The sequence below is a fragment of the Salvia miltiorrhiza genome, chromosome 2, assembly GCF_028751815.1.
Source record: "Salvia miltiorrhiza cultivar Shanhuang (shh) chromosome 2, IMPLAD_Smil_shh, whole genome shotgun sequence".
Lineage (NCBI taxonomy): Eukaryota > Viridiplantae > Streptophyta > Magnoliopsida > Lamiales > Lamiaceae > Salvia > Salvia miltiorrhiza.
In genome coordinates, this window is record NC_080388.1 from 49,928,036 (window position 1) to 50,000,124 (window position 72,089).

Below are 72,089 nucleotides of genomic sequence, written 5' to 3' on the forward strand. Positions count from 1 at the left end.
AAATATACTATGTCCCTTTCGAAGACTATGAGTACCAAATAATTAATCATCCAGACTTAAAAATAATATATATAAACGGAAAACCTACAACTAACAATAATGAAATTATATACGATCCACTTTCAATATGCATAAGATAAATTCCATTTATTTAACCTAGCTAGTTGCCGGCCCTTCCTTCTTTTCAACTCATTTATTCATAAGAAAACCCACCTTAATTTTCCAAAGCACAACCTATCGAGCATTTTGAAATTAATTAATTAACCTCAGTGACTACGGTAAGCAGGGGAAGCGTAAATGTAATTTTCATAAACGTAAAAAGCAAATACAAGAAATTAAATTAAAATAAATCAACCATTTCAAATACAGATAATCTCAAGAGAAATAACTCAAATTTCACAACACTAGTTATATATATTGATAATTACGTCTAAATATACAAACTTTTTCCAAATCCTAATTTCGCACATTAACTAAAAGTTTTGCATCTAAATACACAAACTTCAAATGTTCAGTTTTTTGACATAGTTGTCAAATGAGGTGGATGCCTGAAATGTCTATATGGCCTAAATGACTGATATGCTAAACGACATAATGTCACTTCAACTAGTTACGATAACATAAATTTACCACTTAAACTAGCCAGTAAACACTTCAAAATAATTGAAAGTTCGTGTATTTAAAGACAGAATTTTTAATTCATATACAAAAATAAAAATTTAATAAAAATATATTCGTGTATTCACACACAATTACCCCTTAATTTTGACTAAACCACAAAAGTAACAATAGCAATGAATTGATGCACACATATATACCATGATACAACACAACCACCGAAAAAACAAAAGTAAAAAAAATAAAAAAGAGAATAATACTAGTAATAATAATAAAAAAAATCAACACTGCGACCAGCCTGCAACTCTCTCAGCTAAGAGCATCTTATCAATGGTGACTTTCTCCCCAAACCTGTAAGAAAACCTGACCGCCCCCTGAGAACTAATGCTGCCTATCTGCACCGGAAAGGTGAGGATGGCGCTGCCGCCGTTGGGCGCGGCGATGTCGAAGAGCTCCTTGAGGGAGGTGTGGACTTCGCCGACGTAGCGGTCGCAGGCGAGGCGCCTCCGGCTGAAGAGCTTGACGACCAGCATGTTGGCGTAGTGTTGTACCATGGGCTCGTTCAAGGTGTACTTCACCGTGAAGTTCCACGCCGGGTTGGAGCCGCCGTGCCGGTCCGTCGGGGTCCGCTTGTGGATCTCCGTCGTGCCGCCGATCGACACCTTGGCGTAGACCTTCATCCGCAGCAGCCGCGTCAGCTTCTCCAGGTTGTTGGCTGAGATTAGGGTTATCTCAAATGTTCTGCACTCCATTTTTTATTCAATTAGTTTTGGGATGGATGATCTAGAAAAATATAATTAGACGGTAGAAGATTAGTGTGAGTAGCTAAGCTAAAGTGGATAGTTGTATATGAATATATGATGATCAAGAAGGAGCACGCGAGGAGAGTAGTGTATTTTTTGTGTTTATATATGAAGAAGAGAAACTTCGCTAGCCTATACATGTCTTTCGTTACCAATTAATTAAAAATATGTTTTGATGATGACGTGGGCATGCGTGACGTATGCAACTACGAAGTTCATTCGCAATTTCGTTCTGTATTACTATGAGATATACAATTTTTTTTGGGGGGGCGGAGGTTTCTTGTTTGACATGTTATGAATTAAATTAATATTCCAGTTCCCAAACTGATTTTGACTATCAAATGAGGCAAAAATGCATTATTAGTTGAGTTGTAATTGGTCAATAGTTAGTGGTAACCACAAATTTCGATTTAGGGATGCAATATGGACTGGAAAGGCGCCGATAAAATTGGAGTATGCAAAGTAGAAGATGTCTGCATGTCTAAACAAGTTTATTTGTGTTTTTTTTTAGCTCTGTCTCTAACCTCTGCTGTATGTAATGAAAAGGAAAAGAAGAAAAGGGGTAAAATAATAATAAATTTCAAGGCTAATTGCGTTAGACTTTGAGAAATTGTTAGAGTAGTTTCATGATGGATGATGATCTATTGAGAAGTTTGCTATTAAGTGGTGGGGCAAAGCCGAGTTTTTACCGTTGAAAATAAATTATTATTTAAACAATAAAAAATTCGATTGTTTTAAAAGAAATTGGTCGTTAAAAATTGAAAACAGTGAAAATTTAAGAACAAAATCGGTAATTATAACGATCGAAATTCGGTCTTTAATTTTCAGTAACGATCAAATCAACCGTTATTGAAGCTGTGTCCCACATTGGATTGGAGATAGTGGCATGAGCCACTTTATATGGTGAGGCAATCCTCTCCCTTATAAGGCCTTTTAAAGGAGGAATGAGCCCAATATCCATTTCTAACAACAGTTAATGATTTTAATGATCAAATTTTATTTTTAAAATTTAGCAGGGAATGTATAATACTAATATTAATAATAATAAAATACTGGGGGTACAACTGTATCTGTATGATTTGTCTATTGATCGGTTTGATTTTTTGGACTTTTTGCTCACTCTTTGCCTGAAGCATAAGAGCATCCACAATGGTGGGTGCGATGGCCGGATCGAACCCGGCCTATCGCACCCACCAGCAATGCCGCACCCGGGTGTGATGGGAGGGAGGCGTGCGTTCGCACTCGTGAATAGTGGGTGCGATGGAGGGGGCGTGTAAAACACGCGCCCCTTTTCGGCCGAAAAAAAAATAAAAAAAATTTAAAAAAGTAGCCGTTTTCGACCGTTTTTTCTTTTCCGTTGATGATTTTTTTTTTTTTTTTTGTAATTTCTATACTCCCTCTATATATACATATACAACCTCATTCTCTTCTTCATCATCTATCATTCATCCATTCTCCTCATTCATCCATTCCCCTCATCTTCTAAATTATTTCAACAAATAGCAATGGAAGGCGATTGGAGCAACTATTGGCGTGAACATCCTCAAAATCCATCCTCAAGAAAAAGGCCGAAGAGACGTCGGAGGATAACCAAAAAGCTCTCGGGTACATGGCGAATATGGTGAATGCAATGGAAACATTCTCCCAAGTTCAACGTGACCTCGCCGATAGCATGTTGATGAGCCGGGACACCTCTCAAATGAATCCCGACGAATTGGCGTTTCACATGTGCAAGGTGGCGGAGATAAAAAAACGACACAACATCCCGTAGATTTTTAGGATTTTTTATTTTATGTTTGTTTTAATTTAAGTAATTTAGGATTTTAATTTCTTGTATTTCTTTTATTTCTAACAATGTAGGATTTGAATTTTAATTCAATGAAATTTTAATTTCTTAATTATTGTAAAATGGAAACTAGAATAAAACAAATTCAAAAATAAAATAAAATCTATTGTACCCATAGTGAGTGCAATACCATTGTGGGAGTGGGTGCAATAGAAGTGGGACCCATGGTATTGCACCCACTATGGGTGCAAGCATTGTGGATGCTCTAATACTGGAAGTGGTGGACTCAATTTACTGCGACTTACTTTTAACAGAAAAATAAATAGAAATGAAAGACCATTGAAAATAAAGTATTTGGATCGCTCACTTGTCAAAGAAATTAAAGTGACGAGTAATTTGTGGTGGAGAAAAGAGTAAGGGGTGTTAGGTCTGTTCTGTACATTAAATATTTCTGTTTCTTGTATCCAATACATATATACACGTACGCATGCATGTAAATTTATTTATTTATATCAGTTAATATATTTTCAGGTCAAACTGGAAAGCGTGTCTCGATCGTTTCTGAGCGTGGGATAATTTCAGTTCATAATACGTATACTATAATTTTGTTTTAACTCAAATTTTGAGGACTTAAATTCGATAATTTATTGTCATATTTCTTAATATTTTAAAATTGTAGTTAACGAAGAGTGTCAATCGTGGGCGAGAGATGGAACTGATATTTTAATTTCCTTTTTCCATGTGAGGAATTGTAAAATTTGTGAAGGTCTTAGTATTTATTTTTAATTTTTTTAATTGGAAATTGAATCTTGATATATAGGTGAGGACTAAGTCCGCTCTTCAACGCAGTTTTATGAGGTCGTCTTAATTGGAGTATTTATTTCGTGAATAGTAATTAACAATATGGTGCAGTTGTTCCTGCCATCTAAAGAGAACCTGCTTTCCAGAGGTGTTACGGTTGGAGGCGAGTGTGGTGTGTGTAAAGAAGGGTACGAAAATATGTGGCATACCTTCGTTACGTGCCCTTTTACTGAGGAGTGTTGGAGAGTGGGGGGTTTCTCTAATCTTGTGGATCACTTTCTGAATAATTGTGAGTCCTTCAAAGAGGCCATCTCGTTTGTTCTTGTGCGTCAAGATGGGGTGTTGGCAGCGAAAGCTAGCATGATTTTATGACATATCTGGAAAGACAGGAACAAGGCTTTATGGGAAGGGGTGCTGCCTAATCCGGTGCGCACTGTTGCACTGGCTGGAAGTTGCAGGGAAGAGTGGCTGAATGCTCACTCAACTGTCGGCCATGCTACAACAACTGGAGCTGCTGCCGCGGTCCCGCGTGGTTGCTCGGGCTGGCATAATATACCAGAGGGCTCTATCCGGTGTGGGGTGGATGCTGCGTTTTTCACCAGCATGAATGCCATGGGTATTGGCATTGTTATACGTGATCATGAGGGCAATTTCTTGGCTGGAAAATCTGTGAAAATTCGTGGTTTGCAGGCTGTAGATGAAGGAGAACTCATGGGTATAAAGGAAGCTCTCTCTTGGTTGAAGGAACTTGGCCTCATGCATGGTTCGATTGAGTCAGATAGCAAATTGGCTTGTGATGCTATAAACAAGAATGAGAGGAGTATCAACGAAAAAGGCATTATTGTGGCTTGCTGTCGACGGGATCTTGTGCTCTTGCCGGATATTAGAGTTATGCATATTCGGAGAAATCAAAATGCGATAGCTCATTGCTTCGCTAAAGCTGCGAGAGATGTTGCTAAACTTCATGTTTGGAATGAACCCCCGTCCTTTGTGGAGGGTCATCTCGATCCATGCTCCATGCTCGTGTAATTAATAAAATCTCTCATTTTTCTCAAAAAAAAATATGGTGCAGTTGTTTAAACTATACCGTACCAGACTACCAGCGAATACTTACAAGTTTATTTGGTTTAATTTTCACTAATCTTCTTTATAATAAGAAAATGAGTTTAACCTATGTGGCATATCTAGAATCTCATTCTTTTAAATCTTTTTTATCATAAAAAATGGGTTTAATCTATATGGCATATCTAGAATCTCACCATTTTGAAAATTCTCTATTCCCCTTCATTTCCATTTTCTTCACAAATCACATCTCTTATCCCACATTGATTTTAAATCAAACTTTGTGTAGTATTTCATCCTTTATATAGTTGCACCATCAATTTAATTTGGTCAATTAACTTTTAGTTGGTCAAATAAATAGTTAAATTTTTATTAAAAATTAGGGTTAATTGCATCAAAATACCTGACATTTTTCCCAAAATTTGGTTTTTTGACAAACTTTTTAATTGTAGCAAAAATTGTAGCTACGTTTCAATTTATTGCAATGTCCGCCCCGCGTATATTTTCGGCCAAATCCATGCTGAGGTGGACCTCCGTAAAGCTTAGGTGGCATGTCGTGCCGGGTAATGAAACATTGTCATCTCAAATCCATTGCAATAAATTGAAACGTAGCTAAAATAAATTGGCCGAAAATGAATGGATTTGGCCGGAAATATACGCGGGATGGACATTGCAATAAATTGAAACGTAGAATAAATTGAAACGTAGCTAAAATTTTTGCTACAATTAAAAAGTTTGTCAAAAAATCAAATTTTGGAAAAAGGTCAAGTATTTTGATGCAATTAACCCTAAAAATTAATGTAATTTATCTAATACATTACTTTTTTTGCCAATAATTAAATTTATTAATAATGTGAGTTCATATATTAAAATAATGAATTAATGAATTTTTTTTATTTATATTTTATTAATTATATAATTCAGCATTTAGTTTTAAGATATTTATTTATTAATTTATCGAATTTCGACAGGTTACACACTAGTAGTACTTTAAGCACATGTTATTTATGCAAATCCGAACTTAAAAGGAAACTCCAAACATAAAGTATCTAAGATGAGTTCCTCTCTTGAATCCTGACCAACAAACCACCCTTCATTTTAGCTGTGAGGTCTATTATGTAGACCGGGTCGGCCTCTAGCTGCAGCACCACCCTGAAGTGCTGCAACACACCGCTAACCACTCTATTCATTTGCAAGAATGTCATCTCCTTCCCCAGGCAAATCCTCGACCCGCCTGAAAAACTACCCTCCAACCACTGCGCGAGGCGAAACTCCGCCCAGTCTTTACCCCACACTTTTTGAACTCTCCCCATCACGTACGCGGCATGTCCCATCGAACGAAACATCATCAACCAGAGCTTCTTTGCTATCCGTAGGAATTGGAGGATAAAGCCTTATGTTCTCACCATTTCCTTCACCTCATCATAAGTTGATGCTGCAGCTTCCAATGTCTCACTCATCTCTCTTAGAATCTTGTTCTCCATCTCCGCGTGATCCGAAAGCAGCCAGAACAACCATGTCAGTGCTGCTGAGGTAGAATGAAGTCTTCATCCGAGTGTCCCGAGCTCAGGAATCTTGAGAGGAGATCAACTGATTCCAGCGCCGATTTTTGCTCCAGTTCTTGTTTCTTCTCCTAGATTATATCTTTAGCGAATTGAAATCGTGCACCTCATTCACCGCAATCTTGAGTTGCTTCTCAGATCCGACGTTGATGTTTTTCTTCATCTTCCAGATCAAAGGGAATGTGAGGTTAGTTATTGACAATACATTATATAAATCAAATACATTCTTTAATATCATTTGATTATCTTTACCCCATTTATTTATTTTTTAAAGATATTCTTGAAAGTTATAATTATTTAATATCATTGTAAATTGTTATATAAATTAGTTGCAACTTATTTTATAATTACAATCATAATTATAATTATATACTAATTAACACTTTAAAATTATTTTCATACCTTGTTCCGGTATTTACCGGTATACCGATGATGCGATATCAAACCTTATTTTAATATATACCTTTAATACAATATTTATTGATTTTTACGGTATATACCGCGGTATCGGTATATATCGGTAAACTCCGGTATTTGGAAAACCTATACCTTTACCTTATCGAAAATCTTCGATATGGTATCATACCTTACCGAAAAATTCGATATACCTTAAATTCGGTATTTTACGGTATTTTTTGGTACGATATGATTGGTATACCGAGTTTTCGATATATTTTTCCAGCCCTAAATGACGGTAGTACTATACCAAATATTGTACATAAGAAAATATTCGTAAATATACTAATACTTGCATATCTTAAATTAATTTAGCATATATATTGACTTTATTTCGATCTTGTGAATTGTTAGGCGCTTGACATTTCATGATAAAGTCGTTCCTCAAACAGAAATTTACAGGAACAATACTCTCTATCTCAAGCACATGATTTACCTGATGTATAAGCTGTGAAGTTATCCTGCTTATTTGAAGATAACATCGATTTGTTTGAATTCTGTCTCCTCCTTTACATCAATACAGATCCTCTATTACCTTCTAGTGTAGTGTGATATTTTCGATTGCATTCGTAGATGATTGACATTTGACAACACTAAGGTTTAGGATTTAAGGTTTGTATAAGAAAAATATACTCCCTAACATTTGGCAATCTTAAACGGTTAGGATTCCCACATGTTGTTATCTATATATGTATGAAATAGATAATGTCACATAAATTTCCAATATATCTTAAATGCCTTTTCATGACATTGCTTCTAAATTGTGTGTTTTTGATAGCTGAAAAAACGTTGAATGTTCTTAACTTCACTCGTCTCAACGGCAAATGCATTCGGATTGCATACTCAAACAAAGAGGGAAGTAATCGTAAAAGTGGTCAGGGCAACTTATTTGTTAAGGTATTTGCTCAATTTGCAACAATATTTGTCGTGATTAATTTGAGTTAGGCTTATAATCCTAACTAAATTAGTCATCTCATGCAGAATTTGGATAAACCAATCAACCACAAAGGTCTACACGACATTTTTAGCCCATTTGGGAAGATCTTGTCGTGCAAAGTTGAGACAGATTTGTGTATTCAATCAAAGGGGTACGGTTTTGTGTAGTACAAAAAAGAGGAATATGCTGGCAGAGCTATCCAACATCTGCATGGTGTGCCCTTGCACGGGAAATAGCTACATGTAGTGCCTTATGTCAGCAAGCAGAAGAGGGTGACAAAATTCACCAACGTATTTGTGACGAATATTTCAGCATCCACAACTGAGGGAGATTTGAAGTCGGTATTTAATTTGGAGAGTTTGGATCAATAACTAGTGTGCAGTGATGCGCGACGAAGCAGGAAACTCAAAATGCTTTGGATTTGTCAACTTCTACAATGCAGAAGATGCAGTCAGGTCTGTTGAAGCGCTTAATGGCCGGGAATTTAGTGGGAAGGAATGATATGTTGGTAGAGCTCAGAAGAAAGCTGAGAGGGAGCTACAAATGAAGCTCAAGCGTGAGAGGACTGCAAAAGAGATTCTTGAAAGGTCGTTGGGGATGAACAATGTCTACATCAAGAACATAGATGATATGTTGACAATGACAAGTTCAAGGAAATGTTTTCTCCATTTGGCACCATAACGTCGTGCAAGGTTAATTGGAAGCTTCTTATGCATTCAATACTTTTTTGTTGTGTTTATAGCTCATTGTTGAATTTGTATCCTCAAGGTTATGACTGATCTGAGAGGGATAAGCAGAGGGTATGGCTTTGTCGCATTCTCTACAGGCTAAATTAAATTTCCAATACATCTGTAGGAAGTGCAAGAACATGGCGAATGTGATCCAACGACCGGTGTTTGGTGGTCGGAAGATCCGTGGCCCATACTGTCGATTCTGCGAGTCCGTGGAAGATGTGGTGAGGGTGAATGTGCCTTATGGGGCTAAGTTGCTTTGCCAGGAACTCTTCAGCATGGGGATTTCACTTAAGTTTGAGACTGAATTGTGCTGATTTTTCTATTTTAATTGTGATGATGAATTCCTCTCTTCAGACAACTATGCTTTTAGATGTATATAAACATTTCTAACTTAATTGCAACTGCTAATTAATGTCTTCTGATTGCTCATCTGTCTATTTTAGTTTAGGTGTGTATTTCTTCTTCCCAAATATATTATAATAATGATTTTGAAGTCAGTTGTAGTCTATTTATAGCTTCAAAAATTGATGGTACGTTGAGGGCAATGTCGACGATGACACTAAGAGCACCCACATCTAGGGCTGGGAATTTCGGGATCGGGGGTACCCGATACCCGACCCGAAAAAATCGGGTATCGGGTACCCTATACCCGAAAAATTAGGGGTCGGGTTCGGGATCGGGTATTTAGGGTCTAAAAAAATCGGATATCGGGTATACCCGAAATACCCGAATATTTAATTAAGTGTATTTTAAATTCGCCCAAATTCCCAGAATCCCAAATTCGAATATAGTCCCTAATTCCCAATTTCCCAGAATCCCAAATTCGCCCAAATTCGCTGGTTTGAAATTCCCATTTTCCCTTCCTTTCCCTAATTCCCTTCGTCTTCGTGATTCGTTAGTCTCAGAGTCTCCGCCTCCCGCCCTGCTGTTCCAGGATTTCCAGCCTCCCACCCAGCGCCCCTCGCCCGCCCACCCGTCGTTGCCGTTTCCGCCGCCGCCTAGGACTTGCCCCGCAGCAGCCCAGATTCGAGACGGCGAGACTTCGCGAGTCATTCCCTTCGTTCCGCCGCCGCCTAGGACTTCGCCCCGCAGCAGCCGCACCGCCTCCGAGCTCCAACAACCGCTGCTTCTTCTTCTTCTTCTTCTTCCTTTTTTTTTTTTTAAATAAACAGATATGCTTTTTTTTGTATTGGTTTGAGAATTGAGCAAAACAAATGAAATTCTGTACAGATTTGAAAGTTGCTACAAATCGACGGTGGGGGTTGAATTTTGGTGGAATTTCGTTGTGAGTTTTGATTTCTTCGATGGAAACTGGAAACGGGAAACTGAGTCGACTCGGGTAATTTAGGGTACCCGAATACCCGACTCACGTACCCGAGTCGGGTATTAGGGTACCCGAATTCAAATTCGGGGTCGGGTTCGGGTAGTGGATTTAGGGTATTTTCGGGTTCGGGTACCCAATTTTTTCGGGTAGGGTACCCGAACCCGACCCGATTCCCAGCCCTACCCACATCTGTCGACTCATTCGGAGGACTCGTATCGATTTGAGGATGAGTCAACCGATATATGCCATCGTCGAGTCGAGTCTAGCGCATCTCGATGAGCTCGACTCATCCGTCGAAATGAAGGGCATGTGCAACACGCGCCGAAAATTGAAAAAAGAAAGAAGAAAAATTTGAATTATTTGAAAAGCAAAGGCTATGTGCCTTTTATTCTATTTTTTTTTCCTTTTCTATTTCTAACGGCTATATGCCTTCAAATATTTTTTTTTTCAATTTTATTTATAAATACTCATTCACTTCCCACTCCAACATAATGTAATTTTAATTTTTAGGATTTTAAATTAATGAGCTTCTAATTTTATTAATTGTATTGTGTAAATTTGTGATTTAAATTAGTGTAATTGAAATTAAATAAAAAAGGCAAAAATCAAAACTAATGGATATGAGTCAGTTGAATGAGCCTTCCAGTACAGGGTATTGACTCATAAATGGTCTCCTTCATGGATGAGTCATTAAGTGACTCAACCAATGTGGATGCTCTAATAACATCAGATGAAATTATGAAATGTCAAAGTAGGTCAAGATTTCAAACCTATTATTAGGAATTAAATGTATCGAGAATTGTCACAGCGTAAGTATATACGATCCTATGAGTAATATATTTTGGAAATACAAGACTTATTGGATTTGGATCTTGTGATTTTATGGAACACAGATTATACATATATAAGCAGATAATGATAGGACATGCAAACCGGAAATTGATTATTTAAATTAGTTTGCGCCTCCCCTTTTCCCATTTCAGTCCAACAATAATGGCATTTCATTTGTAAGAAAGAAATAAGGAATGATTGGGGAATTCTTCAACTCCAAAAACAAAGAGAAAAAAGTCTTCAAAGAGAAAAAAGAGCAGCTCCCCTCTTGAAAATGATGAAACCGATTCACATCTCTCACCACGATCTCCCTCTCCTACACCTTGGTATCAGGCACATACCCGACCTCCTTCATCCTCTCTGAGACCTCCCTCAAAAGCAAGTGGATTTCCTCTGCTTGAGGATATGATGCAGCAACAGCAACTTCACTAAGAAACATGTAGGCTTTCCCATCAATCTCAATCCAACTGCATCCCGGGTTCTTCCTCACATTCTGCGATTTCTGCAGGGCTCTCGCCTCGTCCCACATTGAAGCCTCTGAGTACCTATTCGCGAGTATCACATAGTTCCCACTATTCTCCGGCTCCAACACGAAGAGCTTCTTCGCTGCTAGCTCGGATATCTCAAGATTGCGGTGGCACCTCCCTGCAGCCAGCAACGCCCCCCACACGCTTGCCCCGGCTGGCATTGGCATTCGGGAGATGAACACATAGGCCTCGACTAATCTCCCAGCGCATCCCAAGAGGTCCACTACGAAGGCATAGTGCTCGTGCCTCCTCTCAACTGCGTAGTCCGAACTCATGGAGTCAAAGTATCTCAACCCTAATTCCACTAGGCCGGAGTGGCTGCAACCCGATAGCAGCACCATGAACGTGATGCTATCCGGGCGAACCCCTGCTTGAATCATGAGCTCAAATGTCTGGATTGCGTCTGTGCCTCGCCCGTGAGAAGCATAAGCACTGATCATTGAGTTCCAAGCAACCAAATTACTCGAGCTTGGTTTGATTCTATCAAAGCAAAGCTTGGCATCGGGTAAGCTGCCACATTTGGCGTACATTCCCACCAGCGCCGTCTGCACTGATGGATGAGAGCCCAAGCTCTCCTCTTGAGCAAGACGGTGAATCCTCCTCCCTTGCTCTAACACAGAGAAATGCATGCAGGCGGGCAGAATACTCATGATCGTCACCTAGTTCGGCTTCAACTCCGACCCTCTCCTCGATATTTTATCAAACAGTTGGAGAGCGTTAGCTGCAAGGCCATTCTGGGTGTAACCCGAGATCATACTAGTGGTCCACGACCAATGTTCTTTGTTGGCATTTCGTCGAACAACTCTCGTGCTAAACCAACTGAGCCTTCTTTCATATAACCAGAGATCAACGCGTTCCAAGACGAGACGTCCCTCACAGGCATTTCGTCGAACAGCTTGCGCGCGCCACATTTCACATACATATCAATCAATGATGTCGCAACGTACAGATCGAATCTCAATCCATCTTTCATGGCCAACAAATGTGTGCATTTTCTGATGCAAAGAAGCTCCTGATCCGCAATTGATTTCAAAACGAACGGGTAGGTGAAATAATCCCCACGAAAATCCAAGGAATGCATTCTAATAAAAATGTGCAGAGTCTCTTGGGAATATTTATAGAGACTGTAAGCGCGAACGATGGAGTTGAAGAAAAGGAGAGATGGGTTTGGGAAGGAGTGGAAGATCCTGGCGGCGTGTGGAGAGTTGGCCCAATTATCATTAACTCCTCTAGCCCAATACTCTTCCCTAGCCCAAATTTGCTACCCGGCCCATTCCCAAACCCTAAGCCCACTGCCCTTCAGGTTTACTCCCCTCATCCTCACTTACCTGCGCCGCTTCATCTTTCTCCGCCGCCCGTCTCCTCGATCCCCACCTCCGACTTCAATGCTCCTCCCTACTTCCCAATGACCTCCACTCATTTTTATCCCTGCTGCAAGTCTTTCAATTGTAAGGAAGTTTTCACACACTGTTTGACTCAGAAGGCTCTGCTATTCCTTCTTGAAGTGTCGCCGGATTCCTGTTCGTGGATTCCTGTTTGGTGACTGTGGGTGTGAACTTCGCTTCGATTAAGTGCTTGTATCATCGGATTCCTGTCCATCGGTTTCCTGGTTTGGTGATACTTTGTGGGTGTGCAAGCCATCAGAATCCTGTCAATCGGATTCCTGCTGCTGGTGGCTGTGCAATCGGGATTGGGGTGTTGATCTGTTTCTTCTGTTCCCTTTTGAACCGTGATCATTGAGCTGCTGGAAGAGCCGAGCCTACTGTGGGAAAATCTGAGCCAAAGTGTCCCGATGACACATTTTCCCACTGCGAATCTACTCTGAACTTTCCTGCTTTCATTCTTTTCTTCATTTTGTATCCATTTACTTGCTGCCTGTCTTTGTGTATTGCAGAGAAGTGAAGAAGGAGCAGCGAAGTCGAGGCGCCAGCGGAGTCAAGGCGCCAGCGAAGTCAGGCACCAGCGAAGTCGAGCGCCATCGAAGTCGAGTGCCAGCGAAGTCGGGCGCCAGCGAAGTCGAGCGCCAGCGAAGTCCAGCGCAGCAGAGTCGAGGCTCTCCAGAGCAGTGTAGCCGAGTCCGACAGAGCAGAGAAGTGAAGAAGGTGCCGAGCAGCGAAGTCGTGTGCCTTAGCAGAGAAGTCAAAGCTTCAGAGCAGAGGAAGATCAAGTGCTTGAGCACGAGTGGGGGAGACAGGAGGTTCGGGAACCAAGAGGTGTAACCCTGGCTAGGCGAAGATACCCAACAGTGGTATCAGAGCCACGGTGACCTAGCCAGGGCACCCTCCGAACACATCTTTCCCACCCCGCCGCCCGTTGGCTGCGCCGATTTGCTCCTGACGAGCAAGGAAAGAGGTAGGTCCGACCTCTCCCCTTCCTGGGAGAGACGGCTCTGGTAAATTGGCTTAACCCTGAAACTCCTAGTTTCTAGGGTTGGTGTTGTTGCTGTTGTTTGTGTTTTGCATGTTTTGCTTGTTGAGATCTTGGTATCTTGCGATCCTGTTTTCTTTTGTGCTTCCGCGTGTTGTCTGAAATCTCGATAAATCCTTGGCATTCCAAGCCGAGTGAGATCTTCCTTGTTTTGGTCCAGTTCGTCTGGATTCTTCTTTAAAGAAGTCTCCTCGTGCGAGTAACCTGGAAAGCAAGGGAGAGAGGGGTTTATCCAGTGTGGTTGTTGTGACTTTCTGTGAGAAAGTGTGTTTTCCTAAGTGTTGCATCTGTGCTCATCATGAACAACTGCTATAGGTTGTGGGTTAGGTCTGTCCCTGGGTTTAAAACTTGCATCAGTAGGGATGTGGTGCTTAATGAACTTATCTTTCCATGTTTGATTGAATCCTCACAATCTGATGCTCCAAGTGAGGTGGAGAACCTGAATATTGTTGATCAAAACAAGTATGAGTTTATGTTTCCTCCCCCCACTGTTCCTTTTGAGGTGGATCCTCAACCCAACATGCATGATGAACCAGAAAACTTGCTTGAGCCTGTTATGAATGAACCGACTAATAATGAAACTTGGATACTAGTGGTAAAGCCTACTGAATGTTCTGTTGTTGAGTCCAAATTGCTGTTTAAAGTCAACCATGAAATGAGAATGTGAGATACAAAACTAGACTTGTTGCTAAGGACTTTACACAAAAAGAAGGCCTTGTTTACAATGTGGTTTCTGCTCCTGCTATGAACTTTAATTGTGGTTGAAGTTCTGTCTCTGTGCTTGTGTGTGTGGCAAGTTCAGCCTCTGTGGCTGCTTGTCTCTTTCTTGCTTTCCTTTTTTCTGCATGATGAGTTTGTGTGTGGTGTCTTGCTCTGGTTGTTGTGTCTGCTCTGCCCTTGTTGTTTGCCTCTTGTTTTTGTTTGTCTCTTCTGTGTGTGTCTTGTGTGATGATGCTTGAGTGTTTATGTTGAGTCTTGTTGTGTCTTCAATGATAACCTCTCTGGTTTGAGAATGTGGTGATTTCCCTTTAGGTTGGTCTCTGGTGTAGAGATTGAGTTAAATATGTATAATATTTTTCTCACCCTCTATTTTCTTGTCTTTGTGATAGGATGATAGTAAAAATGGCTGTGATGATAAGCTCAATTCAAAGGCTGGCTCTTTCCTGGTGACATAATGATCATTGTGCCAAAGGTGGAATGTGGAGAGTTGGCCCAATTATCATTAACTCCTCTAGCCCAATACTCTTCCCTAGCCCAAATCTGCTACCCGGCTCATTCCCAAACCCTAAACCCACTGCCCTTCAGGTTTACTCCCCTTATCCTTACTTACCTGCGCCGCTTCATGTTTCTTTGCCGCCCGTCTCCTCGATCCCCACCTCCGACTTCAATGCTCCTCCCTCCTTCCCAATGACCTCCACTCTTTTTTATCCCTGCTGCAAGTCTTTCAATTGTAAAGAAGTTTTCACACACTGTTTGACTCAGAAGGCTCTGCTATTCCTTCTTGAAGTGTCGCCGGATTCCTGTTCGTGGATTCCTGTTTGGTGACTGTGGGTGTGAACTTCGCTTCGATTGAGTGCTTGTATCACCGGATTCCTGTCCATCGGTTTCCTGGTTTGGTGATACTTTGTGGGTGTGCAAGCCATCAGAATCCTGTCCATCGGATTCCTGCTGCTGGTGGCTGTGCAATCGGGATTGGGGTGTTGATCTGTTTCTTCTGTTCCCTTTTGAACCGTGATCATTGAGCTGCTGGAAGAGCCGAGCCTACTGTGGGAAAATCTGAGCCAAAGTGTCCCGATGACACATTTTCCCACTGCGAATCTACTCTGAACTTTCCTGCTTTCATTCTTTTCTTCATTTTGTATCCATTTACTTGCTGCCTGTCTTTGTGTGTTGCAGAGAAGTGAAGAAGGAGCAGCGAAGTCGAGGCGCCAGCAGAGTCAAGGCGCCAGCGAAGTCAGGCGCCAGCGAAGTCGAGCGCCAGCGAAGTCGAGTGCCAGCGAAGTCAGGCGCCAACGAAGTCGGGCGCTAGCAAAGTCGAGCGCCAACGAAGTCCAGCGCAGCAGAGTCGAGGCTGTCCAGAGCAGCGTAGCCGAGTCCAACAGAGCAGAGAAGTGAAGAAGGTGCCGAGCAGCGAAGTCGTGTGCCTTAGCAGAGAAGTCAAAGCTTCAGAGCAGAGGAAGATCAAGTGCTTGAGCACGAGTGGGGGAGACAGGAGGTTCGGGAACCAAGAGGTGTAACCCTGGCTAGGCGAAGATACCCAACACGGCAGAGACGATGTCGCCGGAGCTAGCGTACATGGCCACCATCTTGGAAGGGAAAGGAAGGGCGTGGGGCGAAGGCAGCGGATGTAGCTGCTGCCTTGTTTGAGGAGGTTTTTGGCTGTGAAGGTTTGGAATACAGTGGCGTAGGAGGAGGGCGGGAGTGGGAGTGGGAGTTAGGATGAATTGAAAATGGGTTCTAGAAGGATCGCCATGGCTGGTCTCAGAGAAGCGTGGTGGTTCCATTTCATCAAGAATTTGCGGCGGAGGGTTGAGATGCTGCCGCCCAAATTCTGTACTGTATATGTTTTCAAATAATGATTGGTATATAGTTTTAATTATTGAATACTCCATCTGAAATTAGTCCCTTATTTTATTTTGGGATGTCCTAAATTTTTTTTCTAATTAATACTATAAAAATATTATTTTTACTAAATTAACTTTATTTAATGTTTCACTTAAATATATGTGAAAATAATAAATAAGAGTATAAAAAATATAAATATATATTAAATGCATTTTCTTAATATGTGTGGTGCGATAGAGGGAGTAGCACATAATTGTAAGATATTTCTTATACAAAAATTGAGATTAATCTGATCGCTCTCCTATATATTTCCAAGAAGGGAAAATAATGAAGTAAATAAACGAGGAAGAAATGTGGTGGTATCACATTAGTGGCAATATTATTCATCAAATTAAACGAATCCTTAGTTAAAGTTAGTTAAATTCTAGTGATCATTTGTGGTTTAAGTTTGAGAATGTAATTCTGGTACTACTCGCACTTTGACATTTAATTCTTTACAAGTTTTGTTAGTTAAAAAGAGTTTTATTTATTCTGACATCTAATTCTTTACAAGTTTTGTTAGTTAAAAAGAGTTTTATTTATTATTTTAAATTTACTAATGGGATGTATATACTTTCTAAATAAGAACTTTAGTTATCACAACATGTTAAAAGTGGATGGGGGAGGAGGCTAGGGAGTTAGAGAAGTTGTCGATTTAGGTAATATCTATGTAATGAATCCAAGTAAGCGTCCAAGTATACATTGAACTTTCTTCAAACAATGTGATGACTGATGAAATAGATGTAATAAATGAAAAATGATCACACGTGTAGAAAACAAAAGCTCTTCGACGCAAACGCAATTCATAGAAAACTCCAACTTTAATATCAATAATGTCTTCTTCTTTTTTTCGATAAAAAAACAAAGTATTTATAAACCTAAGTAATTCTTACTTTGAAAAGCAGGAAATATATCAAAATCCTAAAGCGCAAAAAATATATCGAAACTTTATCCAAAATTAAAAGGGGAAACTACTATATATAACTTATTTTTGCTTATATTATTGACACAATTGCAAACGAAGATACATAAATAGAGAGAAAGAAGCAGCAACGTAAACTTGCTCCCTTCTTCTTCACAAGCACAATGTCACGACCGCACTTGCTAAGGATAGCAATTTCGGGGAAACCGCGACTAAGGGAGGGGATTTAGGAGCGGGAGTTAGAAAGGGGCATATTCGGTTTCTTGATGACTCGACTTGTATAAGGAAAACAATTTAAATTAACTAGAATTTAACGAAGGTCAAAAGGAACCGTACATAATATTATCCAAAAGAGGTACTCAACGAGTTTGAGTACATTATTAAATAATACATATTGTTTTGACAAGATAACATAATGTCTTTAGTAAAATCAGTGTTCGCAGCGGAATAACAATAACTTGAGTATATGTATGAAGACATATACTCCACTCTGAGGTTCTCGTCCTAAATTGACAAAAGCTCCGCTTGCACACTACATCCTCGATCACAGCTCAACCTGCACATTTAAAAATACATGCAGGGCTAAGTACAAAAGTACTTAGTGGACACTTGCCGAAATTTACATACATGCATAATATTATATTGTCAAGCCTTTCAACAGTAGTAAGATACGAGGGTTTTCCTTTAAAGACTCGTATTTACCAAACATAATATCATTTCTTTCATCAATAACCCGCGCAGGTATTTTATATCATTAATCACCATATCAGTAACTCGTGCCGAGAGGGAGGCCTCCCTCTACGGACACTATGATCGGCCAACCCGCTAGATGACTCACGATCACAAGGTGTACACTAATTCCGAAGGGATTTGCGGTCCCATCCAGAATCCGAATTCGATTAACATCAGATAGGCAATTAATAATAAAACATAAAGCATTTAGGCATTGACAATATCATTTAAATTCATAAGCATAAAGTCTTAACAATTCTAATATATAATTTTAGTTTATACGTAGAAAGCCCACCTGAATAGTAGACTCACGGTTTAGCTCTAACTCTGGTGCTTGACCTTTAATTCGAGAAAATAAAATAAGATTCTAATTCTCGAAAAATCTCAATAAATGAGGATGCGTGAAATGATTATGCATGACTCATATTCCTTTAATTAAATTATGAGATGCTAATCCTATTTAAGGAATTAAAGCTCGTCTTATGAGGTCGGATTATTAATCTTTAATAATCTACTCATCTTAAAATAATCTAATTCACTTACTAATTAATAATTAGTAAGTCTTAAAATCTGCTCTAATTAAACTTAATAGAATAATATGAAGGCCTAAATAAATAATCAAGGCCCAATAGGAATTTAATTCGAGCCAATAGGAATTTAATTCGAGCCCAAATGAATAAATTCAAAGCCCAATGCATAAATAACATTAAGCCCAACATCAATTAAATTCTAAAGCCCAACAGATTAAATGAACTAGGCCCAATTGAGAAATAAAAAAAACAAGCCCAAATGAATTGGTATCCGGCCCAACAATTAAACTGAACCAGACCCAATAAGAAAGCCCAAAATTTTCGGCCCAAACCCGGCTGAAACCCGGCCCAAACCCGACTCCCTTTTCTTTCAAAATCAATCACTAACACATTTTTTTTTTTTTAATTAATCAACAAAAGCCCCTTTTTTTAAAGTTGTCGGTTCTTTCTATCCATATCTTTTTCAAACCTTTGTCTATATCTTTATTCATTCTCAAACTGATTCTCTCTTCAAAAATAAGAAAAACAAACGCTGCAACAACGTCTCTCACTCTCTCTCTTTCGAATCTCCTCCGGCCGCCTCCTCACGAGCTCCACCGCGGACAGTTCCAGCGAACATCGTCGACTGGGAGTCATCGCCGACGTCTGGAGCGGCTGCTGTTTCTCCCGTTGCCGCAGACTGCTGCTGTTCGCCGGAGTCGCGGGCTGTTGTTGCAGAGCTCCGACAGCCACCACCGTCGTCGGCTGCCGCTGCTTCTCTCTGCTCGCGACCAGCGGCGCTTGGCCTTTGGCCGCGCCGTCCCGCTCAGCCGCCTGGAACTGCTGCTGCTCGCCCGGAGTCGCGGCTGCTGCTGTTCGTGGAGCACCAAGGCGAGCCGGGAAGTCCGCCGTTTCCAGCGTTTCTCCGAGTTCCGAAGCCGGTGAGAACTCCATCGTCGCGTCGTCGTCTCGGTTCGACTGAACAGGGCCGCGTCCCTCCGTCGATGCCGCTGCTGTCAAGGTCTGGTTCCATCGTGCTGGAGAAGCTCACCTCCGTCATCTCCTCGACTCGATAGGGCAGAACAGAGTTCGATGCTTCCCTATAAGCTAAGTCATATACTAGTCTCCTTTTTGACATCATTAACTTCGTCGTAAATGGTGATTCACGATTTGAGTTTCATGTGTAAGTCATAGTGTGTTTGATTCTATAGAAGTAACTAGTTATGCTACTCCCTTCGTATGATGCATTTCAATCTAATGAATATGATTTCTGTGGGTGTGCATCATGTAACAGGAGGAAGTAAATTGAAAAGAAACAGAATACCTTAATGTTTGCTTTGGTTGAAGGTTGCAGTTGAATGAAGCAAGAATTAACTGATACTTGAAAATTTCTTTGGCAGAGAATGATGAAAACGTTTAAGTATGGAATGGGTATGAAATGAGTAATTTATATGCTTGAAATCTGAAACCCAATGAAGGTGTTCGGGTGTGAAAATTTTGCAAATATGCTGCTGGAGCTGGAGTCAAAAAAGAATATTACATAGGCGTGGAGCTGGAGTCAAAAAAATGTCCAGAATAGATGGCTGAGCATGCGCTTAAGGGATAGCTGCAGATTTTTTTCACACACATACACTATTCTTTTTTTTTTTTTTTAAGCGTTGATAGATAGATAGAAAAATAGGGGTTTGTAAAGTGAAGTATAAACAGAAGCAATAATTCTTGTCTTGGAATTCCTATATCTGTAATATTGTATTGCATTTTTTTTTTAAATAAAATCCAACTACCGGGTTTTGTTAATATCGCGTGTTTATGAAACTACTCGATATCTGCTTCCTTTCTTAGCTAGAATAAATTCTAAATTAAACCCGTAGATTTAATTCTTCATAAACCGGAATAAATTCACGACTCAAAAAAATAGAAAATTAATTCTATTGTGATTAATAATTAACATGACTTTACTAAGTCAGTTATGAATCTGAAATAATTATTGGCTTACTCAATAATTCTCATCGCGGTTTTACTCACGCGAAGCTAACTGGCTTAGTAATAAAATAATAACTCTGCTTCAATTAGAATATAATCCAGTGTCATAAGCTGAATTTAAATAATAAATAATTACTGGGCTTGATTTACTGAAAGATGAAATAATAATTATCGTATTACTGGATTTAAATATAATAAAAGAGCGGGTTGTTACATACTACCCCTCTTAACAAAAATTTCGTCCCGAAATTTGCATACCTATGTGAAAAGTTCTGGGTATTTTTCTTTCATCTGGTCCTCAAGTTCCCACGTTGCTTCTTCCGGTCCATGGTGTCTCCATAGTATTTTGACTGACGCGATTGATTTATTCCTCAACTCTTGCACCTTTCGGTCCAAAATGGCTTCAGGTTTTTCCTCGTACGTCAAGTCTGGGTTAAGAATCATTTCATCTTGGTGAATCACGTGTTTGGGGTCAAACACGTACCGTCTCAGCTGTGACACGTGGAACACATTGTGGACGTTTCCAAAGCTAGGTGGCAGTGCCAACCTATACGCTACGGGACCTATTCTTTCAAGGATCTCATAAGGTCCTACAAAACGGGGTCTCAACTTACCCTTAACACCGAATCTAACGATCCCTTTCGAGGGTGATATTTTAAGGAAAACCTTGTCTCCAATCTTAAATTGTAGTTCAGTTCGTCGGGTATCAGCATAAGACTTCTGTCTGTCCTGGGCCTCTTTAATTCTTGCTCTAATCTGGCGGATGGTCTCGATCATCTCGCTTACTGCATCTGGCCCAAGGATTTTTCTTTCACCCACTTCATCCCAGTAAAGTGGTGATCTACACTTCCTTCCATACAGCGTCTCATAAGGTGCCATATCAATGGTTGTCTGGTAACTATTGTTGTAGGCGAATTCGATCAATGGCAGCACTGATTCCCAACTTCCTTCTCGGTCTAGCACCACTGTCCTCAACATATCTTCAAGGGTCTGAATTGTCCTTTCTGATTGTCCATCTGTTTGAGGGTGAAAGGCGGTGCTAAAGTTTAATCTCGTTCCCAACTCTTTCTGCAAACTGATCCAAAATCTAGAAGTAAATTTTGAATCTCTATCTGAAGTAATGGATATTGGTATTCCATGTAGCCGTACAATCTCACGAATGTACAGTTGGGCTAGTTTCTCCGATCCATGGGTAATTGGAATCGGTATAAAATGAGCGCTTTTTGTGAGACGGTCTACTATTACCCAAATAGATGTGTTGCCCCTATTTGTCTTGGGTAGACCCGTCACGAAATCCATCGCTATGTGCTCCCACTTCCATTCTGGAATTTCCAATGGCTGTAATTTCCCATATGGTCGTTGATGTAAAGCTTTCACTTGCTGGCATGCAAGGCAACGCTCTACAAACGAGGCTATATCTCGTTTCATCCCGTCCCACCAAAATTTCTATTTTAGATCTTGGTACATTTTGGTACTTCCGGGATGAGCGGTATAGGGCGTGTCATGAGCTTCACTCATGATCTCGTTTCTGAGTTCCTCGTTATGGGGAACACACAATCTTCCTTCAAAAAGAACTGCGTTATCCGTTGCCTCTTGGTAGCCTCCTGGCGTGCCTGTTCGGATCTTGAGACGAACTTTTTCCAAGCTCTCATCCGCTCTCTGGGCACTGACGATCCTTTCTCTGAGGTCTGGGACGGCTACTAGAGTTGCAATAATTGCTCTTGTCGTTGCCGGTGGCTGAACCACTTCTATCTTCAATTTGTCAAAATCCCTTACAAGCGTGTCCTCTTGAGTGAGAAGAAGTCCTAACTCGGATTGAGTTTTACGACTTAAAGCATCAGCTACTACATTAGCTTTTCCCGGGTGGTAGTTGATACCGCAGTCGTAATCCTTCACGAGCTCGAGCCATCTCCTCTGTCTCATATTCAAGTCTTTCTGCTCGAAAAAATACTTAAGGCTTTTGTGATCAGTGAAGATTTCACATCTAACTCCGTATAGATGGTGTCTCCAAATTTTCAAAGCATGCACAATTGCTGCCAGTTCCAGATCATGAGTGGGGTAGTTCAATTCATGTGGCCTTAGTTGTCGCGAGGCGTAGGCAATAACCTTTCCTTCTTGCATCAACACACAACCTAGCCCATTTTTGGACGCGTCTGTGAAGATCACGTATTCTTTATCGGCTGCTGGAACTGCTAGCACTGGTGCAGTTGTCAATTTCTTCTTCAGCTCTTGGAAGCTGGCTTCACACTCTTCGTTCCACTTATACTTGATTCCTTTGCGAAGTAATTGCGTCATTGGTCTCGCTATTTTAGAGAATCCTTCGATGAATCTCCGGTAGTATCCTGCCAAACCTAAGAAACTTCGGATTTCATTAGGTGTGGTTGGTGATTTCCACTCGCGCACTGCTTGCACCTTAGCGGGGTCCACCTTAATTCCATCTGCTGATACGATGTGCCCTAGAAACATTACTTCTTTCAGCCAAAATTCGCACTTGCTGAATTTGGCGAACAACTTCTCCGTCTTTAATGTCTCCAGGATGATTCTCAAATGATTTTCATGTTCTTGGTCATTCTTAGAATAGATGAGGATATCATCTATAAACACTAAGACAAATTTGTCTAAGTATGGATGGAAAACTCGATTCATGAGGTCCATGAATACTGCCGGTGCATTGGTTAGACCAAATGGCATGACAATGAATTCATAGTGACCATATCTTGTGCGGAAAGTGGTCTTAGATATATCATCTGGTCTGATCTTCAGTTGATGATAACCAGACCTTAAATCTATTTTTGAGAATACACTGGCTCCTTTGAGTTGATCGAACAAATCATCTATCCTTGGAAGAGGGTATTTGTTTTTAAGCGTCAGTTTGTTCAACTCTCGATAATCAATGCACATTCTCATGGTTCCATCTTTCTTCTTGACAAAGAGTACAGGCGCTCCCCAAGGCGAGACACTGGGTCTGATGAAACCCAAGTCCAAGAGTTCCTGTAGTTGCACCTTTAATTCTTGTAGTTCCTTTGGGGCCATCCTGTACGGTGCCTTTGATACTGGGGCAGATCCAGGTTCTAGATCAATGGTGAAATCTAGTTGCCTGTCTGGAGGTAGTCCTGGCAATATTTCAGGAAAAACTTTTGGAAAGTCTCGTACTATTGCCACATCTTCCACCTTCTTGTCTTCACTAGCTTCCCCGTTTAGGTAGACGAGATAAGCTGTGCTTCCTTCCTTCATCATCTCTTTTCTGGCTTGTAATGTGGATATCACTGGTACTCTTTTCTTCATACCTATGCCGTGAAATTCCGTCGGTTCCTTTCCAGGTGGTCGAAGAGAAATTTTTCGTTCACTACAAAGGATGGTGGCGTGATTCTCAGCTAGCCAGTCCATTCCTAAGATCATATCTACGTCCCACATGAGCAGAATATTAAGATTGTTCGCTACCATCTTAAGTTCTCCTATTTCAAATTCTACGTTCGAGCAAACATGTGTGGTGGTAGATCTTTCTCCTGAGGGTGTAGTGATTCTTAAGGCACACTTAGCTCGTTCTGATTCGATTTCTACGGTATCTACGCAAGGGGCAGATATAAAAGAATGCGAGGTGACTCATCCTAAAACACCTAACGGATGGACTCGAATTTATACGAGGTCGTCCTAGGGTGGTAAGGTGACTCAAGTCGTCTCTCAAGGAAGGCTAAACAGGGCTTTGATCATGCTACGCACAGAAAACAGGAAATAAACCTAAACACTCTAATCAGATGTTTGGGTCTGACACTTCCTCTCCGATTAACTAATGCGTAATTAAAATAAAGCATATAAAGTTAATTAGGCAAAAGATAGGAAGCCGATAAGAATGCAAGAAGGCAAACAAAGCTAGGGTTCTAAACTAGCAATCTAGAAAGCAGTCATCAATTCAACCATAAACAACGATTATCTAGGCGAAATAACATATTAACATTTAATCAAATGAATGTTAAGCAAACACACACAATCAAAGAGAATTCCGCAAGCAACTCAACGATGAACTAACTAAGCACTTAAATTATCAAGAAACATCAACTAATGCAGAAAACATATAAGGACTAGAACATGGCATTTGAACATTAATGAAATCAACTAGAGTTTCAAACTCAAACACTAAACCAAACGATCATAAACTCGTAAACATCTAAGATTAATAACTACCTAGGCAAGAAACTAAATCAAGCATAAGATTCGAATGCAAAGAAAATCTTAATCTCCATAAAAAGAAATCTCTAAACTTTCACCAACAAGAAGGGAAAAACGTAAGCAATAGCAACGAACTACGAATCACGTAGATTATCTAAACTCAACGACAATAATCTCTAATCATCACATCCATCCAAAGCATAAAACAAAGATTCAATTAACCAAAGGATTCATAAAATCAAGAGAATATAGAATCAACAATAATAATCTTCAATCATCACATTCATCAAAGCATAAAACATAAAACTCAATTAACCAAAAGATTCATATAACCAAGAAAATATAGAATTAACAATAATGATCTTCAATCATCACATTCATCAAAGGCAAGAAACAAAGATTCAAATAACCAAGAGAATCGAAATGAGTTCTTACAAAACGTAGCAATCCAAGGAAATCCAATCCGATGAAATGTTAATTGACATCCAAAGCAATCCAATGAATCCAAGATGTTTATGATGTTTCTAACTACTCAAAAACTAAGGGAAAGCAAGGGAAAAATCGCCTGGGGGCTGCTGGGGACGAGAATGATAAAGTAAAACCCTAGAAAGGGGTTTTTAATCGAAAAATCGTACTTTCGGATCTGAACAGAGGCGGCGGCGCCGTGGGACGGCGGCCGCCGTGCACGGCGCGCGCCGTGCCACGGCGCCGCCGTGTATGCCTTTCGCAGACTGCAATGCGCAACGTTTTTGTTTTGGTCCGTTTTCCCTCGTTTCAAGTCGGATTTTAGATCCGTTTTCGCCTACGAACTCGTATCGAGACGAAATTTGATTCTTCTTCAGACCATTCAACTAAATTCTGACTTTAATTTTGTTCACATATCAATCAATGTGAGCACAAAATCCTGAGACAACAAAATTAGCACAAAAGCTCAAATCATTCAACTCTTAAGTGAAAGAGACCAAAATAAAAGTCAATATAACACGTAAACACCCAGAGATTCATCACAAAATAGGGCTAAACAACCCCCCACACTTGATCCTTTGCTTGTCCTCAAGCAAAGTCACGACACCAAAAGATAGTTCACAAGAAAACTTCCTCACCATTCACATCTCCAACCAATCTAAGTCTCTTAGCCTTTCACATTCCTCACGAGATGTTCATTGTTAAGATTTTAAGAAGCAACAACCACATGATACAATTCAATCCGATCAGACCCAATTCTCCGCTAGAGGTGAATTCCCTAATGTGATTGCCTTTATAATCAAATCCCATTTTCCTTGAGGATGATTAACAATCAAACCAAATCAAATTTTATACATCTTTCTTTTAAAGGTGATGTTATTCCATTCTCAATAGATGGGCCAACTTTCGTGAGATCAACACTTTTGGAGGTAATCCAAAATGTTCTCACGTGGTTTTCCATGCTCATAACACTACTGTCAGAGGAGCAGAGACCCAAAGCTATAGAAAACTTCACAACAAACCAACATTCAAACTCAAGGGATAAGATCGTAGGCTATCACAATGAAAACACTCCCTCTAACATCTACCGGACAAATCACGTCAAGAATAGCTCATAAGGGTGTTGCATCCAAAACATTAAACAACTTACATCAAGAGAGGAATATGCATAGCCTGAGAGACAAAGATAGCAACCAAGCCAACACAAAGCATGAAATTTACTTGTGAACAAATCATCAAAGTGTGCATTATTACTTGAAGCCAAACAACAATCAAGATAAAGGAGACCATTTGCCCCACACAAGAAAGCCCAAGAACACAACAAAAAGGCACCCAAAGGATCAACAAACACCCCCCACACTTAAAATCTAGCACTGTCCTCAGTGCTCGCAAAAATAGGGGTGAAAGAGAAAAACATCCCTGAATATCGATCCAGTGGTGAGTCTGTAGTGTCCCACGATGTCTGCCTCTCTCTCATCCAAAGAACAAGCAGTCTCCAACGCAACAACCTGCACCAAACAACAGATGCAACAAAACACAACACAGACAAAACGACAGAAAAATGAAACCAGAAAAAGCAAGAAAACATGAGTTGCCTCCCATGCAGCGCTAGTTTTTAAGTCGCCAGCCCGACTAAGAAGGTCCCTTAACCAAAATCTGATTGAAGCTCCAGCTGCCTTAACGCCCTTGTAAACTCATCTTCTTGAATTGCAGCTGCGAGTCCTCCAAATGAGTGCTCCATGCTCATATCCTGGGATGGCCCTCTATCCACACATCCAACGAAATTTAGTGACCCAACCTCATCCAGCTTCTCTTCCAGTAGCAAGGCACACAGAAGGCCTTGCTCTTTATCATCTTCCTCTTGTAGCTTATCCAGGAATTCTCTCTCAATCTCACTTTCATCTTGCAAGTTAGCAAGAAATTCTTCCACGATCTCGTCCTCTTCCTGTAGCTTATTAAGGAAGTCCTGCACAATACAATCCTCATCCAAAGCATCAAATGTTTCAACATAAGAGCATATTTGAATTAAGGGAGTGGGGGTAGTAGGTTTTTGATCAAAAACAGAGAATGTTACCGCTCTACCTGCCCCTACCATACTTACAGTTTCCGTACCTACATCAATGCGAGTATGGGTGGTAGCCATAAAGGGTCGGCCAAGTAGCACGAGATGCCCATTCTCGCCTCTAATCCCTTTTCCCTCATCAAGGACAACAAAATCAACCAAGACACTAATCCCCCTAACAACCACCTCAACATCCTCAACAAGGCCCCGCGAGGATACCTAACTGATCTATCTGCCAATTGCAAGCACATTCGAGTGGGTTTTAAGTCGCCTAACTCTAGTTGTTTAAAAATAGAGTACGGCATCAAATTAATCCCTGCCCCCAAATCAAGCATACCCGAGGCCTCATTACCATTCCCCAACGCAATATTGATAACAAAACTACCTGGATCTCGTTGCTTTGGTGGCAAGGGCTGTTGCATGATGGAATTTGCAACCTCGGATACAAGAATCTTCTCGTTGTCAACAAACTTTCTCTTCTTGGACGCCAGCTCTTTAAAGAACTTCACATAGGCCGGGACGTTTCTGATCACGTCTAGAAGTGGTAGGTTAACATTCACCTTTGCCAACATGTTGTAGAAGTCGGTGAATTGTTGGTCTTGCTTCCCATTCCTCAACCGCCCTGGGTACGGAATCGGAGGTCTATAGGGCTTGGTGGCCTTGTGAAGTGGCTCTGAGGGCTCTCCTTGCTGTTCTTCTTCTCTCGGTGGAGGTAATTCTTTCACCATCTCCTCCTCACGAGTTTCTTTAGGGATCTCGTCAGTGGGGATCTCTACTTTGTTGTCCACCTTCTTCCCACTTCGTAAGACTGTGACAGCTTGAGCTTGATGAGGTTGCAATCCTTGTCCATGGAGTTTCCCTGGCTGTTGCTGCTGTTGCATCTGGTTCAAAGTCCCTGAGAGTTGTCCAACGGTTGTCTCAAGACGCTTGATTGTAGCAGACTGTGACTCCATGTTCTGTTTGGTCATCTCCATAAAGGATTGCATGGTGTCCTCGAGAGACGACTTCTGCGGTTGAGCTGGCTTCTGAAATTGCTGGGGCGCATTCTGGTATTGCTGCTGCTGCTGAAAATTCCCTTGCTGCATAGGGAACTGTTGATACTGCTGATACTGCGGTGGCTGCTGCTGCTGCTGCTGATAAGCTTGCGGGTAGTTCTGCTGCTGAGGAAAGGGAAACTGCTGTTGAGGTGGGTAAAATTGCTGTTGGTTCTGATACCCATATTGCTGAGGAGGTCGGCGGAATTGATTTCCCTGATTTGATCCCGACCCTTGGCCAGGAGCTTGATTCCTCCATCCAGAATTCTGCTGAGCTCTCCAACCAGAGTTGGAATTCTGTTGCCCTTGATTAAACATGGGCCTATGCTCAAACTGAGGCCTCCCTGGGTATCCCTGAGCAGCATAGACCTCTGCCTCCCCTTCGGGTGTAAACTCCCCCATTCGATGGCACTCGTTGGTTCCGTGGCCAAAATCGCCACATATTCCACATCCTTCTGATGGCGGTGACTGTGCTAGGGGTGCTTGAGCTGGCGGTGCTTGAACGGATTGAGGCTCCACCTGGTTCATTCTTAAATGCTGAACTTGCCTCATCAGGTCCGCTACTTGCTTCTGCAATTCATTATTTGGGACTACAGCATTGGCTTCGACCCTCCTTCCTCTGACTGATTTATGTTGAGAACTCGCGGCAAGAGTGTTGAAGATCTCTTTGAGCTCATCAGCTGTCTTTCGGGCAATGTTGCCCCCAGCGGTACTGTCCACCATAAATTGTGCTGTGTGAATCAATCCGTCATAGAAGAACTGCATCAACATAACAGGTGCTAACTGGTGCTGTGGACACTGGCGAAGAAGCTCTTGGAATCTCTCTCAAGCCTCGTGGAGAGGCTTGTCAGCTCCTTGCATGAAGTTCATTATTTGTGTCCTAATCTCCTGCGTCTTGTGATTAGGGTAGTATTTGAGCATGAACTTCTCACTCGCCTCTGCCCATGTGGTAATGGAGTTTGGCGGCAAGGACAGTAACCACGTTCTAGCCCGGTCCTTGAGTGCATAAGGTAAGCACTTGAGTCTCAATTGATCCTCGGTGAGTTCCAGTAGTGGGAAAGTCTGCACTTGAGTGCAGAAGTCGCGAATGAATTGTAAGGCATCCTCACTCGGCATCCCATAAAAGAGCGGCAGCAGGTTTGAATCGTTGGGCTTCAGATTGTAATTTCGAACCGCCGTGGGAAGCACTATGGCTGACGTGCTAGTGGTCCCAATAACTGGCCTGGAAAAATCTCCCATGTACTGAACATTCTGCTCCGCCATTGCTTCTTGGTCAGGATTGGGCCAAGCTTCTTCTTCTTTTTCAGAATGCACTGAAAGTGTCTCCTCAAAAGTTTCCAGAATGGGATTGGAATCAATTCTCTCTTCACAATTTTTCTCTCGAAACGGTAATTCCACAAAACTTCTTGAACTGGACTCGGACTCCTTCTCCAGGCTTGAAAGAACCTCCCGAGGTCGATGAATGTTGTCGTAGTAAGGTGCAAGCTTTCTCTTCAAGCTTCTACGTCCTTGCATACACAACACGAACAAACAAATCAAACGCACCGGAGGGAGAAAATAACCGAGTCAAAAGAAATAAACAAAAATAAACACGGAAAACAATGCAACACAATCAAATGCCTAAAGCCTTCCCCGGCAACGGCGCCAAAATTTGACTCATCCTAAAACACCTAACGGATGGACTCGAATTTATACGAGGTCGTCCTAGGGTGGTAAGGTGACTCAAGTCGTCTCTCAAGGAAGGCTAAACAGGGCTTTGATCATGCTACGCACAGAAAACAGGAAATAAACCTAAACACTCTAATCAGATGTTTGGGTCTGACACTTCCTCTCCGATTAACTAATGCTTAATTAAAATAAAGCATATAAAGTTAATTAGGCAAAAGATAGGAAGCCGATAAGAATGCAAGAAGGCAAACAAAGCTAGGGTTCTAAACTAGCAATCTAGAAAGCAGTCATCAATTCAACCATAAACAACGATTATCTAGGCGAAATAACATATTAACATTTAATCAAATGAATGTTAAGCAAACACACACAATCAAAGAGAATTCCGCAAGCAACTCAACGATGAACTAACTAAGCACTTAAATTATCAAGAAACATCAACTAATGCAGAAAACATATAAGGACTAGAACATGGCATTTGAACATTAATGAAATCAACTAGAGTTTCAAACTCAAACACTAAACCAAACGATCATAAACTCGTAAACATCTAAGATTAATAACTACCTAGGCAAGAAACTAAATCAAGCATAAGATTCGAATGCAAAGAAAATCTTAATCTCCATAAAAAGAAATCTCTAAACTTTCACCAACAAGAAGGGAAAAACGTAAGCAATAGCAACGAACTACGAATCACGTAGATTATCTAAACTCAACGACAATAATCTCTAATCATCACATCCATCCAAAGCATAAAACAAAGATTCAATTAACCAAAGGATTCATAAAATCAAGAGAATATAGAATCAACAATAATAATCTTCAATCATCACATTCATCAAAGCATAAAACATAAAACTCAATTAACCAAAAGATTCATATAACCAAGAAAATATAGAATTAACAATAATGATCTTCAATCATCACATTCATCAAAGGCAAGAAACAAAGATTCAAATAACCAAGAGAATCGAAATGAGTTCTTACAAAACGTAGCAATCCAAGGAAATCCAATCCGATGAAATGTTAATTGACATCCAAAGCAATCCAATGAATCCAAGATGTTTATGATGTTTCTAACTACTCAAAAACTAAGGGAAAGCAAGGGAAAAATCGCCTGGGGGCTGCTGGGGACGAGAATGATAAAGTAAAACCCTAGAAAGGGGTTTTTAATCGAAAAATCGTACTTTCGGATCTGAACAGAGGCGGCGGCGCCGTGGGACGGCGGCCGCCGTGCACGGCGCGCGCCGTGCCACGGCGCCGCCGTGTATGCCTTTCGCAGACTGCAATGCGCAACGTTTTTGTTTTGGTCCGTTTTCCCTCGTTTCAAGTCGGATTTTAGATCCGTTTTCGCCTACGAACTCGTATCGAGACGAAATTTGATTCTTCTTCAGACCATTCAACTAAATTCTGACTTTAATTTTGTTCACATATCAATCAATGTGAGCACAAAATCCTGAGACAACAAAATTAGCACAAAAGCTCAAATCATTCAACTCTTAAGTGAAAGAGACCAAAATAAAAGTCAATATAACACGTAAACACCCAGAGATTCATCACAAAATAGGGCTAAACACGAGGCACCAGTATCGAACAGAATCATTATGGAAAAACCTTTAAGCTTGCCCATACCTGCCAGGTTTCCCTGGTTTTTCTCGGGCTGGTTTTGGGTGAGAGCAAAGGCTCTCGCCTGCTGCGGCAATGGTTGTTGCCGCCTCTGTTGCTGTTGGCGCTGTTGGTTCTTGTGTTGGTATTGCTGCTGGTATGGCTGTTGTTGGCGGGGCTGGTATTGGTATTGCTGCTGGTATGGCTGTTGTTGGCGGGGCTGGTGTTGCCCTTGAACTGCTTGCAGGGGCTGGGCATAAGTGGCCCTGATTGCCGCGCCCTGTTGTTTGTTGGGGCATTGTGAGGAGTAGTGGCCCTTCTGGCCACACGTGTAACAACTGTCAGTTCCAGCCTTACAGACACCACGATGTGGTTTGTGGCATTTTGGACAAAGGGGAACTTCATTTTGTCTTTGACTGCCTCCAGCCGGGGCAGGACCCTGTTGCTTCCCTTGTCCTTGTTGCTGATATTGTCCCAACGGCGCATTTCCTTGCCATGGCCTCTTGTTAGTCTGGTTTTCATTTCCTCTATGGTCGTTCCAGTTGCGCTTCCCTTTAAAGTTCTGAGGGCGTGCAGGTGGGTTGGCTGGCGCTGAGGTCTGTGGCGGAGCCAATCTTTCTACTGGCATCGCAGCTTCGATGTCCAGTGCCCTGTTCAAAGACTCAGTGTATGAGAGTCCACCATGACTAGCTAGAGTCATCCGAATCTCGTGCCTCAGACCGGCAAAAAATTTCTCCGCCATTTTCTCATCAGTATCCACCTGTTGTGGAGCATAACGCGATAGATCGCAGAACTCTCTGTCATACTCGGTCACCGTCCTTTTCCCTTGTTTCAGGCTATAGAACTCAGCCTCCTTCTTCTTTCTGTAGCTTTTGGGAATATACTTATCATATAATCCCGTCTTAAAGTCTTCCCAAGTGTATGCTGCCCATTGTTCGGGAGTCAGAGTCTTTCGGCGGGCTTCCCACCAAAAGTCAGCCGATCCGGCTAGTTGGAAAGACATACACGAGAGTCGCTCTTCTTCTGTGCAGTGTAGGAAGGTGAAGATACGCTCCAAGGCGCGTATCCAAGCTTCGGCCTCGGCTGGGTCGCCTGTCCCAGTAAATGTGGGCGGATTCTGTCGAAGAAACAGTTCTTCAGTCCTTCTAGCAGGGGGTGGAGGGGGTGGGGTAGGTTCCCTGTCGTTTCGCCGTCTCTCAGGTATTTCATCACGATTTCCATTGTTGTTAATGTTCCTCCTAGCGGGGCGACCTCGTTTAGGCGGCATTCTGTACAATACAAACACCCATTTTAACGCATTCTATACAGGAGTCTCTAAGGTAATTAATAAAGATCTGTTTGTCAAATTTAACTTATCATAACTCCAAAACTAAAATATAACAGGAACCGTTGCATGCACAAGTCACATTATTCAAAATTACTATATTCTTAACTGACTCGTGAAGAATAAAACTCGTAGAGAAACATAAAACATACACGAGATCGTCGTAGAAAGCCCATGCTAGGGTCATATATATATCATGGAATATTGCCTCATCGAGGGCTTTTACATCGTCAACCCAAAATGTAAGTAAAGTCTATCTAGTACTCCCTATGATGTATCGGCTTACTAGTTAAGCAATGACAAAAGGGTTTTTATTCGCGGAATGTCCTAGAGACCAACATTTCCGTACTAATGCTAGCTAGAAACAACATAAATAAAAACATAGTCATTGGAACGAATTATCATTTCCGGAGTACATCCACAAGCTAAAACTATCAAATCTGTGAACTCTGAGTCGCGGTATGACTGCTCCTCGGTGACGCCAGGGGGTCCTCTTCTGGATCCTCCTCGGGGTCCTCCTCCTCATCCTCCTCGAGGTCCTCCTCTTCATCCTCGCCCGGCTCCCAGCTGGGCAACGGAGTCTCTCCCTGGCCCTCGCCTGTCTCCTGCATGATCTGGGCTGAGCGGAAGATATCGTCCACAATCTCACGGATCGGATCGTCTCTGGTGCTGATCCTGGCCGTGGCACGAGGCTTGATCGGAGCTGGAGTTGGCACGGGCTCGGGACGAGTAATTCTCATCGTACCATACTGTGCTGTATCGTCATCCTCCTGCATAGGGTATTTGCCCCTATCTAGAAACTCCCTCATGTTGGCCATGACCCTGTCGACATCTGCCATGGCAGCCTCAAACCTTGCGTCTATCGTAGGTATCAGTGGTGGTGGAGTAGCAGTAGCTCGGATCGCTGAGTCAGGAGGCGATGGGAAATCCCTACGAGCCCGTGGACGAGAAGGGCCTGTCTCGTCATCGTGCCTACCACGGCGCCCTAGAACTGAGGCACGTGGTGGAGAATCTCGTGGCAAGGCCATCGGAGACTCAGGGGCAGTAACGGGTGTCTCCGCTGGCAAAGGCGTCCCCACTTGTACGTAGTCTCCCGGAAGGATGTAGGGCCCTAGAGGGGCGCGGCCCCACAAAGTGAAACAGATCTGAAGCTCCGCAATAAAGCTAGGGAAGTCTCCCATGAGGTCGTGGTAATCTTCTCGGCGGAAGATGTAGTGGGCAGAAATCTGTCTAGCCCATCCCTGCCACTCGGAAGGTAACAGTAAGATCAACCTCTGGATACCGTCATATCCTGATACTCCATGTGCACTCGCCTCGACCCAGTGTCTGTGAAAACCTGCGAGGAACTGTCCGAGGTTATCCCCGTGACATGGAGCATAGGTGCGGTAGGACCGCTCGACCTCCTCTGGACTAGCCCATGGGGGCAGTGGTCGTCGTCGGGTGAAAACAGTCCTCGCCATCTAACAAAGGAAATTCTATCGTCAAAAGTAGCACACGACAAGTAACTTAAGGGGATAAGGTTCTAAATATCTAAAATCGGAAAACAAGTTCGGTTCAATAACCATAACGTGCAAAAACACCTCATCATCTAAATCTAGCATTTACACAAGCCATACAGGTTCTTAATATTTAATCGCAGATTACCAATTCGACTATCATATAGTTCTAGTGTTGTTGTTTTCCGAACTTAGGGCTTGTTATGTGATGATGATATTTTCTTAAATCTAGCAACGAGCACTAAAAGTTTCAACAAAATAAGTTCAAAAGGCCAAGCTAATTCGAGATCTCATCGTAGAAAAACACTCGAATATTTAAGTTATGCCCATGCCATCAACGTACTATTGGCGTTCGTTACGCTGCTCAATCTTCATGCTCGTGGTTTCATCATGCGACCCTTCGTGTGATTCTTCTTTCTCTATTTCGACCATCATTGTCGATGTCATCGTAACATGAAGAAAAAGTTAAGGCATCTCCCTAAGTTCTCTTCTATGTTCCGTCGTGAGAGTGAGCATATATAACTTAACAGTTCTAAGTTCTTGTGATTCATACCATAGTCATACTTATTCATGCTTCATACATTTCAAGAAATTAACTTAATTAAAACTTGAAAGTACTTACCATAACCTCCGTTGAGCGTGACGAGATGTAGTGCCAAGCTTTTGTCAACTAGTTCAAAGTGTATTTACTTACTTAATCTAGACTCAACTTAGAAGGAATGAGTAGTACTCAGAGCAAAAGAAATGCTCTGATACCATTCTGTCACGACCGCACTTGCTAAGGATAGCAATTTCGGGGAAACCGCGACTAAGGGAGGGGATTTAGGAGCGGGAGTTAGAAAGGGGCATATTCGGTTTCTTGATGACTCGACTTGTATAAGGAAAACAATTTAAATTAACTAGAATTTAACGAAGGTCAAAATGAACCGTACATAATATTATCCAAAAGAGGTACTCAACGAGTTTGAGTACATTATTAAATAATACATATTGTTTTGACAAGATAACATAATGTCTTTAGTAAAATCAGTGTTCGCAGCGGAATAACAATAACTTGAGTATATGTATGAAGACATATACTCCACTCTGAGGTTCTCGTCCTAAATTGACAAAAGCTCCGCTTGCACACTACATCCTCGATCACAGCTCAACCTGCACATTTAAAAATACATGCAGGGCTAAGTACAAAAGTACTTAGTGGACACTTGCCGAAATTTACATACATGCATAATATTATATTGTCAAGCCTTTCAACAGTAGTAAGATACGAGGGTTTTCCTTTAAAGACTCGTATTTACCAAACATAATATCATTTCTTTCATCAATAACCCGCGCAGGTATTTTATATCATTAATCACCATATCAGTAACTCGTGCCGAGAGGGAGGCCTCCCTCTACGGACACTATGATCGGCCAACCCGCTAGATGACTCACGATCACAAGGTGTACACTAATTCCGAAGGGATTTGCGGTCCCATCCAGAATCCGAATTCGATTAACATCAGATAGGCAATTAATAATAAAACATAAAGCATTTAGGCATTGACAATATCATTTAAATTCATAAGCATAAAGTCTTAACAATTCTAATATATAATTTTAGTTTATACGTAGAAAGCCCACCTGAATAGTAGACTCACGGTTTAGCTCTAACTCTGGTGCTTGACCTTTAATTCGAGAAAATAAAATAAGATTCTAATTCTCGAAAAATCTCAATAAATGAGGATGCGTGAAATGATTATGCATGACTCATATTCCTTTAATTAAATTATGAGATGCTAATCCTATTTAAGGAATTAAAGCTCGTCTTATGAGGTCGGATTATTAATCTTTAATAATCTACTCATCTTAAAATAATCTAATTCACTTACTAATTAATAATTAGTAAGTCTTAAAATCTTCTCTAATTAAACTTAATAGAATAATATGAAGGCCTAAATAAATAATCAAGGCCCAATAGGAATTTAATTCGAGCCCAAATGAATAAATTCAAAGCCCAATGCATAAATAACATTAAGCCCAACATCAATTAAATTCTAAAGCCCAACAGATTAAATGAACTAGGCCCAATTGAGAAATAAAAAAAACAAGCCCAAATGAATTGGTATCCGGCCCAACAATTAAACTGAACCAGACCCAATAAGAAAGCCCAAAATTTTCGGCCCAAACCCGGCTGAAACCCGGCCCAAACCCGACTCCCTTTTCTTTCAAAATCAATCACTAACACACTTTTTTTTTTTTAATTAATCAACAAAAGCCCCTTTTTTTAAAGTTGTCGGTTCTTTCTATCCATATCTTTTTCAAACCTTTGTCTATATCTTTATTCATTCTCAAACTGATTCTCTCTTCAAAAATAAGAAAAACAAACGCTGCAACAACGTCTCTCACTCTCTCTCTTTCGAATCTCCTCCGGCCGCCTCCTCACGAGCTCCACCGCGGACAGTTCCAGCGAACATCGTCGACTGGGAGTCATCGCCGACGTCTGGAGCGGCTGCTGTTTCTCCCGTTGCCGCAGACTGCTGCTGTTCGCCGGAGTCGCGGGCTGTTGTTGCAGAGCTCCGACAGCCACCACCGTCGTCGGCTGCCGCTGCTTCTCTCTGCTCGCGACCAGCGGCACTTGGCCTTTGGCCGCGCCGTCCCGCTCAGCCGCCTGGAACTGCTGCTGCTCGCCCGGAGTCGCGGCTGCTGCTGTTCGTGGAGCACCAAGGCGAGCCGGGGAGTCCGCCGTTTCCAGCGTTTCTCCGAGTTCCGAAGCCGGTGAGAACTCCATCGTCGCGTCGTCGTCTCGGTTCGACTGAACAGGGCCGCGTCCCTCCGTCGATGCCGCTGCTGTCAAGGTCTGGTTCCATCGTGCTGGAGAAGCTCACCTCCGTCATCTCCTCGACTCGATAGGGCAGGACAGAGTTCGATGCTTCCCTATAAGCTAAGTCATATACTAGTCTCCTTTTTGACATCATTAACTTCGTCGTAAATGGTGATTCACGATTTGAGTTTCATGTGTAAGTCATAGTGTGTTTGATTCTATAGAAGTAACTAGTTATGCTACTCCCTTCGTATGATGCATTTCAATCTAATGAATATGATTTCTGTGGGTGTGCATCATGTAACAGGAGGAAGTAAATTGAAAAGAAACAGAATACCTTAATGTTTGCTTTGGTTGAAGGTTGCAGTTGAATGAAGCAAGAATTAACTGATACTTGAAAATTTCTTTGGCAGAGAATGATGAAAACGTTTAAGTATGGAATGGGTATGAAATGAGTAATTTATATGCTTGAAATCTGAAACCCAATGAAGGTGTTCGGGTGTGAAAATTTTGCAAATATGCTGCTGGAGCTGGAGTCAAAAAAGAATATTACATAGGCGTGGAGCTGGAGTCAAAAAAATGTCCAGAATAGATGGCTGAGCATGCGCTTAAGGGATAGCTGCAGATTTTTTTCACACACATACACTATTCCTTTTTTTTTTTTAAGCGTTGATAGATAGATAGAAAAATATGGGTTTGTAAAGTGAAGTATAAACAGAAGCAATAATTCTTGTCTTGGAATTCCTATATCTGTAATATTGTATTGCATTTTTTTTTTAAATAAAATCCAACTACCGGGTTTTGTTAATATCGCGTGTTTATGAAACTACTCGATATCTGCTTCCTTTCTTAGCTAGAATAAATTCTTAATTAAACCCGTAGATTTAATTCTTCATAAACCGGAATAAATTCACGACTCAAAAAAATAGAAAATTAATTCTATTGTGATTAATAATTAACATGACTTTACTAAGTCAGTTATGAATCTGAAATAATTATTGGCTTACTCAATAATTCTCATCGCGGTTTTACTCACGCGAAGCTAACTGGCTTAGTAATAAAATAATAACTCTGCTTCAATTAGAATATAATCCAGTGTCATAAGCTGAATTTAAATAATAAATAATTACTGGGCTTGATTTACTGAAAGATGAAATAATAATTATCGTATTACTGGATTTAAATATAATAAAAGAGCGGGTTGTTACACACAAGCACTGCACGACACTGCGCTACTGCACACACCACACATACAAAATCACCACTGCAAATTAACTTACATATATGTAATAATAATCACTAATAATTATAGTAATCTTGGGAGAAGTAGTAGCTCTGTTGAGTTGTTAATCTTTCCCACGCTTGATTCCTGCGGGGCAAATCCTTCTCCTCGAAGCAGTAGCGAATATACAGCCTCCCGCAGACAGTCCCGGCGACGGGGAAGCCGAGGCAGCTCTGCGATGTGATCCCCTTGTCGAAGAGCGTCTTCACCGGTATCACCACGCGCCCCACGAGCTTGTCTCCGGCCAGCGTTGTCTCGCAGTAGAGATCCACCACCGCATCCAGCCCCGCCCGCCGCAGATGCGCCTCACTTATGTTGTACACGAACGGGAAGTCCCACGTCGGGTTCGTCTCCCCGTCTCTGTCTGTGTTGGTCGCGCCTGTGCATCCGTCCACGGAGACCACCGCGTACACTTTCATCCGCCCCAACCGCCGGATGTCGGGCAGATTCTCCGCCCCCACGATCGTTAGCTCCAATCTCCGGCTCCCCATATCACTAGCTTGATTGTGTTCTTTTTCACTGCCGCTATTTATAGGAAGGGGCTGAGACTTTTTTTTTTGTTTTTCCTTCAAAAAGAGGATCAATAATGTTATATTGATGTTATATGAAAAACATCAGTATAACCCACGTGAAAAAACAAGAAAATGTAGATGACATTACGTTGACGTTGAATTTCACACAATGAATATATTTACAGTTTGTAGGATATTACTCTGCGGCCGTCCTATAACAAGTGTCCACATTTTGTTTGGTTGTCTCATAACAAATGACCACTTTGTAAAAAAATAAATGGACTCCACCACTTTTTATTAATTTACCCTTTAATCATCGGGTTAATTGAAGGTTTTATCCATTCTCAAAGACAAAAACAAAAAAACACCCACACAAACTAAAACATATAATACGACCCCCTTTTTGTTAAACTTGACATTTATACCCTTAAAACAAAAAGAATTTCCCAGCAAGCCCCCCCCATCAGTCGTCTCTGCCCTTCCCTCTCCTCTTTTCTTTCTCTCTGCCGCCTTCCCGCCTTATCCGTCTGCCGCTCGCTGCGTGCCCCTCCGTGGAACTGGACACGCTCCACCTCTCTCTCTCTCTCTCCAAATCTGCGTGCGTGGAGCGCCTCCTCCTTTCCTCTGCCTCGTTGTGTTGCGCCACACCGCTCCTCTGTCTCGCCTCACCGCGCCGCGCTGCTCCTCTGCCTTTGCTTCGCCTCATATTTGAATTAATTCAGTGCTCGATGGTTCAATGCTCGACACTCAAGTGTCGAGCATCGAGTGTCGAGCAATAGTTTAAATTGAACTATTGTTCGACGCTCGACACGCGATGCTCGACTCTCGAGGTGTCGAGCAATAGTTCAATTGCTCAGTGCTCGATGCTCGACAATCGACACTCGAGTGCTCGACAATAATGCTCGATGCTTTAATGTCGAGCAATGCACGAAATGGTACATAAGAGTAAAAATATCCTAAATGGGTGTAATTTATTGTTTTGTAAATGGTGGGAATTTTTTAAGTTTTGTCTTTGGAAAATGGTATATCTAATTTTGGCTCTTAATTATCTCCATTTAAATTCTATTCATCTCACAAAATAAAAGTGAGCTCCACCACTTTTTATCTTTTTACTCTTTAATAATCTCAACCTAAATTTTGTGCCGAAAAAAAGTGGACACTTGTTATGGGACGGATGCCGGATGGAGTATGATTTTTGTCCTTCAATTTTCATATTTAGTATGCTAGATTTGCTTTAAGTCTTCATGATGTAATGATCTGAAAGCATGCCTTTCCAGTATGGCTTCTCGATATTGTTCACGATGATATCAATGCATAGTTATCCTTTCTCTTTCATTTTTTTTTTTCATATTTAGTTTACTGATTAAAATATACTCTCTCTGTCCCAACTTAAATGGTGCACTTCTTTTCGGCACGAGATTTAAGGAGTTAGTGTTTAGGGGTTTAAGTGTGATGATATATAATTAATGATTTTAGATTAAATTTAAAGTCAAAATTATACAAATTTTTTTAACCGGCCACCACCTGAACCGCCAGCGCCTCCCCTTCCCCAGAATCGTCGGCCATCGCCCAAAACCGCTGGCCCACCCCTTCCCCAAACACCTTGAACCCCCACCTCCCAAACCCTCGACCACCACCTCCCAAACCCATCCGGCGCCTCCCCCAGAACTACCGGTGCCTCCCCTCAGATCAAAACGGCAGAGGGCACTCGGCGACGGGAGATCCCCTCAGATCCAGATCTAGGGTTTCTGTCTCGTCAAGCCGCCACTCACCGCAGCGCCGTCGCCTCTTCTCTGGTCACGACGCGTCACCGTCGCACGAACACCAAAAAACTCTGATTAGGTTTTCCACTGTGAATGAGAAGTCCCGTCGTCCGCCTCCTTTCCTGCCGTGCCGAATCGTGCCACCACTGAACAAATTCACGCCACCACCAAACGACGGGCCTCTGCAACCATGATGAAAACCGATGGCGGACCTTAACCCATGGCTCCACCGCTTGGACTCCAAAAATCGGAGGAGGAGACATCCTAGGGCGGCGCTGTTGCTGCTCTTCGAACTTGGTATTGAGAGAGAACATAGAGACAAGGGTGACGACGGTGGCTGACGGCCGTCGGCATCGCCGGAGAAGCTGCGGCTACAAATTGTGGTGGGGGAAGATGAGAGAGTGACCTTGTAGAGAGAGAAGGGAAGATAGCAGAGAAAGAAGGTTTTGTTTATAAACGCCGCCTCCCGATTACCGACGGAAAACACCGCCGGTAATCGCGCGTTTTTTTTGTAATGTTAGGTAATGTAGTTAGTCTTTTAATTATCTCTTATTATTTCTAAAAAAGAAAATACATTATTTTAGTTGAGACGACTCAAAAAGAAATACACAACCATTTAAGTTGGGACGGAGGAAAGAGGAAGGAAGGAGTAGTAACTTATTCCCTTTACCCATGGATTTTATATATTCTCAAACACATGGGTATTTTTTATTTTCATACTTTTTAAAGTGGGTAAAATTCGTTATTGTCACAAAAGAGAAGGGCATATATAGTGTAGTCATATCCTAGCTAGATTCTTATTTGTTTATTGACCAAGAGATTCTATTTTATCTGTTCGATCGATTATGTTTAATTTAATATATATATCTACCTTGGAGTGAACATGCCCTGCAGATTATACATAAGTTGTGTTGTTCAGTTTCCCTGAAGAGAAGTTAATTAATTCCTTGGCTACTCTAATAATGAACCATTTATTTTTAATAATAAATTAGCTTAATTAGATAGATAATTAAAAAGAATGGTATAAGTTAATCTCATTATTTACTAAGATAAATTAAAATTTAGGACCATTTAGCTCTAATGAACCATTTATTTTTAAGAATAAATGGTTTATTTCATTTTTTTTTTGGATTATTTCATTTTTTATATGGTTTAGGTTTAATTCTAAAATTTTTGGTTAATTCGATTCGATTTGATTTTTTTAAACCAAATACAAATTTAGTTTAATTTGATTTTAGCAAAAAAAAAATCGAATAAAAAACAAATGCACACCCCTATCTATGAACCCCGATCATAATAAACAACCGCATTACTTGAATACGATTGTTCATGTGTTATATTCATTTGGTCACATTATATTCATGAATTTTAAGTGTTTATTTATGTGTAGATCTCGCTATAATTAACCCTTCTGTATGGACACATATATAACAATGGAAGGCTATATAGAGAATAATACTATCTCCATTCTGGAAAAATAGTCCTAGAAGACAGAGATACATGTTTTAATATAAAAGTGATTAAATATTTTGTGAATGGAGAAATGATCTCACATTAAGGATAATGTTAATAATGATAATTAATTTTATTGTAAGTGAAAAAAAAGAGGCCTAACATGTGGTAGAATGAGTGAATAAGTTGATATATTGACCATCATATGTTGTGAGGTAATGTTTATAAATGGAATGGGACCATTTATTGTAGACGTTCCAAAATAAGAAAATTAGGACTATTTTTCAAAACGAAAGGAGTATAATATAATAATGATAAATTAATTTTTATGACCCATAAAAAATTATTAAAAAAGCGAAAAAATTTACACAAATTCTCCTGTATATTCAGATGTATAGTGCATCCGAATGTACAAAGGAAACATATAGTATATGGGTTCAAATCCCATAAGCTGTGCATTTTCATGATTTCTTCATACGGTCCCGTTTGATTGGTTGAATATATATATTTGCTCAAATTCCTTTTTGACCCATTCAAAAGTAGTTTTTGCATGTATTAAAAGTATCATTTATAATGTATTACTTATGAATTATCATTTTTCGATCCATTCGAAAGCATCATTTTCTATTATTAAAAGTGTCATTTATAATATATCATTTATTTTTATAAAAAATATTATTTAATTTCATAAAAAATACAAAGTATCATTCGCATACATTAAAACTATCACTTTCTATTATTAAAAGTGTTATTTTTAATATATCATTTATTTTTATAAAAATTATCATTAATTTTATAAAAAGTAGTATCATTTAAGAAATATCATTTGCATGCATACATTAAAATCATCATTTTATGTTATTAAAAGTGTCATTTGTATGTATTATTTACAAATTATTATTTCTCGACTCATTCGAAAGTATCATTTTCTATTATTAAAAGTGTTATTTGTAATATCATTTACGAAGTATCATTTGCATACATTTAAAGTATTATTTTTGTTATTAATTAAAAGTGTCATTTGTAATGTATCATTTGCTTTTATGAAAATAAATGATATTTTATTGAATCCAAATGACACTTTTAATACAGACGAACAAATGATACTTTCGATCGAGAAGAGTCAAAACAAAAATAAAAAATTTAAACATATTTTCAATTATATAAAAATTAACACTCCAACCAAACAACTTTTGTCTAGTCAAGATTCAATTTTAATTTATCCCATATTATATCTTGGTAATCTTACTAATATTTTATCTATGAACCGCGCGAACACCACCTAAAGATTCGGCACGTGAGAATCTATGTCCCACACAATTCGCTTTCATTTGTGTACCCTATAAAATGTTGGGTAAATGTCATTTTATGTCCCATCGTCTGACCGAATTATCGATTATGTCCCAACTTTTCGATAATATCTAATTGGTACCTAACCTATCAATATTTTTTTAATTGTATCCTGCAAAGATTTTCCGGCGCCCAGAAGTTGACATGGAACACCGAAAACTATTACGTGGAATTATAAAAATAAAAAATAAAAAAATGAAATATACGTAATTTAATTCAGAGTGTTTTTAAACGGGTCTTTATATATAGTTCATCGTCTTTGTCTAGCATAATCTTGAAATCTTAAAACCCTAATTTCAGAAATTGAAACTCACTTGGCAATTGTTCATGCGCAAAGGGACACCATTTCTATGTGAAAATGAAAAAAAAAAAAAAGAGAATCAACTAGAGAACAACAATATATCAACAACAACCCCTGACTGAACAAAACTCAGAACAAAACTCAATTCTACAAGGGACATAAAACGCATTCTGAATGTTAATAGCAGTAACCCCACGCCCTGTGTCTTGTTCCTGTAATTTCTATTAACAAACAAATCTATCAGGAGAATAACTCATATGGTAGCCCATAAATTTAAGGAGCTGAGGACATAGAATGGCTTCCAGCAAGAATATGCATGTTCTTTGATGTAGTCAATAAAACAGAAGTAAAAGATAAAAGCAAAACTTGATTAGTTCTGCGTTTTGAAGCATCAATGGGACTTTACTAATGCTTCTCATTTCTGCAATGATTGAACATCTCATGTGCATAATTATGATCATATTTAGTGATCCCCTGAAAGTTTGCTAATAGAGTCCGAAACCAGCTTACAGAGAAATGATCACAGCTCACTTCTTCAGCGTAGATAGCCATTGAAATTAAATGGCGATTAAATATTATATCTACAATTTAAAGATGAAACTTACAGTGGAGTATAACTTGAAAAGCTGATATTAGAGGAGTATAACTTGAAAAGCAGTGGGCGACAGGCGGCGAGCGGAGGTGGCCGTGGCGACGGCAAAAGCGACAGTGGAATGAGGAAGCTGACAAGGATGTGGTGGATGGCAATGAGAGAGAGAGAGAGAGAGAGCTCACAGCGCAAATGGTGGATGGCAGCGGAAACAATGGAGGTGGACGGCAACGCAAATGAGGCGGACGGCAGCAGCGATTAGGGCTTCTAATTTGGGGAGGGAAAGTGTTGTGGGGTGGAAACCAGGGAAGTAATTTAATTCAATTTACCGAGGGAATGTGTACTCGGTAAAATGAACAGCTATAATTAAGAATTAAATTTAAACTTTACCGAGTGATTAAATCCCTCGGTACAAAATTCACTCGGTATTCTCTCGGCGTTCTCTCGGTAAATTATGGGAATATTCGAAAATACATATTTCTCGGAAAACTGTCGCAAAGTACTCGGTAATTACCGAGGGACAATAATTCCTCGGTAATCACTCGGTGAAAAAATGTTTTTTTGTAGTGAATTATGTGGTTTCAAAAAAAAAAAATCTAACCTTAATGTATAATTCTAATAAAGTGAACTTCGCAACATGGAATTATTTTTACAAGATCATAGCAAGACATTGGCGGTGACAATTGGATTATATATGGTGCTATGGGGCAAAGCAAAATACCATGAAGAAATGAAGAAAGAAGAGACGACAAAGCATCCGAATAATATATATTAATGGTGAAAATGAAAATGCGAGCATCAGAGTTGATTTGGAACAGCCCTTTTGCTTGACAAATGAGGAGATCTTGGATTTTGAGACGAGGGACTATAATTGTATTAAAACTGATTAGATGCACTTAATGATGATGATGATCGATTGTAAAACCATGCCAAGACATTGGCGCAAGTCGAAAAATCAGGGAATTTTTTTTGAAGAACTAGGGTTCGAAAGCAGCCTACCGATTGGAGCATTCGCCGTCAATCAATGTCTGGTATAAGGAATCGATTTCACCACTAAAGTGTAGGAAATGTCTCGCCGTCGATCGACCCTTGCGATTTCTTCGAATTTCACAGAGGTTCTTCAATGTCTTGTTCTTTCGACTGGAGGGAGAGAAACTGAGAAAGAATGCAGACCGAGATATTGATTTCAGATTTTAGATTTTTGTTCAAACCATAAGCAGTATCGTTTAGAGTGGCACATAAGAATTATGATTTTTTTTAAAGAATTATAATGCTAGCAATTCCAAGTGGATTAATAATTCCACGTCAACTCCCGGGCGCCGAATTTTTTTTACGGGACACAATTAAAAAAATGTTGGTAGGTTGGGTACCAATTATATATTATTGAAAAGTTGGGACATAATCGATAATTCGGCCAAACGATGGGACATAAAGTGACATTTACCCTAAAATGTTTTAGTTTTCTTTTAATTTTAATATTTTGTACTTAGTAGAATTTAATTATAAATCAGCTCTAATTAGAAGGTATAGTGGTAGGGAATTAATATCCAAGGTATGAGGTTATGTGTTTGAATCTACCATTGTACCGTCTTTAAATTTCTTTATTTATTTATGTAATTTATCAAAAAATAAAAAAAATGGATCCACGCACTTTAATTTATATTACTATAATTCTACTCCCCCTAAATATTTTTGTCGAAAAGAAATAGGCCAATTTGACTAATACGAAGAGAGTATTTGTTAGAGTTTAACTATATAATAATTAGTTTATTTTTATAATAAATCTGATTTTAATAAATAAATTGACCTTCTCCTATAAACTGTACAAAATACATTTTGGAGACCAAATTAAATGATCGGTAACGACGGAATGAGATTCAGTGTGCCACATTTAATGTCCCACTTTCAATTTTGTTTAATTTCTTATATATATTTTCTTCAATTTCAATTTTATAAGATTTAGTTTAATTTTGTAATTATTAACTAGGCTTTATTCCATCAATTTAGGGTATATAATTATTTTTATCATTTAATTTCACTTTTATTAGTTAATATAGGTTGATAAATTCAAAGTGATGGTATATACTTTTTAAAAAAATTATTTTTTTTGAAATAAATATTAAATATAATTCATAGTATTATAATAAATTTTATTTTTATAAAAAATATTTTTAAAATAATAAATATAAGCATGAGACACAGTGACACATATAAGATTGTGGGACACTGGATCTCATCCCGGTCGGTAACAACGGGAGTCTATACGGTATTATATTAATTTCTGCCACGTAGACATATTGCCACGTAGACATATTTGACCATATATATTTGAAATATTATATAGTGAGTGAGAAGATATATATAATTTTTAAATAATTTAATTTAATTTAATATTTTATTTGTATGATTCAATTTAAGATTAATCATAATAATTCGATCCGTATGCTAATTATATAATTGAACAATTATTAATTTAAAATTAAATTGATTGTTAAATTTTTTTAATATTATTAATTTTATCAATTTAATTTATATGTTTCATCCGCCAAATCAAACGCAATATTTACATAAGTAGAAATGATTACATTCTGCCAATTACAATCTTTTGAATGCATAATATATACACAAAAATTTGCATACACCCAGGTGTACGGTTCACCCACGTTGTATTCGATCCAAATCTTAATCCGGATCTGATCTAATTTGACTATACTACCCAAATGTCAAGGGTTAATGTTATTTTGATATAATATTAATGTCATTTACATGTAGTGTTAATTAGTGTCATTTTACACGTAGTGTTAATGTCATTTGTAGAACAAAATAGTGTTAGTGTTATTTTTGAAATAGTGTCATTTGTAAACAAAATAGTATTAGTGTTATTCCAAAATCGTGTTAGTATTAGTGTCATTTAAAAAAAAAAGGGTCAAGATAGTTCAATTGGATCAGGATCCAGGTCGGGTACAATTTGGGTGTACGGCACACCCGGGTGTACAGGAGACTACCTCTAATATATATTACTACTTCCACGTGTTTTTGTTCCTTTCGAATCTTAATTTTCTAGCATATCTCTAGTCGAATAGAATTTATACCGTAAATAATAAAATCGAACGTGAGTTACGCTTAATTAAATTTAACACGAATTGCCCTGCAGTACGTTTATCCTCCAGCTCTTCTTAATTTAAATTTCGAATATTGTTATGTCAGCTTTCGAATGTCATCTTATTAGGTCATGGTTCTTCAAATAATTTGTTATTTTTATTGATTATTAGTAAGAATGTTAATCGGATTAATTCATTATATTTCAAGCAAGTCCTATATATGATTGTAAATTACTCGGATTGAAATTTTTGCAAGCTCTAAATTCTCAAGTTTAACTCTAAATTTTTGGATTTCGAATTAGTTGGACTCGAAAAATTTATGAAAAAAAGAATTAAGTAATACTCCATTAATTAATTTACAATAAAATTTTCTAAGTGCCACGGGTTTAAGACGAAGTTGTTGAGTGCTGAGAGTGGTGAAAGTGTGTTGTAGTTGATGTTGTTTAGTGTATTGAAAGATGTGAAAAAGTGTTATAATTGTGGTATTATTAGTGATGAAGTGATGAAAAAGTGTTGTAATTGTGGTATTATTAGTGATGAAGTATAGTCCAAAAATAAAAAAGAATTTTTTTTTGTAGACATCCTGAAAATGAACTTTAGGAAGTTTTATTGTGGACGGAGCTAGGGAGTATATTTTTCTTTTTTACAATTTTATATTTGCAACAAACAAATACATGCATAAGTGATATTTAAACAATATGCAATTCTTATATAAGGATATGGTCTAGGGGTGTAAACAAACCAAGCCGCTCGCAAACTATTCGGAGTTCGGCTCGAAAAACGCTCGTTCAAGTTCGTTTAGAGAAGCTCGATAAATAAACAAACCAAACTTGAGCTTAGTAGTATTCGGCTCGTTAGCTCGTGAACATGTTCGTCAAGTGATTCAGCTTGAAAAATATAAATTATTAGTATATACAACTTATATTTATCCACTAATATTAATAATAATTGTATTAAATCTCTAATTAATTTTATTTGTCATAAGAAAATAATTAATATATTATTATTTTAAATAAAATAATTTATTTTAAAAATAAAATAATCAATATTTTGAATATAAATATAAATTTAGAAAGTTCGTAGTGAGCCGCTCGCGAGCCTCAAAGTATTCGGTAAGTAAAGTTCGGGATTCGATTCGATACTAAACAAACCAAACTTGAGCACACCACTATTCGGTTCGGCTCGGTTCGATTACACCCCTAGATATGGATGCATACATTTTTCTTAAATGATTATCATTTTATAAGTTTTACATGTAAAAGTTTATGTTAAGTATTAAATTAAAAACACATAGAAGTGAAACGATGAGTATAACTTTCGAATATTGAATTAAAAATTCATTTTACAAATCTTTGAAAAAAAAAATCTTACTATACTAACTTCAGGAACAAAATAACTATGAAGTTGGAAAACTAAATAACAAGAAAATTTTCATATAATCGGTGAACTCATTATTTTCACGTCAATCCTATTGCTTCAGACTATTTTCGGGCTAATCATATCGGATTATCAGGCTATTCAAACTCAGGCTATTCAAACTAGAATTTTATTGGATTAAAAATTTGCAGTCATAACCTCTCGACGTATATATATATCTATTCGCGTCAACCCATGAAATTCAATCAATTTTGGGTTGAATTGACATCTCTAATTCGTGTTGAGTTGAGAATATGTAATTTTTTAAAGTTCCCATTTGGGGGTAAAATTGCTTCGAGTTTCAGCATGGATTGCAAACGAAGTATGTAAAGTAGCCGGTGTTTCTATTGTAAACGGAATTCATACTTCATATTGTTTATTTACTTGTAAGCATAAATTCAACGTAAGATATGAATGATTTATAACAGAAATATAGATACGATGCTTAATTATTGAACTAATCAATTGTATGAGTGTGTGGAAGTGGGAACGCATGTGAGATACCAAAATTACAAGACAGATAATTTCATCCCATAAGTAATCACTTAGGAAAGTTTTGATGACGATGTCTTCTCTGTTATTCTTCTCCCACTTGACTAATCAGATAATTTTTGTAGGAACCTTGACCAGAAAAAACCACATTCTGAATTTTGCTTAATTGGCACGCAGTTTATGATTAATAAAATAATATAAATAGAAAATATGAAATTAGTTATTTATTAGGTAAAATAAAATTATAAAATAATTAATAACATTATTTGATAGAAAAGAAATAATTATAAATTAAATACTAAGTAAATTACAATTTTACCCTTATATAAATTTAAACAAATATATTAAAAATAAAAACATAAAAAAGGAAATCAATTACCTTGTCCAAGTTCGCAAGAGGACCCCAAAAGAAATCTTCATGTAGAAGATGTTGCAAGAAAGAAGCTTGTATAGTGGAGCTTCGGATAAATAATTGAAAGAGAGTTGAGTTATTAATTTTCAAGGTTGAATAATGCAACGGGACTTAAAGTTATCACAGCCGCCCTTGTTAAATAGTATTGTCTACTAAACCTCCATATAAGATAAGATTATTTAACTATCTTCTCTTATCAAGGATACCAATTATAACTATATAGATAAATTTATGAAAAAGAACAAAATACTTTTCTATTGTGTAACAGTGTAAAATATTTGTTGCACACCCTTTTTAATTTACACACTTTTGTGAAAATCATATAACAATATATTTTACTGTGATACACACTATTTTTGTAAAAATATAATAATTGCGACTTTTTGAGTTAAAAAAAAATCATTAAGAATATATTGGTGTATTTACACCGAAAAAAGCTATTATTATGTCCAATTTCTTATTTTCATGGGTACTATTTCCTTCCACGTGTAGGAATGGATAGTTGGCCTATTAACTGTTATGATTATTTCTTTCTTAAATTAATAATTGGGTATTGAAAAATATTACTAGTAACGCTACTAAATTTAACTATACACACGTAAGTTGTAATATTTAATATTCCCTCCGTCTCACAAAAACATGAACGTTTTTTCATTTTGGGGTGTCTCACAAAAACATGAACATTTCCATTTTAGTACATCATGGCCCACCACTACTTTTCTTTAATTAATTCATTACTCTCACAACACCTTTTAAAGTGGGACCCATTTTCCACTTACTTTAACTCTCAACTAACATTTCTTAAAACCCGTGCATTTCTCTTTGTTCATATTTTTGTGAGACGGATGGAGTAAAAGAAACAATGTAGTCGGATTGTCATAATGAAGATTGAAAATCAAATTTTGGCCTCTAATCTTCAAACCACAAAATCTGTCCATTAATTAGGTGGTATGCCTAATATACCTTTTTTACTCGGCTGCTGAGGTGATTGCGTGACCGCGGGGTGATTGTGCGACCGCTGGAAGCTTATGGGTGAGTTGCACGCTCGCGGGAAAAAGCCAGCACCCGTTGCACGTATGGCACTTATGGCACTATTAGTGCCATAAGTGCCAAGAGAATTATTTTATTACTTGGTTTTATTTTGGATTTCTGTTGGCACTTATAGTGCCATAAGTGCCAAAAGCACCATTTTAAACACTTCCCCGTAGGATTTAGATGTTCCATTTAGGGTTTAGATTATCCATTTAGAGTTTAGATTATCCATTTAGGGTTTTTGTTTGTTTGTTTATTTTATGTGCTTCATCTTCTTCACATCGTGATTTCTTGATTCTATTGTTGTTGTTTCTGTATTTGTGTTGCACGTATGGCACTTATGGCACTATGGCACTAATAGTGTCATAAGTACCAAAAGGACCATTTTACTTGGTTCTATTTTGGATTTCCGTTGACACTTATGGCACTATTAGTGCCATGAGTGCCATAATTGCCATACGTGCAACACAAATACAGAAACAACAACAATAGAATAAAGAAATCACGATGTGAAGAAGATGAAGCACATAAAATAAAACCAAGTAAAATCTTAATTGAAAAGAACAGACTTAGCTACATAAATTCTTCCAGAGGAGTGAAGGCATCTGTAGCCTTTGTGGAGTGGACTGTATCCCAGGAAAACACACTTTGATGATCTATATTGTAACTTAGAAGTGTTGTAGGGTCGTAGGTATGGGAAGCAGCTACATCCAAAAGTTTTAAGAAGATTATATTCTGGGATGTTATTAAACAGACACTGATAAGGAGATAGATATTTAAGTGATGGAGTAGGAAGCATATTTATCAAGTACACTGCAGTGGTAAAGGCATCCCACCAGAATTTAGGAGGAAGATTTGCAGAGGCTAAGAGGGTGAGGCCTAGTTCAGTTATATGTCTGTGTTTTCTCTCAGATCTCCCATTTTGGGGATGAGTGTGAGGACAAGGATGTTGAAAAACAATACCTAAAGATTCAGGATATGGTTTGAGTGACCTATATTCTCCCCCCCCCCTCCCCAATCAGTTTGAACAGCCTTTAAAGTAGTTTTGAACTGTCTTTCAATGAATGTGTGAAAACGTTTGAATGTTGCTAGAACCTCAAATTTGACAGTTAAAGGAAAAATCCAAGTGAACCTTGTGAAATCATCAATGAAGTGTACATAATATTTGTAACCATCACAAGAAGGTAAGGAGCTAGGTCTCCAAACATCCGAGTGTATAAGCTGAAAAAGTGCAGTGGTTTTTATTTCAACAGTAGGAAAGTTTAAGGCATGAATTTTGCCTACAGCACAAGCATCACAAAAGTGTGATGTTGGAATGTTTACAGACATATTCATTGCCTTAAGGGCTGTTTTGAGTACAGTTTGACAAGGATGTCCTAATCTTCTATGCCAAAGATTAACATCAGATAGAGAATTTGCTAGAAAACACTGGCCTGGAGTGGTGAAAGTAGATGTAGCAGATGAAGACTTTGTGAGATCCAGATGATACAGTCCCTCCCTAAGTTTGCCTTCCGGAAGAGTTTGATGAGTAAGTTTGTCCTTAACAAAACAAGAATGAGAGTGAAATTCAAGATAGACATTATTATCTTGAGTAAATTGAGAAATACTGAGTAAACTCTTTGTAATGTGAGGAACAAATAATATGTTATTTAGAGTGAGAGACTTTGAGGACTGAGAGCTAGGTAACACAGTAGAACCAATGTGAGTAATAGGAAGGTGTGATCCATTACCTACAGTGAGGGTTTCTGAACCCGTGTAGGGTGATTGTATTTGGAGATTGCTCGGATCTGATGTGTCATGAGCCGATGATCCATAATCCAGATACCAATCAATAGAGGTAGGGATTGGAGTAGTGGTGGAGTGGACAGTATAAGCAGTGGAGTTTGATTGAGGAGCTGAAGATCTAGGCACCTGTAGAGAAGAGTTAGTCTACAGATATTGCGTGGAAGAGGAATCAACATGAGCAGTATTGGCCTGAGGGTGAGAGGTTGGTGGTGGAGTTAGCTCTGGTCCGATGAAGCTCACATCAAATCTTTTGTAGCATTTTAAGGCTACATGATTTGTTTTGCCACATAGTTGGCAAATTGGCTTGTTATTTGCTGAGTACCTGCCTCCTCCTCTGTCGCGGTTGCTGCCAAGGGCTAATCGGAATCGGCGGCTCGGCCCTGAACTGGCCCGGTGGTCAACGGTTCCGGCCCTGACCGTTGACCACTGGGCTGGCTCAGGGCCGAACCGCCGGTAGTTAAGGGCCGGTTAAGGTTCAAGAGATTCTCGGCCCGCCGGGCCCGGCGCGGCAGGCGAGGCAGCAGGAGCAGGCGGTGGTCAGGGGGGCAGGGGGCGCAGCTAGGGGCTAGGGGGGTTAGACCTTGACCGACTCTTTTGCTTAAAATTCAAAATTTTCAATTTTTTTTTATTTTTTTTCAAATTCAAAATTATAATTCTAATTTTTCCCCACCCAATTTTATCTAATTCACATTTTCGCCCATCCAATTTTATCTATAAATACCCCCCTTCTTCCACCTTCAAACTCACCTCATTGTATTAACAATTCTACACTCTCTTCTCTTCTACTTCTAATTCTCCTCCATTCTTTGCTATTGCTCTTGTTAAATTGCTCTTTCTCTATAATTCTTTAGCTATTCTCTTGCTTAATTGCTTTACTATATTGTTCTTGCTTTACATTATATTACTACTAGTACTACTACTAAGTACTAAATACTATACTATACTATACTATATATTTCAATTATACTATCACTACATTCACTTGCTCCTTTACTTTATTGTTCTTGCTTTACATTATATTACTACTAGTACTACTATTAAGTACTAAATACTATACTATACTATACTATACTATATATTTCAATTACACTATCACTACACTCACTTGCTCATTTACTTTATTGTTCTTGATTTACATTATATTACTATTAGTACTACTATTAAGTACTAAATACTATACTATACTATATATTTCAATTACACTATCACTACACTCACTTGCTCATTTACTTTATTGTTCTTGCTTATTATTCTCTAACCTCTATTATCTATATTCTTTTCTATACTTGTTTATTTGTTATCATGTCTCATGGTCGTGGTAACCGTGGCAAGTCTATCAATGTCGACTCCGAAGAAGATATTGATAGCACTCCCACTTCTCCCGAGTTTACTCAAAATGTTCAAGTTCCATCATCATCCTCTAGGATAAGGGTGAAAGTGCCAGTTGAACGAGGACCTTTCGGCGCACGCCGGGAGGCTGCCGATTTGGCGGGTGAAGCATATGCTAGACAACTTCAAGAAGCGGAGGATGAAGAATATGCACGTACTTTGCATAACGAAGAGGCGGAGGAGGAAGTCGAGCAAGCACGTCACAACTTTGAGGAGGAAATCCCTCCCACTAGAGGTAAGGGTAAATTACTTACTTCTAACATTTTCACGAAATATTTTAGGAGGGAACCTGCTCCTAAAAAGCCAAAGGATGGTCCAAATGCTCCCGAGAGGTTCATTGCCTATTGCAACTATTGCAACGCTACTTATCAATGGCAAGCGGGAGGGGGTTATGGCACCTTCTCAAGGCACATGGAGAGTAAGCACCCCGTCGAGTATGGAATTCATACAACTCAAACTCAACTACATCCCGAAGCTTTCCAAGGCCAAGGTAATGAACAAGGTAATGTTTTATGGAAATTTGATCCACAAAATGCTCAAAATTACATGGCTCGTTATGTTTCAATGGAACATTTGCCTTTTATGTTTGCCGATAAAATGTCTTTTGAACATACTATGAAAAATGCTTATAATCCGGTCGCCAAAAAAATTGGTCGAACTACTATGTGCAAAGTTATTAGGCGACAAGCCGAAGAAAAAAAACGTGATTTAAGAAAATATTTTAAGAATTTAAATCAAAATTTTTCTATATGTTCCAACATATGGAGTGATTCTTACCAAAAATATTCTTATATGGGTATTACTTGTCATTGGGTTGACGAAAGTTGGTTAATTCAAAAACGTTTAATTGTATTTGGAGATTTTAATGAAATACATAATGCTACTAATATTGCTCAATTGATTATTTATGTTTTAAATGAGTATCGCATGTTAAATAAGATATTTTCTGTTGGATTTGATAATGCATCCGCCAACACCGCCTCCATTCCCGAGTTAGTTGCCGCATGCGCACCCTCTTTTAATGGTAGGTATTTTTATGCTCGTTGTATTTGTCATATTTTAAATAGATGTGTACAAAATGCTTATTCTCTTATTAATAATGAGGTTGATCCCATTAGACAAGTCGTTAATATTTTGCATAGAAAAGCTACTATTGGCAAAAATAGCAAAAATATTGTTGTGTTAAAAAAGTTCGATATACGAATTTTGTTAAAGATGTTTCTACACGTTGGAATTCAACATTTGACATGCTTGCATCTACCATGGAACATATTCATCATTTATGTGATTTTGTTATATCAACTCCCGAGGCTAACTTGCTTTTATTGCCCTCTTATTGGCAAAGATGTGGTAGTTTATTTCAATTTTTAAAGGTTTTTCAAAATGCTACTACGGATTTATCCGGTGTTTAGAATTAAAGTTTTAGAACATTGCATGTTCATTGGTATTGCTTTAAATGATTGTTATAAAAAAGAACATATTTGAAGGACATATCATATCAAATGATCCTTAAGTGACTTAAATATTTTCTTAAAATTCCCGATGTTTTTTTTTGCTTGCTAAGATTTTAGATCCTACAATGAAAATTGACAGTGTTTTTCGCATGTTAGAAATTTATTATGGTACCTTTAGGGATATTTATGAGTCAAGATTAAAAAATAATGAAGTGCTAGAATGGTACCTTCCCGCATTAGATGATATTAAACTTAGAATAGATAACACACTTAGAACTTTGTTTAATGACTATGAACAAAAATACATGCTTGCAAACCCCACATACTCTTCAAGTGGTACTAGTAGTAGTTCACATGCTCAATATGGCTCCTCCACTTTAGATAGTAGTTTTGATCAAAACGAATGGGCTCAAGCCGCTTATTCATTTATGCATACACAAATGAGCTATATATACTACTAACGAGTTAGATATATATTTGTCTAGTACATTTGCTTTAAAAAATGTAGGTGGTCAACAATTGGACGTCTTGAGATGGTTGTCCACGCACGAGAGGGAATATCCCATACTCGCCAACATGGCCAAGGAGTTATTCGCGGTCCCGGCCTCCACGGTCTACGTCGAGCAAGCAATTAGTGTTGGTGGGCTTGTCTTGGTCGAAAGAAGAAGCAACATGGATCCTCGAAACATGGAGGCCACCATGTTGCTTGATGATTGGTCAAAAGCCGAGTTGCGAGCTCAAGAGAACCAATGGGATCAAGCCGACAAGAGCCCAAACGATGAATTCACCGAGTCCGAACGATCCGAGGCCGAGGAGGACTACGATTAGGTAAGTTAAGGTAAGAGAACTACGTGCGCTTTGATTCTTCATTATTCAATGAAAATAATTTTCATTATTCTTCATTATATATATATTTTTTCCCCTTTTAGACAACTCTCTTTCGGAATTTATTGTAATGAATTAGTTATTTAGTTAGTGTTAGTTAGTTTACTTATTCAATTTTCAAGATTGTAATTTGTATCCTTGTAATATTTTTTTTGTACATAGAATAAATTCAATAAAGATATCAATTTTTATGCATTATTTTGATTGTCAATGTGTTAGAATTATTTTTCCTTTATTGTATTTCAATTTTCAACACAAGTCATTGTTCGCTATTTTATTTGACACGTCGCAAGTGTACGGGTGCAATTGTGTACAGTAGCAAGCAAGGTCGTATTCCACAGAGACTGAATTTACCAATTCCTATCCTAAATTATTCTACTCTATCTGGACAAACGAAATTCAGAGTTTTTGTTGTAAAGAACAAAATAAATAAACAGCAGGAAAGAAAATAAATCAAGCTGCGAAACAGAGAAACAGATAAGAGAAGATTTCCCAAGGCAAAGGTTTCAACAGATTCTCCTAACTAACATGTTCAATTCAATTAATAAGATAATCTCCTAAGGCAATCTCAAAACTAGTCAATACCCACTCCCGTGGCATACAAACCGTTGATTACATGCAAGGCTACCGTCCCCGGATCGCACTTCTAACATGCAACTCCTAAAAGCTCATAGGATTAACGCCCTCACAAATATCAATTCCCTTTAGAATTAAATATATGTGTTCTATGTTCTTAGTTCAGGTAATAATTATCATCTCCCGATGCAAATTAAAACCTATGATTATGCTAAATTGGTGGCCAATCAATAAAGCAAACAATTATAACAAGAACATAAAAAGGAATAACAATCTCAATTAATTGAATTAAACAGTCAGAAATTCAAATCATGTCTATTCCCTAAACACTGGGAAAAAGGGATTCTAGCCACACATAGACATATGAGCTAGAATACAATTCTCAATAAAACAATTAAACATCCACAACAAAAACCGTAGTAGAATTGAGAATTTTCAGTTCTTGCTCTCGCTATGTTCTCTGTCTCTCAGGAAAACTAAAAATATGATATCAAGTGATAAAAGGTCCAGAGAATAAGTTCTTGGGGAGTATTTTTATATGCCCTAGGTCAAGTAGGACTCAAAAATACCCCAAAATCGCGTAAAAGGCTGAAAAACGGACTTCTGGGCGAAAACTCGGCGACTCGCGCGACTGCGCGGCTGGCCCGCGCGGTCCTCCAGCAACTTCTGCTCCGTCGCGCGGCCGTGGCATGCGGCCGCATGCCCGGACCGCGCGACCTCCAGCGCGTGCGCTCCGACCCGCGAACTTCCCGACGCTCGTTCTTGCTCATCCGATGCCCGATTTGAGCCCCATTCGCGCCTATGGACTCGTCTCTTCACGTACTTCACTATACTTCATCCAAAACATCACAAATTGAGTCCAATAACCTGTAAAAACAGCACGAGCACGGACGAGTAGTCTATTCCACAAAACTAAGCAAATCAAATCAAAGACACTCAAGAACTCAAAAAAAGACGCCCAAAACACTAAAGAATAACGCGAAAAAAGGAGTGAAAATGCATGTAAATCAGTCATTTAATAAAAAAAAATATTTTGATTGTCAACTTGTTATAAATTAAAAAAAATGACATGATATTAATTAAAAGAACACAAGGAGTATTACTTAAGAATTAAGATGACATAAAAAAATATTATTTTAAAAATATATTAATTTTAATTGTCATGTTTATAAAATATAAATTTTCAACACAAGTCATTTAATTTAAAAATATGACAGAAAAAATATTACTCCCTCCGTCCACGAAATGAGTACCCATTTGTAGACGGCACGGGTTTTAAGAAATGTATAGAGTGTAGTGTGAATAGTTTAAGGATCCCACTTTTTGAGTGTATTAATAAAAGAGATGTGTGGGGTACACTTGCCAAAAAGGGAAATGAGTACTCATTTCGTGGACAGACGAAAAAGGAAATATGGGTACTCATTTCGTGGACGGAGGGAGTACATGTTTATATTTTCAATTTCAACACATGTTTATATTTTATATTTTAAGTTGAATAAAAATTTTGAAATTTCATCACAAATCATTTAATTTCATAAAAAAGAATACAAAAAAAAAAGATAAAGGAAAAAAGCCCGGGAACCGCCGGTTTTCGGCCCGGCCCGGAACCGCCGGTTCAGGGTCCGAAAACCGGCCCTTCAAATTTCATCCAGGCCGGTTCAGGTTCAATACTTATGAACCTGAACCGCCGGTTCGGGCCCGGAACCGGCGGCACCCCTAGTTGCTAGATCCTCGGCCACCACCAGATCGACCACCTCGACTTCCATAATTTTGGTGATAAGCAATATTTGCTTGAGGAGAAATTGTCTGAGAAACATGATTAGTAATCACAGAAGCTTGATTCTGCAGGCGCAATTCATGAGTTTGTAGTGCAAATTGCACTTCATGTAAGGACATTTCATCAGATCTGGCTGATAGGAGAACACTAATGCTTTCAAATTCGGCACCTAAGCCTTGAAGGATGTAAGATATTAGATCAGATTCAAAGATAGGAGTACCAATGTTGAAGAGTTGATCTGAGATTTCTCGAAATTTCAGCATGTAGTCATCAATCGAGGAATCGCCTTTCTTCATCTGTTGCAGTTGAGCACGCAGTTGCATTGCTCTTGCCTTCGATTGATAGTGGAACAACGTTTCAAATGTGCTCCAGATCTGAGCCGCAGTGGTGCATCTTCCAATATATCCCAGCATTTGTGGAGAGATGGAAGATAGTAACCAACTAAACATGAATTGATCTCGAAGCAGCCATTCGAGATATTCCGGATTTGTTGCAGCTTCTGCGGTGTCAGACTCCATATTTTGTGGAGGAGATTCATTGCGAAGTAGAATCTCTGCAAATCCATAAGCTCGAGCTGTAGCAATCACTTGTATTTTCCAGAAACTATAATTGGAGCGATCTAGTTTGAGAGAAATTGAATGTATAGTAGGTAGTGTGGATGGATTTTGTGTAGTTTGAGTCATGATGGAGAATGGAGAATGGAGATTCAGAGAAAACAGATGCGGAAGCAGAGAAAATTTGGATCAATCACGAGCTCGATACCATGTTAAATGTAGAGTAAAACATGAATACGAGGAAGAAAAACTTGATCTCCATTCCATCAGATTGAGCTCTTTATAGAGCTGATTACAAAGTGTGTTTACAAAGAAAACCGCAAACAGTTGAATAATTAACTAATCCTATTCTATTATGCCACGTCATCTAACAGAATAACAACTTTGCTAATGACTGTTTTAAGCTATTCTAATAGTATGAGAGCTTGAATTACTAGACAACGCTGTCCTTGAATTGTTTGAAGGAGAGTCATTAATTAGATGCATTTTCAATTCTTGCTCTTTCATTTCACAAGCATCTTCGAGCAATGTGAGTTGGAGAAATATTTGTTAATGCATTTTTTTCACGGATCATGAGCTTGCTTTTTATGTGTGGAGTAGAGCTTGTGTTACTAACTTTCTAGACAACGTTCTACTTGAATCACATGTAGGAGAGTCATTAGTTGGATAAAATTTTGATTAATTGTAAATATAAATTCTCTCCCATTGATGGCATCTTGTTTACATTATAGAAAATACAGTAATATAACATAATTTCATGCCAAACTAGTGCACAATATTACCTATTTAATTAAAATAGTAAAAAAATATCTAAATCTAGAATGTTATATTTAGAAAATATAATTCAGAAATTTCTTATATTAAATAAAATAGTTGTAATAGAAATAGTAGCATTAAAATGAAGATGAAATTATTTTATAGTTGAGACGTATCAAATCAGTGACCAAGACCTCGATAACACATTTTTTATCTAATGATCATTATTATCTAGTTAATATCTCTACCAAAATATTTAGATATTCTTTTTCTTTCAAAATTTCTATTAGTCTAAAAGAGTTTTTGAAACTTTTCAGTATTTTTTTATAGATTTGTATTTCACAACATATATTTTCGAGGTGTTAATTAATTGAGCGTAAATCCATAAACTATTAGTAAAATTTGGTATTTTTTTCAACTCTAGGAAGTTGTAATGTAAATAAATAAACTTTAGTCCATTTCAGAATTTGCTATGAATTTAAATTTCGCCAAAAAAAAACTGACGTGACAAAATTAAAGCTGATATAATATACACACATTCACTACGCCAGATTCGCTCATAGATAACGGATCCGTAATATATAATTGTGTAATGTATGTGGATTTCATACATAACGGAGATTTAAGCGTTATCTATTCTATTATACATAACGGATTATATCCGTTATCTATAGTATTATATCCGTTATCTATTCTATTATACATAATGATTGTTTATATATACGTAACGGATTATATCCGTTATCTATAGTATTATACATAACGGATTATATCCGTTATCTATAGTATTATATCTGTTATCTATTCTATTATACATAATGATTGTTTATATATACGTAACGGATTATATCCGTTATCTATAGTATTATACATAACGTTTCAAACCGTCATGAAAGTTTAATATTCACTGTTATGTACACACCTATACATAACGGTTTTTTGATATTAATAACGTTTGGTAATCCGTTATGTATAACGTTTTTTACCGTAATTAGATTTCTATTTCTCCGTTATCTATTAATTTATACATAACAGTATAAATGATAAAACCAACAATAATAATATTATATATCATCCAAAATATTTAATTTTATATTATTATCATAAAAAAGAATTCATACAAGATTTGAATATAGTCAAAATTCAACAACTGCTCTATCTATACTATTATGCCTTACAAAAATACTAAACATATTAAATATGCAACTAGCTAGCCATATGGTACAACTTTTCTTGTGAATTCACAAGCCTCTTCAGCTCAACGTACTTCTCTGGCAGCATACTGCAAAAGATAAGTTATCAAAGCTCACAGATATAAAGATATCCAAGTAGGAGTCCAAAATTGGAAAGTCTCCCAAACTATCCAGGTATATATGCACCTTTGGGCGAGCATTAAGGATGTTATGGGGGATTTTTATTTCCCTCACACTACTACAAAAACGCTCATAGATAACGGATAAAATCCGTTATCTATGACCCCAAAAAACCGATAAGTATAGTGGTGATATCTATGATATGGTCATACATAACGGTTTTATTACCGTTATGTATAGTAGTATAGATAACGGTATGATGCGCTCATACATAACGGTACATAACCGTTATCTTTAACAATTATACATAACGGTTCCTACCGTTATGTATTAATGATATTACCGTTATGTATTAGAATTTTTAAATTATTTTTTTCATCATAGTTAACGATTTTTTGCACTTTTCATAACGGTTTTTACCGTTATCTTTGATAGAAATACATAACGGTTTTTTTGCACTTTTTATAACATTTTTTTTGCATTTTTTTATAATTGTAATATATTTTTTTCAAATTTCCTGTTATTTATCTCAAAAATTAAAGAAATAATTATAAAACAACAAAATAACATTGCCATCGATAACATATATTATATAACATTCAAAATATTCATACATTGTCATCCAAATATTCACAAATATCACATACATTAATGTCTAACAATTCTTCCACCATATAAGCACTAGATTCTTAATATCGCCCAATTTTATACTAACTACACCACCAGGGACAAAAATAGCACCATCTTCTCCATGGAATTAATATAGTTTGCTTCTTCTTATTGAAGTAGTCCCAGAGGCATACCTGTATAAATTTCAAAAGAAAAAATCATGATTTTTTACCAACTATATACATCCACACATAATGAAACACTTTATTAAGCACTAGATTCTTAATATCGCCCAAATTCCAGTCTTGACATTAATTTATTTCTCAATAGTTCAAACGGCATTGCATCTTTTGATGCTAAGCATGTTTCCTGCTTAGCACTTGTGTTAGTTTCAGTCACAATATATAATAATATATAATAAAGTTTGACCAAACCTCAAAGAAAACTCTTGTTGGGGACACAGGCATGGCATACAGAAATGTTGGATATTGTGCTTCTAAGAATTGAACTTTATGTTTCCAGTAGTCTCTATAATCCATAAAAACCATCAGGCTGGGATCGTATGGATTGTTTTCCACCTGAAAAAGTAAATATGCGAATATATAAATGGGTTATACAAAATGGTGATCGTGATGTTGAATTCAAGAAAGTACTATCCAAATCTTCTAGCTAAGAAGATCAAACAACAACATTCAACAGTAGCAAGTGTTAATGTCAACACAATTAGTTGAGGTTTCAATTTGTTTCACCGTATAATGGCATCATGTATATTTAATATAAACAATGATCAGATAACGGTGCACCAGCAGCAAGAATATTAAAATAAAGTCATTAGAGTTGGTGGAAGGTACTGTATTAGATAACAGAAACTTTGATATTTTACACCTTCTGAACATTCCTACCTGTAAATGTGAGTCAGAGGCACAGGCAATGGAGATAACTAAGTTCTTCACAGAGTATACTAAAGTAAAAGAGAGACTGTTGCACTAACCAAAACCTTGGGGCGAAGGTCATCCTGTGTGCTATTAATAAAATCTACAACCTAGAATATTTATTGTTTTCAATAAGCGATTAGCAGATGATTCAAAACTTAAGAAGAGATTTTAACAAGGACGTACAAAATATACCTTAGAAGTTACTTTAATCCTGCTTTCCTTGATCTCTTTCTTGATCTGCAATATGGGCTTCGAGATTAATGTGTGCACAGAAAAAATTGTGGTGGCACTCTGATGTCTAACTAGATTATGATATGAGATGTAGCAGAATCATTCTGAGGAAAGTCGTAGAACGGCATACCTCGGGTGACCATCTTGTGCTTATAGGCAATCCGGCCAGATTTACAACAGCCGTAGAACCTTGAATGCAGTTTCTCCATTCTGGTTCCTCTGCTATTTTAATTCCTGGATAGTCCCTGGCTATACATAAGAATGAAATAGAAGTTCATTGAGCTGTTACATTTTGTGTCCCATCTCACAAATCAAATAGTGCTAAAACACTCAACTAACCAACTGCTTTTATGATCAGATAAGGTTTTTTGCTCGTGCAATAAATCAGTTCGGTGATCATGGATATGAAGTCCCTAGAGTCTACACATACCTGCAAGCAATCTCTGCACCAATCTTTTACCTATGAACCCAGTGGCTCCAGTTACTGAAACGATCATCTCATCTGCCTGCTTCAAAAAGGCCAAGTAAAACATGTCTGAAATATACATATTAATGGACCTTAACATGCGATTTTCCATTACAGAGTACAGACTACACCTGCAGGGAATCACAATGTTGCCTTCACACTCTACAAGTCTATGGCCTCCTGAAGCTTCAATAATCCTTTCCACTTTAGTGTTGAGATATGATACACCTGACTCGACACACCTAGGAAATTTAATATGAGTTACAAACCTATAACTGTGACCAGTATGAGTTACAAACCAATATAATGAACTGAACAAGTTTCACAGCAAGCTTCATCATATGGGTACAATGCTTTACATCAGTTTTCATCACATAAATGGACAACGTTACACAAATCAACAATTTCGACGCCAACTTCACTTGAAAACACCACGCAGCCATTCATCTCACAGCTCACAACTGACACACATATATATATCAATCATCATACTAATAAAATTATGCAAATATATAAATGTTATAGCTATATATTCAGTTACCTGACACAGAGAAGACAAAATGACCTAATATGCAGATTCAAAGATAGGAAATCGTTTACACATCAGCAAATATTTTCCTAATTCAAAGGCAAGGCAGTAAATTTAAAGCAGAATTCATAACACTAGATTTGATCTTCGAAGAAACATTGTAATCAGAATACTCCTGGTTTCAGTAACAGTATGAAGAAATGAAAGTGATTATGTATGAGAATGTGTTTCATTCTTTCAATTGAGGATAATCCAATAACAAGAGATAATTCAAAAACTTGAGCAAAATAGCTTCAGAAAATTAAAAAATTTGAGCAAAATAGCTTCATATAATTTAAAAAAATCGAGCAAAAGCCCTAATCTAAATCATATTGTTACCAACAAAGTTCAAAAATTAGGGATTTGGAATGAGATTTGCGTAAGGGATGAATAAATTAGGGATTCTACCTTGGTGGTGGCTATTGTAGAAGGCGGCGGCGACAGCGGCAGCTCCTAGGGTCTGCGATTGAGAGCTCGACCGACGGCGGCTGCTAGGGTTAACGGACGGAGAGAGAGAGAGACGGGTGCGGTAGGTGGCAGACGGAGAAGCAAAAAGCTCGATCTGCTGCTGCTGCTGCGAGAAGAGCGGCGTCAGCTGAGGAGAGGGGTGCTCCGCCGCCCGATCTGCTGCTGCGAGAAGAACGGCGTCAGCGGAGGAGAGGGGTGCTCCGCCGCCCGATCTGCTGCTGCGAGAAGAGCGGCGTCAGAGGCGACGCGACGCAGGGTGGGTGGGGGGCGGTCACTGACTCACTGGCATCGGCGTCCGGTTGCTCGTGCAGCGTCGTCCGGGCGGCGTCACCGGGGGGAGCTTGGGGGGAGGCGGCGGGTGTGTTAAGAGTGTTAAGAGTGTGGTGCAGAAGCTTGAAAAACTTGATTAAAAAAAAGAAAAAAAATGTTAATACATAACAGTATTGAGAGGCGCTCATAGATAACGGTTGAAATAACCGTTATAAAAATATGCTCATAGATAACGGTCGGCTTAACGGTTTTGTAGTACCGTTATGTATGAAACTAATAGATAACGCATATACATAACGGTTTAACTTAAACCGTTATCTATTTCCATGGACAACAGTACATAGATAACGGTTTTTTGTGAAAACCGTTATCTTTGCAAAAAAAGCGCTCATACATAACGGTTTTTGAAAAAAACCGTTATGTATGAAGTGTTATGTATGATGATTTTTGTAGTAGTGTCAGTAAAGCAGAAAGATGCTCAGAATTTTCGACACTGCATTAGAAATCAAAAGCCATGGTCAAATATGCTGATACTGGGAGCTCAAAAATGAAAAGAGAAAAAATTGGACAAGTATTGAATGAAATTTGCATAAACTTTACACTCAATAGCTGATTGGAGATATAAAATATTAAAAATGACAGAACACCAAACAACTAATGACTTATGCATCTCAAAAAAAAAATCCACAATAGAAAAGTAACGCCACTGGACGTGTTTAGGAGCATCACCAGGGTTGGCAATGTCTCAGCTTAAAACCTTCACCAGGCTCAATTTTGATGATTTGGTTATACAACAGAAAATGAGATAGAAGTACCTGGTTGTCCCAACCAACACTGGCCGGCCTAGCCCAAACATATACTCAATTTCGGGAGGAACATAATTCCATTTCCCTTGAGCAGTCTAACACTCAAATATGAACAAGTGAACTGATGGCCGCTATAACAATAAGAAGAATTCGAAAACAGTTCCAAAACTTACTGCAAAGGCCATGATGGGTAGATCTTCTCGAATACTTAGCATATTTGTAGGAACCTCAATAACTGGCATTTGGAAAATTTTCAAGAATTCCTTCTCCTGCAATGACGAACAAGTCAAATTTACAAACATTAGATACTCTAAAGTATCATGCGGAAATAACAGTAGACATTTATGTGATTGGTAAGTGATTTGGGCCACAACAACAGAATCAGCCAAACAAATTTCAGAAAGTTCCATTACACAATTTAAGAAGAGTAAACCAAAATCTCAACAAGATGGCCTAGAAAGCTACAGCAATTTTAACACCTGGATCTTCAGTCCTTCTTTGGCCTCCACTGCTTGATGGATGCCGTCAGACCACCGCCTTTTCTCTTCCACTCTACCAGTCAACTGCAGAGAAAGAACAATATAGTATTTGCATATCAAAGAACCTAGATGGGTTATTCAACAAGTAAACTGCCTCAGGAAGTGTTTATATCTTCAGAAAATGCAAAGCCAAAACAGAAACTTTAAGTAATAGAAGAATTAGCATATTACAAAACACCATGCCCCATTCTTCAACCGGTTAGGTTGAACCAACATATGCCTATGATTATGAATACAGAATTCCAGTTCATACTACTTGAACCAACTTTTGCCATGCAGCAGTAGCCAATTCAAATTAGGATAAACATGCCACAAGAGAAGATATTTGAACCAAATTGAGTGCGCATATTAATTAGTAAGTGTTTATATCTGAATTAGGACAGATCCCTTCTTTCAATAACATAATGAATATGAAGAAGCAGGAGTAACTGGGGAATACCTCATTGATTATAAGAGCCTTTCCATTTCGAATGATGTATTGAACATCTCTCCGGTAGAATTCTTTGGCTCTTAATGCATTCATAACAAACCTGCCATATTAAAATGAAACATTCATGAATGTAGAAGTTAGAAAATTTGTAAGCACTAAACACTGAAGAAGAACAATGCCTAAGGTTTTATTCAGTCCAGGAATGAAGAATCTATAGAATCTTTTCAGGACCCACATCGGGGGATAAGAGCCAAAAAAAAAATACACAGATAATCAATTTGATCATTCACCTAGCCCAAGGATCATTCTCATCCCATAGCAAACCACGAATTATATGAATCACTAATTTAGGTGATCGAGAATTATATGAATCACTAATTACCTAATTGTTTGCTCAACCTGCATAGCAAACATACACAAATTCCCCCAAAACAACAAACCACAAAGATACGCACAACACAACATCACAATAAGAAAGCAAGCAATCGAAGACCAACTAATAACCCACAATCAAAATTAACCCCAATCAAAATCAAAATTAACCCCAAGCAATCGAAGACCAACTAATACACAGGGAGGAAAGCAGGCAGTGCGAGGGGGACCAGGCGGTGCGGCTAGGGTTACCAGACAATAGGGGCGGCGAGATGGGGGATGCGGCGCAGATCGCGAAGCCTAGGGTAGCGACGAGGACCAGGGCGACGAGATAGGGGCACGTCGTGGCAGGCAGCGCGAATCGCCGCACCTAGGGTTAGCAGACGAGAAGAGGGGCAGTGAGATGGGAGCGCAGCGTGGCAGTCAGAGATTGAGGTCGGCGAGATTGCGGTGGCGAGATTGAGGTCAGAGATGGAGCGCACCTAGGGTTAGCAGACGAGAAGAGGGGCAGCGAGATTGCGGCGGCGAGATTGAGGTCGCGACGTACCTGGTGGCGCGGGGTTTATGGCTGAAGGGAGGAGAGTCACGACATGGAGAGGCTATGGCCGTTGCCGCTCGGTGTGGCGGGCGCGTCGCCGTCGCCGTCGCCACCATGGAAGGGCTGATCGAAGACGTCGCCTCCTCTACAGGAGGCGTTGATGTGGTGTATAATTCTAGGGTGGAGGTGAATGAGGGAAGGGAGAAATAATAATATAATTCATATTATATTTTTAATTATTTAATTAATAAATTAATTATGAAAATAAAAGATAAAATGGAATAATCGCATACATAACACTTCTTCTTAACGGTTCGATAATACCGTTATGTATGCAACTAATAGATAACACTCATTTATAACGAATTACCTCATACCGTTATCTATGCTTATAAATAACACTACATAGATAACGGATTTCTATAAAAACCGTTATCTATTCTAAAAATGCGCTCATACATAACGGTTTTTTGAAAAAACCGTTATGTATGAGGTGTTATGTATGTGCATTTTTGTAGTAGTGATTGTATTAAAAGAACTTAAAAAAATTCTACTAAAATTAGGGGTGTGCAGGCACGGAACTGCACCACAAAAACTGATCGAACCGATAGATCTTGGTGCGGTTGGATTTTAGATTTACTGGTTCGGCTTGAAAATCATGGAACTGATCGGTTTCAGTTCGCCAAAAATCTGTCGGTCGGGTACCCTAGCACTACACTGTCACCATCCCCCACTCTATATATTAACAAAATTGAACTAAACACTACATTCCAGTTTAAAATTTCAAAATTAAAATCCTAGCACTACACTCTCACGACGACAACAACAGGTCAATTGAAGTTTTATAGTGTTTGAACTTTGGATATAACGGTATACCAAAATCATCCCACCTGAGTATGAAGAAAATTTCTAGCTGGGCTAAATCACCAGATTTTTTAGATTTTTTTTTTAATATTTAGTTTGAGTTTGACTGTTGTGTATATTTTTCCTTTGTGATTACATAATTAATTTACTACATTAATTTAATTTAATTTAATTCTTGGAGACTATAATAGAAATAAAATTATAACACTCGACTATATTAAAATTCATATTATTATTAAATTCAAAGTAAATATGTACAAATTGTGCAAGTTCAAGATAGCTTTTATTATAATACTCAAAATTCGGTTTAATTTATTTTCACCATTAATACTATTCCAAATTTATAATAAATGTGTGTTGGGCGATATGCATCTAAATTATACTTATTAATTCAATTCAGTTCAATTAATTTTAAAGTTTTATATTTTTGATCTATTGTAATGTATTAGTACTTGTGTATTGATGGAATGACTACATATGGCTAATTTGTTTATGATGATTTTGATTGGGATGAAGGATATATGTTGAAAGCAAAGAAGATAACATTGAATATATTGGTTGATGCATCACATTTAAGGAACGAATGAGCAACAAGTACTGTTAACTCATTTTCATGTTAGGATTGAACTTATATGGTAATGGATCGACAAATATTCACATTTTAGTTATAGTTATTGTTAGAATTTAACTTATTTTGTAATGGATATGATAAAATTCGTTGGGTTGAACTTGAGTTGTAATGAATGCTGAAATTTTAATTATGATTATGTTATAAAAGGGCATGATTTTATCTAATCAATATTAATGAACTATTATCATTCAAATTAATTATCTCATTTAACAGGATATGCAAATTGGACTATACAATTTCTTCGTAGTTTCTTTCTACGTACAAATCAATCATATGTGTATATGTATACACATATGTAACAAATTAAAGTAAGGAAACTAATAATTCATCACGAAACTAGTACGCCCTCCCGTGCGATGCACGGGCCACGATATATTTATTTATTTTTAAAATTATAAATTACATATATTTATTTATTTTTAAAATTATAAATTATGTAATAATGTAAAATTTTCATTATTTATGAGTTAGATTAACAATATATATTATCAACTTAATGAGTATAATATTAAATTCAATGAGTATTTGATACTAATTGAATACGTATAATAATTATTGTTAGAGTCAATGTTGACTCCGACAATGTTGGGACCAATGTTGATAACATTTGTGTTTTCAATGTTGGGTGGAATGTTGATAACATTCATGGTGTCAACATTTCTGGGTGTCAACCAACATTCTGGAGTCTGCCTTGACTCCATACTTTGACTCTCCATTGGTAATTGTACATATTTAATCTTTACCTTCCTTTCACGTTTTCTTATTCTTTGGTTGTGAAATAATAGTCTTTTGTTTGTTGACCACGTTTCTAATAAGTGGATAGGCGGTTATGCATGGTTCAAAGTAGTGGGTAGGTTGTTGCTATTTTTCAGGAACCATGTTCTCGTAGCCAACATCCCAAGGCTGGTCGACTAGCAGTTATTGAAGACGGATTGCAGCAGTTATAGGAAGGTTCTGGAAGTGGGAAGTGGATGAAACCAACCACGACATGAAGGCCTATAAATGCAGCAAGAAGTTTCAATCATCCTTACGTTTTGGAAGTGCATTATCTGCGACTTAACATTCACTCACAGCCAATTCGTCATTTTCCTGCTGCAAACGTGTCACCGGTTCTTCAAGGATTGCTTTGACGAAGTAGACTTAGGCAGCCAATCTGTAAAGTCTATCTTTGTATCGACGGGACGTCGAGGGCAAGAGTTGAAGTGCAAGGCCATTGGAGCGTAGCAGGTTGTTTGCTTTGTCCGATTAACTTTTGTTATTCGGCTGTTTTGGGTTCTGTGTTGTATCAACATTGTAGTACTGAAAGTAGATAGGTTGGTTTATCTTAGGCAGATATTCTGTAAAGATAGATCTCCAAGAAGATCCAAATCTGTACATTGTATTGTTGATTCAACATAGTGAATTTTGCCTTGAGGCACTCACGGGTTATTTATAATCCGTGAAAAAAGAATTCCTGTGTGTTATTACTTTCCGCTGCATGTTGGTTATAATGTTATTAACATTCTGTTGATAACATTGCATCCAACATTACTCTTTTCTTTACACAGTTTTACTTTGTTGGTAATTTGGGGCATTAAACTCTTTCAATTAAATTTATAGATTACAAAGCAAATAATTTAAGTCAATCTCATTGATTAAACAAATAACACTAAATAATCAAGATAACAAAATTAATCGTCGTCATTTAATATAACAATTTTGAGCTCTTAAAAGTCTAAACTGTATTATTATTATTATTATTATTATTATTATTATTATTATTATTATTATTATTATTATTATTATTATTATTATTATTATTATTATTATTAAAAGTTCATACTTAAATAACCCAAAATTAATTAAAAAATTAGGAAAAATACTAATAATATATGAAAATAATATAACAACAAAAATGTTTATATAAATAAATAATTTGTACACATAATTAAATAAATCTATATAATATTTTAATTCTAATATTAAGATACATAACTAACTTTTTATTTACAAATCCGTATTAGAATTAGTACAAATTTTCTTCTCCTTAACTGTATTAAAATTATTGTAATATAAAAATATTTAAATTTAAAATAATTATAATTAAACAATCATTATAATTAAAAATGACATCTACATATTTTTTCACCAATAGATGGAAACGAAATGATAAAAGAGTACGGTGTTCAACATTAGAGATATATGAAAACGAACAAAAATTAATTTTGACACTTTAAACGATCATAACTTATTTATTTATTTATTTATTAATCAAATTAAAGATTTCATTATCTTTAATTTAATATTTATATTGAATATTTTTTTTGTGAATCAAAATTAATGATATTTTGAAAATAATTAAAATAGAAAAAAGAAAAAAGAAGATAGAAAATTTGGAGGGAAAAATCATGAGGAGAGAGAAAAATTGGAGGTAAAAAAACTCCTCTTTTATATTAGGTTAATTGCATATAATATCATGAACTTTGCTCGAAATCCATTTTTTCCACGATCTTTAAAAATTTCATTTTTTATCAAATACTTTGACATTTGTTCAATTTCCCCACGATTTTTCCCCCTCAAATCAGAATCGACGTGGCGTTGATGTGGCTCGCCGGCACATGCCATTCCAGTAAATGATACGTTATCAGAAAAAAGAAAAAGCAGTGTCCCCTTCTTCCATTTTCCTTCTTCTTCTTCTTCTTCTTCTTTCTCGTTTCCTTCTTCTTTAATCTACAAGATATCTTCTTCTTTCTTCTCTTTTGGTTATCCATCTAATATCATTGTTTGTATGTGTGTAAATAAGTAGCAAATGTTGAAACTTCAAAAACAAAGAAGAATCCTGGGCGCGCTTTCTACTGGAAGCCAGGAACCGGCCACTTTGATTAAAACCACCTAAATATACGATTCTGTCACACCACCATCAATCGACGTATTTTCCAGCGAAGCACCG

General features: G+C 38.2%; 5 protein-coding genes, 1 long non-coding RNA gene and 1 pseudogene across 6 annotated transcripts; 1 reads left to right on the top strand and 6 right to left on the bottom strand.

Annotated features, from left to right (window-relative positions):
* Window positions 1-899: 899 nt before the first annotated feature.
* Window positions 900-1,370, bottom strand: LOC131009665 (protein SRC2-like). Its single transcript, XM_057937075.1, has one exon. It carries the CDS (start codon window positions 1,368-1,370, stop codon window positions 900-902), a length of 471 nt encoding a protein of 156 aa, XP_057793058.1.
* A 2,740-nt stretch (window positions 1,371-4,110) lies between these two features.
* On the top strand, window positions 4,111-5,037 carry LOC131009666 (uncharacterized). Its single transcript, XM_057937076.1, has 2 exons — window positions 4,111-4,196; window positions 4,398-5,037. The coding sequence occupies exons 1-2, from the start codon at window positions 4,111-4,113 to the stop codon at window positions 5,035-5,037; spliced, it is 726 nt and encodes a 241-aa protein (XP_057793059.1).
* Window positions 5,038-11,084: 6,047 nt separating this feature from the next.
* LOC131011962 (pentatricopeptide repeat-containing protein At5g56310-like) lies at window positions 11,085-16,415 on the bottom strand (annotated as a pseudogene).
* Window positions 16,416-21,356: 4,941 nt separating this feature from the next.
* Window positions 21,357-28,280, bottom strand: LOC131009667 (uncharacterized; the record flags this gene model as incomplete). Its single annotated transcript, XM_057937079.1, has 4 exons — window positions 27,537-28,280; window positions 22,804-23,525; window positions 22,429-22,482; window positions 21,357-21,618 (listed from the first exon to the last, which is right to left on the bottom strand). Coding segments are annotated over exons 1-4 (1,782 nt in total), but the record flags the coding sequence as incomplete, so codon positions are not given.
* A 10,261-nt stretch (window positions 28,281-38,541) lies between these two features.
* LOC131009668 (protein SRC2 homolog) lies at window positions 38,542-39,015 on the bottom strand. Its single transcript, XM_057937080.1, has one exon. The coding sequence runs from the start codon at window positions 39,013-39,015 to the stop codon at window positions 38,542-38,544; it is 474 nt and encodes a 157-aa protein (XP_057793063.1).
* A 22,982-nt stretch (window positions 39,016-61,997) lies between these two features.
* Window positions 61,998-62,927, bottom strand: LOC131011963 (uncharacterized). Its single transcript, XR_009097153.1, has 2 exons — window positions 62,477-62,927; window positions 61,998-62,236 (listed from the first exon to the last, which is right to left on the bottom strand). It is a non-coding gene; the product is annotated as an uncharacterized LOC131011963 (long non-coding RNA).
* Window positions 62,928-62,968: 41 nt separating this feature from the next.
* On the bottom strand, window positions 62,969-65,124 carry LOC131011964 (epimerase family protein SDR39U1 homolog, chloroplastic-like). Its single transcript, XM_057939867.1, has 6 exons — window positions 64,651-65,124; window positions 63,806-63,916; window positions 63,639-63,714; window positions 63,339-63,457; window positions 63,170-63,214; window positions 62,969-63,084 (listed from the first exon to the last, which is right to left on the bottom strand). The coding sequence occupies exons 3-6, from the start codon at window positions 63,703-63,705 to the stop codon at window positions 63,004-63,006; spliced, it is 312 nt and encodes a 103-aa protein (XP_057795850.1). The 5' UTR covers window positions 63,706-63,714; window positions 63,806-63,916; window positions 64,651-65,124; the 3' UTR covers window positions 62,969-63,003.
* Window positions 65,125-72,089: the final 6,965 nt, after the last annotated feature.

Bases quoted from the DNA above. Each gene is read 5' to 3' on its own strand.
- LOC131011964 (XM_057939867.1), bottom strand. From the start codon at position 63,705: ATGATCGTTTCAGTAACTGGAGCCACTGGGTTCATAGGTAAAAGATTG. The intron at 63,215-63,338 runs GTATGCCGTTCT...CCCATATTGCAG, and splicing joins GCACAAGATGGTCACCCGAG to ATCAAGAAAGAGATCAAGGA. The intron at 63,085-63,169 runs GTATATTTTGTA...TAAATATTCTAG, and splicing joins GGATTAAAGTAACTTCTAAG to GTTGTAGATTTTATTAATAG.
- LOC131009665 (XM_057937075.1), bottom strand. From the start codon at position 1,370: ATGGAGTGCAGAACATTTGAGATAACCCTAATCTCAGCCAACAACCTG.
- LOC131009668 (XM_057937080.1), bottom strand. From the start codon at position 39,015: ATGGGGAGCCGGAGATTGGAGCTAACGATCGTGGGGGCGGAGAATCTG.
- LOC131009666 (XM_057937076.1), top strand. From the start codon at position 4,111: ATGGTGCAGTTGTTCCTGCCATCTAAAGAGAACCTGCTTTCCAGAGGT. The intron at 4,197-4,397 runs GTACGAAAATAT...CTGGAAAGACAG, and splicing joins TGTGGTGTGTGTAAAGAAGG to GAACAAGGCTTTATGGGAAG.